General features: G+C 46.7%; 1 protein-coding gene across 1 annotated transcript; it reads right to left on the reverse strand.

Annotated features, from left to right (window-relative positions):
- Nucleotides 1-13,057: 13,057 nt before the first annotated feature.
- On the reverse strand, nt 13,058-55,309 carry LOC119954889 (aldo-keto reductase family 1 member B1-like). Its single transcript, XM_038780514.1, has 10 exons — nt 55,127-55,309; nt 50,017-50,184; nt 49,199-49,315; nt 44,472-44,549; nt 43,360-43,482; nt 43,119-43,225; nt 29,043-29,124; nt 18,687-18,770; nt 17,557-17,639; nt 13,058-13,385 (listed from the first exon to the last, which is right to left on the reverse strand). The coding sequence occupies exons 1-10, from the start codon at nt 55,184-55,186 to the stop codon at nt 13,343-13,345; spliced, it is 945 nt and encodes a 314-aa protein (XP_038636442.1). The 5' UTR covers nt 55,187-55,309; the 3' UTR covers nt 13,058-13,342.
- Nucleotides 55,310-72,089: the final 16,780 nt, after the last annotated feature.

The raw sequence follows: 72,089 nt of genomic DNA on the forward strand, positions 1-72,089 counted from the left end.
GTGAAAACAATCCTAGTTTATTTAACCTCCCCTCATAGGCAAAACCCTCGCTACCAGGCAACATCCTGGTGAACCTTCTTTACACTCTCTCCAAACCTTCCAAGTCCTTCTGATAATGTGATGACCAGAACTGCACGCAATACCCCACATGGAGCCGAATTAAGGTTTTATACAGCTGCAACATGATTTCCCAACTCTTGTACTCAATGACCCGGCTGATGAATGCAATCATGCCGTTGCCTTCTTGATTAATAATGGGATCAGGGGTTATGGGGAGAAGGCAGGAGAATGGGGATGAGAAAAATATCAGCCATGATTGAATGGCGGAGCAGACTCAATGGACCAAGTGGCCTAATTCTGCCCGTATGTCTTATGGTCTTATGGTCTTCTTATTCATTTTGGCCATCTGTGTTGCCACTTTTAAGGAACTGTGCCTGCACGGCCAGATCCCTGTGGGTGTTAATGTTCCTAAGGGATCTGCTATTTACAGTTTAATTCATACCTAAATTTGATTCTCCAAAATGCATCATCTCGCATTCATACGGATGAAACTCCATCTGCCATTTCCATCTGCCCATGTCTGCAATCTATCTATATCCTGCACCGAGGTACCAGCACTGATCACTGCGGAACACCACTAGCTAAAGATCTCCATTCAGAAAAACACCGCTGCTCTTGTCTTCTCTTAACAAGCCAGTATCCATTTAGCCAGACCACCCTGAATCCCCTGGGATTTTAGTTTTTGTTCCATAAACTATATCCACAGCCCTTGTCTCATCAAGTTTCTTTGTCACCTCTTCAAAAAGTTCAATCAAATTGGTGAGACATAACCTTCCCCAGACAAAACCATGCTGCCTGTCATTAACTAGTCCATTTTCCTTCAAATGTGCATATATCCTGTCCCTCAGCTTCTTTTCCAAAAGCTTCCCCACCACTAATGTCAGACTCACCGGCCTGTAATTTGCTGGATTGTCCCTGCTTCCTATCTTAAACAAGGGAATAACATTGGCTACATCTGTAGAACCTCGCCTCTGGTCAAAGAGGATGTGAACATATTTGTTAGGGCCTCAGCTATTTCTCCCTGTGCCTCCCGCAGCAACCTGGGACAGGTCCCATTTGGCCCCGGGGACTTGTCTACCTTTGTCAACACTTCCACTTTTGATGTATTATTTTTCTTCTTTTTAAATTTTTTTTAGAGTACCCAATTCATTTTTTCCAATTAAGGGGCAATTTTAGCATACCCAATCCACCTAGCCTGCACATCTTTGGGTTGTGGGAGCGAAACCCACGCAAACACGGGGAGAATGTGCAAACTCCACATGGACAATGATACAGAGCCGGGATCGAACCTGGGACCTCGGTGCCGTGAGGCAACAGTGCTACTCACTGCGCCACCATGATGCCACCCTCCTTTGATATATTAACATTCTCAAGAGAGTTCACACACCTATCCCTGACTTCAATATCATTCACCTCTGGTGAATACCGAGACAAAGTACTCATTAAGGATTTCACCCACTTCCTGTGATTTCACGCATAACTTCCCTCCATTGTCCTCAAGTGGGCCTACTCTTTCTTTTGCTACCCTCTTGCTCCTAACATATGCATTGAGATTCTCCTTGACCATGTTTGCTAAAGACATTTCATGTCCCCTTTTAGCCCTCCTAATTCTACATTGAAGTTCCTTCCTACTTTCCTAGTTTTTAGATGCATAGATGCCTAGATGCTCCCTTTTTCCTTTTGACTAAGCTTACAATGTCCCTTGTCATCCATGGTTCCTGAATCCTGCCATTTCTATCCTTAATTTTTATGGGAACATGCCCGTCCTCCATTTCAATCAACTGGTCTTTAAAAGCCTCCCACATGTCACACGGGATTTCCCAATCCACATTTCCAAGTACCTGTCTAATTTGGATGTAATTGGCCCTCGCCCAATTAAGGACCTTCACCCCGCGGGCCACTCTTGTCCTTATCCATGACTCCTCAAAGCCTTATGGAATTATGGTCGTTAAGCCCAACATGCTCCCCCATTGAAACATCAATCACCTGGCCTGGCTCATTCCCCAATACCAAATCTAGTATGGCCTCCTTCCTGGTTGGATTGCCAACATACTGTATCAAAAAGCTCGCCTGGACATATCTAACAAATTGCTCTCCATCTGAGCCTCTGGCTGTAAGGGTTTCCCAGTCAATGAAATGAAAATCGCTTATTGTCACGAGTAGATTTCAATGAAGTTACTGTGAAAAGCCCCTAGTTGCTACATTCCGGCACCTGTTCGGGGAGGCTGTTACGGGAATCGAACGGTGCTGCTGGCCTGCTTGGTCTGCTTTCAAAGCCAGCGATTTAGCCCAGTGTGCTAATATGGGGAGGTTAAAATTGCCCAGAACAACTACCCTGCTAGTTTCTCACTATTTCAGTATCTGACGACACAACTGCTCTGTCTCCTGCGGGCTATAGTACACTCCCACCATTTTGATTTCTCCCTTCTTATTTCTGGGCTCCACCCATAATTCCTCACTATAAGATCCCTCCAATGTGTCCTCCCTCAACAGAGCTGTGGTCTGCTCCCTATTCAGCAATGCACCTCTTTTTGTTTTCCTTTCTGTCCAGTCAAAAACAACGCAACCAGGAACTTGACTGATTCTTTTAATAAAACAGGAACTGATGGTGGGTGGAGCACATCAAGCAGAAGAATGGCTTCATCACCAATTGGTTGTTGATAGACTGGAGCTGGGACATTTCCACCTCCGAGACAGGTAAACCTGCCCTGGGAGGTGCCAGAAAATCAGAGGCTGGCATCTCACCAGTATCAGCATGGCTATTGAGAGCCCAGCTCTAGTCTGGAAACTTGCCCTTTGTCGTACTTGGGAATAGTAACCATAAGAAATAGGAACAGGAGTAGGCCATTCAGCCCCTCGCGTCTGCTCTGCTATTAAATAGGATCATGGCTGATCCAACATTCCTCATGTCCATTTTCCTGCCCTTTCCCCATAACCCTTGATCCCCTTACTGATCCCCTTACTGATCAAGAATCTATCTAATCAGCCTTAAATGTACACAAGGACTCTACCCCACAGCTTTCTGTGGCAAGGAGTTCCAAAGAATCACTACCCTCTGAGAGAAGAAATTCCTCTTCATCTCAGTCTTCAATGGACACCCCTTTATTCTGAGACCATGCCCTTTGGTCCTAGACTCTCCCATGAAGTGAAACATCCTCTCAGCATTTATCCTGCCAAACCCCTTAAGAATACTATAGGGGTGATTCTCCAAACCCGCGCCGGGCCAGAGAATCATCGCAACTGGGACACGACGACCCGATGCCAGCGCGTGATTCTCCAAGGTGCGGAGAATCGGCACCATTTGTGCCGGCGCGTTTGGAATCGACGAGGCCGCCTATTCTCCAGCCCACATGGGCTGAGCGGCCGCGCGGATAAGACAGAGTCCTGCCGGCGCCGTTCACCCCTGGTCGCTGCCGGCAGGAACTCTGTCAGGGGGCGGGCTGTGGGCGGGGGGGGGGGGGGGGGGGGTGGGTGGGGGGCTCCTTCAGCAGGGGGGCCTCCGATGGGGTCTGGCCAGTGATCGGGGCCCACCGATCGGTAGGCTGACCTCTGCCCCCTGGGCCTACTTCCCTGCGCGGCCTGCCCCTGAACACCGATGCCATGTGGCGTCGGGACCGGCGCGCTAAAGAAGTCCCCCGTGCATGCGCGGGTTGGTGTGGCGCCCATTTGGCACCGGGAAAGGAGGCTGGAGCAGAGTGAACCGCTCCAGTGCCATGCTGTGGGGGACAGAATAGGTCGTACCCGGGCCCGGTTCATGCCGTTGTGGAACGTGACGGTGTTCATGATGGCGCGAACGCTTGGGATCCATTTGGAGAATCATCCCCTATATGTCTTTCCTGCATGTATATCCTATCAATTCTGGAGCTCCAGTACTCTCAGCCAGGATTCACCGGGCAAGTATTTACAAGCAAGCTCCATGACCATTGAGAGCGATAAAGGAGGTAAGTAAACTTTCAAAACTTTTCGGGCTTGCTGTGTGTTGTATTCTGGACCTCAGGGATAGCGGGGAAGGACTTTCTGGCAAGTGTGTGAATTCAGGGTGTCCCCCATTGTTGCTACATAATCATTTAAGCCCATCTCAGCTGCAATTTATAAGAACATAAGAACATAACATAAGAACTAGGAGCAGGAGTAGGCCATCTGGCCCCTCGAGCCTGCTCCGCCATTCAATGAGATCATGGCTGATCTTTTGTGGACTCAGCTCCACTTTCCGGCCCGAACACCATAACCCTTAATCCCTTTATTCTTCAAAAAACTATCTATCTTTACCTTAAAAACATTTAATGAAGGAGCCTCAACTGCTTCACTGGGCAAGGAATTCCACAGATTCACAGCCTTTTGGGTGAAGAAGTTCCTCCTAAACTCAGTCCTAAATCTACTTCCCCTTATTTTGAGGCTATGCCCCCTAGTTCTGCTTTCACCCGCCAGTGGAAACAACCTGCCCGCATCTATCCTATCTATTCCCTTCATAATTTTTAATGTTTCTATAAGATCCCCCCTCATCCTTCTAAATTCCAACGAGTACAGTCCCAGTCTACTCAACCTCTCCTCGTAATCCAAACCCCTCAGCTCTGGGATTAACCTCGTGAATCTCCTCTGCACACCCACCAGTGCCAGTACGTCCTTTCTCAAGTAAGGAGACCAAAACTGAACACAATACTCCAGGTGTGGCCTCACTAACATCTTATACAATTGCAGCATAACCTCCCTAGTCTTAAAATCCATCCCTCCAGCAATGAAGGACAAAATTCCATTTGCCTTCTTAATCACCTGTTGCACCTGTCAACCAACCTTCTGTGACTCATGCACTAGCACACCCAGGTCTCTCTGCACAGCAGCATGCTTTAATATTTTATTGTTTAAATAATAATCCCGTTTGCTGTTATTCCTACCAAAATGGATAACCTCACATTTGTCAATATTGTATTCCATTTGCCAGACCCTAGCCCATTCACTTAACCTATCCAAATCCCTCTGCAGACTTCCAGTATCCTCTGCACTTTTCGCTTTACCACTCATCTTAGTGTCATCTGCAAACTTGGACACATTGCCCTTGGTCCCCAACTCCAAATCATCTATGTAAATTGTGAACAATTGTGGGACCAACACGGATTCCTGAGGGACACCACTACTGATTGCCAACCAGAGAAACACCCATTAATCCCCACTCTTTGCTTTCTATTAATTAACCAATCCTCTATCCATGCTACTACTTTACCCTTAATGCCATGCATCTTTATCTTATGCAGCAGCCTTTTGTGTGGCACCTTGTCAAAAGCTTTCTGGAAATCCAGATATACCACATTCATTGGCTCCCCGTTATCCACGGCTCCGAGCTGTTGAGACTGCTGACAGTAACCTACAAATGCTCTAAGGGCTTCTGGCCATGTGGCAACCCACCCAGCCTGCCCATCTGGAAACCATCATACCCCAGCAGTATCATCAAGGGGATGAGCATGGCCAAGCTCAATCACCAGCCTACCAGTTGTTGGCACTCCTCAGAGGAGCAGCCCCACAGCATTCAAGGTAATTCTCATATTGCTGACATTTTGTGCCTCTCTCCCTATGCGAGAGAGATACAGAGAATAGTAGAACAGTACAGCACAGAACAGGCCCTTCGGCCCTCGATGTTGTGCCGAGCCATGATCACCCTACTCAAACCCACGTATCCACCCTATACCCATAACCCAACAACTCCCCCCCCTATATTTGCCTATGGACTCAAGTCTATGTTGTGGGACTTCAACCCACAAGCTATTGATGTGGCGGAGAGAGTGCAGGCACTGAGTTCTGGTGGATACTGTAGAACATGCTGGCCGACACGCAGCAGAGAAAGCCCCCTGGGTTCACATTACGTTGAATTAGAACAAAGAACAAAGAAAAGTACAGCACAGGAAGAGGCCCGACTAAACGACAATCTCTAACACTTCCGGTGTCCGTATCCCTCTATTCACATCATCTTCATGTATTTGTCACGATGCCCCTTAAGTCACTATCGTCCCTGCTTCCACCACCTCCTCCAGCAGCGAGTTCCAGGCACCCACTACCCTCTGTGTAAAAAACTTGCCTCATACATCTACTCTAAACCTTGCCCCTCGCACCTTAAACCTATGCCCCCAAGTAATTGACCCCTCTACCCTGGGAAAAGCCTCTGACTATCCACTCTGTCTATGACCCTCATAATTTTGTAGACCTCTATCAGGTTGCCCCTCAACCTCCGTCGTTCCAGTGAGGACAAACGAGTTTATTCAACCACTCCTCATAGCTAATGCCCTCCATACCAGGCAGCATCCTGGTAAATCTCTTCTGCACCCTCTCTAAAGCCTCCACATCTTTCTGGTAGTGTGGTGACCAGAATTGAATACAAGACTCCAAGTGTGGCCTAACTAAGGTTCTATACAGCAGCAACATGACTTGCCAATTCTTATACTCAATGCCCCGGCCAATGAAGGCAAGCATGCTGTATACCTTCTTGACTACCTTCTCCACCTGTGTTTTCCCTTTCAGTGATCTGTGGACCTGTATACCTAGATCTCTCTGACTTTCAATACTCTTGAGGGTTCTACCATTCACTGTATATTCCCTCCCTGCATTAGACCTTCCAAAATGCATTACCTCACATTTGTCTGGATTAAACTCCATCTGCCATCTCTCCGCCCAAGTCTCCAAATGATCTAATTGTGAGATGATTCATCATCGCCATTCTCTGAGAGAGGGCAGGCTCATCGTGAAAACATGATTGCCTGGGATTTTCACTCAAATCTCCTGTGCTCTGTGGGAAATTGCTCAAACATAATGTACACTAGTTCTTATAGCCATCGGGTATTTAGAGCAGTGGTAACTCCCTCACTATGTGCATGTGTGGGCAATTCACTAATATCGCACACATGGCCTCTGGCAATCCCAGCAAAGCCCAAACTTGTCCTTCATTGCTCAACAGTAGGATGTGATCCCAAACAAGAATCTGATTGATTCTTTTGAGAAAACAAGAACTCCATCAGTGTCATTGGGTACATTCTAGGCAGGAAGCCGATGGTACTGGATGAACTACCATTTCACATAGCACCTGAATAAATCAAGACACCAGCCATCAACCCAGTCCCATCAGGTTTGTTCTGTTAAAGTTGCACCCCCGGCAAAGACTCTCTAACTACTGAGAATAGTAATATTTGATCATTTATTCTTGGGTTAGTATATATTCCCCTAAACCAAGTTGTATTAAGGTCACAAAGACCAGCGTACAGTGTGGACCAGAATCATGCATTAGCCAGGCAAAATCCCTCGTTCTCTTTTTAAGGTCAACCACAAGACCATAAGACATGGGAGCAGAATTAGACCACTCGGCCCATCGAGTCTGCTTCTATTTCTGTTTGATGGCTGATATGTTTCTCATTCCATTTCTCCTGCATTCTCCACGTAACCCCTGATACCCCATGATTATTGTAATATTGTAATATTACCTTTCTTATGTGCCTTTTCTATCTCCTGATTTATTTTCTGTCCCAGATTCTGACTACTGCTAGGCGAACTGTACATAACTTTTTTCCTTTGTAATTCCTCAACTTATAGAAACAGATTCTGTACGCTTCTTGCTGTTGATTTAATTTCATTCCTTACCAACAATGCAACCCCTCCCCTTTTGCCCATCTGCCTGTCCTTTCGATAGGACATATATCCTTTTAGATCCCAGCCCTGATCCCCTTGCATCCACATCTCTGTGATGCTCACAACATTGTACCGGCCAATTTCAATCTGCGCAACAAGGTCATTCACCTTGTTTGGTATACCGCGCATACAATCGTATACAACCCAGGAATATATCCCCTCGGAGATGGTCCATTCATTCCCAGAATTCTTAAATCATTTTCAAATATCTGCATGACCATTAACCAGTCGGTAACTTTCCTCTCATAGACAAGAATTAGCTAATGCTAAATAAGGTCCTGAGAAGGTGGACGTGGAAAGCATGTTTCCTCTTGTGGGTGAGTCTGGACTGGGGGGACCCTGTTTTAAATTTAGGGGGTCTCCCTTTTAGGACAGAGATAAGGGGAATTTTTTTTTTCTCTCAGAGAATTGTGCGACTTTGAAACTGTCTGCCTCAGAAAAGTGAGGTCACTGGATAGTTTTAAGGCGAGGAAAGATAGATTCTTGTTAAACGAGGGAATAAAAGGTTATCGGGGGTAGATGGGATTGTGGAACTCGAAACACAAATAGATCAACCACGGTGGAGATAGTTCGAGGGGCCGAATGGCCTACATCTGCTCCTATTTTCTATTAAATGAAAATCGCTTATTGTCACAAGTAGGCTTCAAATGAAGTTACTGTGAAAAGCTCCTCGTCGCCACCTTCCAGCTCCTGAACATGGTACATGTTCATATGTACCATCAGTTAGAAATTATATCACTCTTTCATAAAGGTCAACTGCAGTACTTACAATCAAACAGAATTGATATTTAAATAGGATCACACGATAATTGCATCTTAATTTATCCTATGTCTCATTGTACATTCCAATTGTTCCTTAAATGATTCTGAGGGTTAACTGTTCCCCTCCCATTCAAATAATTATTTGACTTGTTGATCATTCTCTGAAGAGAGATATCCTGAGAAGTGCACGGAAATAATCTTCTCCCAGTTTAAATCTGTGTCCCTATTCTGTTCCCTTACGACAATAATACTCCAGATTAACCATTTATATCCAAATTACCATCTTATTTCAGTTTTCAAGAACAACTTTTTTCGTAATTGTAAATCCCATAGGAGTTGGTGGGGGGGAAGAGAGGTGAATTTCCTCTCTCCGGGTCTACGTTGGGTTGTGTTGTGGTTATGGCAGTGCAATGGAAGACTCCTCAGGAATTTGGCTCCTTCAGTGTCTCCCCATAGTCCACTGGTCACATGGCTCTTCAGGCACCATCTCCAGGAGGTCTCTCTTCTGTCTTGATGACCAATATTGGACACAATACTCAAGGTGGAGAGTAGTGTAGAACGTAGAACATACAGTGCAGAAGGAGGCCAATCGGCCCATCGAGTCTGCACCGACACACTTAAGCCCTCACTTCCACCTTATCCCTGTAACCCAATATAATGGGCAGGTCATGCCTAACTAATTTAGTGGAATTTTTTGAGGACATTACTAGTGCAGTAGATAACGGGGAGCTAATGGATGTGGTGTATCTGGATTTCCAGAAAGCTTTTGACAAGGTGCCACACAAAAGGTTGCTGCATAAGATAAAGATGCATGGCATTAAGGGTATAAAGTAGTAGCATGGATAGAGGATTGGTTAATTAATAGAAAGCAAAGAGTAGGGATTAATGGGTGTTTCTCTGGTTGGCAATCAGTAGCTAGTGGTGTCCCTCAGGATCAGTATTGGGCCCACAATTGTTCACAATGTACATAGATGATTTGGAGTTGGGGACCAAGGGCAATGTGTTCAAGTTTGCAGATGACACTAAGTTGAGTGGTAAAGCAAAAAGTGCAGAGGATACCGGAAGTCTGCAGAGGGATTTAGATAGTTTAAGTGAATGGGCTACCGTCGGGCAGATAGAATACAATGTTGACAAATGTGAGGTTATCCATTTTGGTAGGTATAACAGTAAAATGGATTATTATTTAAATGATAAAATATTAAAACATGCTGCTGTGCAGAGTGACCTGGGTGTTCCAGTGCATGAGTTGCAAAAAGCTGGTTTACAGGTGCAACAGGTGATTAAGAAGGCAAATGGAATTTCGTCCTTCATTGCTAGAGGGATGGAGTTCAAGACTAGGGATATTATGCTGCAATTGTATAAGGTGTTAGTGAGGCCACACCTGGAGTATTATGTTCAGTTTTGGTCTACTTACCTGAGAAAGGACGTACTGGCGCTGGACGGTGTTCAGAGGAGATTAGTTTAATCCTAGATTTGAGGGGGTTGGATTGAGAGGTTGAGTAGACTGGGACTGTATTCGTTGGAATTTAGAAGGATGCAAGGGATCTTATAGAAACATAAAATTATGAAGGGAATAAATAGGATAGATGCGGGCAGGTTGTTTCCATGGGCGAGTGAAAGCTGAACTAGGGGGCATAGCCTCAAAATAAGGTGAAGTAGATTTAGGACTGAGCTTAGGAGGAACCTCTTCACCCAAAGGGTTGTGAATCCATGGAATTCCCTGCCCAGTGAAGCAGTTGAGGCTCCTTCATTAAATGTTTTCAAAATAAAGATAGTTTTTTTGAAGAATAAAGGGTTGTGGTGTTCGGGCGGGGAAGTGGAGCTGAGTCCACAAAAGATCAGCCATGATCTCATTGAATGGTGGAGCAGGTTCGAGGGGCCAGATGACCTACTACTGCTCCTAGTTCTTACGTAAATTCCTGGAACCCAGGGATATAATATAGATAGCTGCAGAAATAGTGGATGTGCTGGCCATGATTTTCCAAAATTCCTGAGATTCAGGAATGGTCCCACTGGATTGGAGTTGCGCCATGTTACACCACTTTTCAAAAAAAGGAGGGAGGGAGAACACAGTGAACTACCCTAACATGAGTTGTTGGAAAAATGCTGGAATCGAATATTAAGAAAGTTTAATACACTAGAAGGCATGATTCGAACAAGTCAACATTGGTTTTACTAAAGGGAGATCCTGTCTGACAAATGTATTCATTTTCTGAGGTTGTATCTCATAGATAAATGGGGAACAGTAGTTGTGGTGTGTCTAAATTTCAGGAAGGCATTTGGTGAGGTGCCATGCAAAGGTTGATAGGCAACATAAGGGTTCACGGAATTGTGGGTTAAAGTATTCCCATGGGTAGAGAATTGGTTAAGGGAAGAGTGATAAGTGGAATATCGCAAGCATCAGTACTGGGGTCTCAGCTAGTTACAATTTATATTAATTACTGTTGCTTCTTTGAAGTCACGTATCAGTTTGCTGATAATAGCAAACTAGGTGGGAAGGTGATCTCATTTGTCATGACGATGGAGATAATGTCCACAATACCTTCAAATAAAAGCAAAATACTATGGATGCCAGGTGTTCTGTAGAAAGGTTTTTAAAACTAAAACGTTAATTGTTTTGCTCCACAGATGCTGCCAGATCTGCTGAGTTTTTCCAGCACTTTTACTTTAAATTACAAGTTTTTTTAAATGTACATACATGCCAAAAATGGCCAAACATGTAAATACTGGGAAAGTAAATTGCCCCGGTGTGGGTGATATTTATAGATTCCCTACAGTTTAGAACGGTGCCATTCAGCTCATCAAAACCAACTACTCACCTGCTGAATTTAGCACAACTGGAGCCACAAATGTCTGTAACGTTTCACCATCTACTCCTCACAGACAAGTCGAAGACCAATTCATATACATTTTTTGGAGTCAATTCTAATCTGTGTGAATGTATGTGCATGTGTTATTATTTTTCTCGCATTTATGGCTGATAAACCTACTCTTTCTTGCGCCTTTTAAAACAAAAATCTATTGGGACTGGGAAAGGTATCCAAAAGGGAAGGGATCCTTTTGAAGTATTCTTCTAACCGAGGGAGTTGAATAAAGAAAGTGAACCAGTTCATCTCCTCAGCTAGGGGCATAACAATTTGGAAATATCCCATCTGGAATTTAACAAATTGAGGGTTCTCATCTGGAATAACAAAGAGGCTTGATAGGGTGGATGCCAAGAGATTGTTTCCATGGGTTAGGAAATCTAAAATATGAGGACACAAGGTCAGGATAAGGGCAGCATGGTAGCATTGTGGATAGTACAATGGCTTCACAGCTCCAGGGTCCCAGGTTCGATTCCAGCTTGGGTCACTGTCTGTGCGGAGTCTGCACATCCTCCCCATGTGTGCGTGGGTTTCCTCCGGGTGCTCCGGTTTCCTCCCACAGTCCAAAGATGTGCAGGTTAGGTGGATTGGCCATGATAAATTGCCCTTAGTGTCCAAAATTGCCCTTAGTGTTGGGTGGGGTTACTGGGTTATGGGGATAGGGTGGAGGTGTTGACCTTGGTAGGGGTAGGGTGCTCTTTCCAAGAGCCGGTGCAGACTCGAATGGCCTCCTTCTGCACTGTAAATTCTATGGATTCTATGACTGAGGAGGTGGGTAGGTTTCTTCACTGAAAAGATTGTGAATCTTTTGAATTGTCTATCCCAGAAGGTTGTGGGTGTCCCATCATTGAATTTATTCAAGGCTAGGAAAGACTTCTCTGTCTTCGGAGTAAGGGATATGGGAAGCAGGTGGAAAAATGAAGTTGAAACATGAATTCAGTCACAATCTAGCTGAATAGCGGAGCAGGTTCGATTGGATGTGTGGTCTTTCTCACATCAGGAGTTAATTGTTCAAAGATCAAGTCAAAAATAATACTTATTATAGCCAATTTTCAGTTACATTAAATTCTGTATATCTAAAATCCCAAAGTTGGTTTCTGTTTTGACACTTGGCAAAAGTCTGCTCAATTTAATGCTAGCTTGGGGCCAACATTAAAACTCTATCTGAATTTTTGTTCATTGTTATTAAGCTCCCTTTATCAGTTTTTTTGCAATTAATCAAGCCCAGTAATAACATGCACAAGTAATAAAACACAAATCAAAAGATTTAATTACTCATGATTAGAAAAGGCCAGCTTTCCAAGCTGTTGTCCACAGCTGGAGCTGCACCCGCTAAACATGCAGGCCAGAAAATTTAGGGCAGTATGACTGCAATGGGTGGTACGGTAGCACAGTGGTTAGCATAGCACCAGGGACCTAGGTTTGATTCCCGTGTCACTGTCTGTGCAGAATCTGCACGTTCTCCCAGTGTCTGTGTAGGTTTTCTCCGGGTGCTTCAGTTTCCTCTCTCAAGTCATGCTTGTTAGATAAATTGGACATTTTGAATTCTCCCTCAGTGGACCAGAACAGGCGCCAGAGTGTAGTGGCTAGCTGATTTTCACAGTAACTTAATTGCAGTGTCAATGTAAGCCTACTTGTGAAAATAAGAATTTTTAAAAAAATTCCTAATTTGCACAGCAAAATAATGAGGCATTCCACCAGAAAAGTAAAATTACCCTTAAAAATATTTATTTGCATCATGGACATAATAAGAAAAGTCAAGTAGCTTCTGAGATATATCACAAATTGTTAACAGAAATGCGTTTCAGTTGTTCATCAGGGACATAATCAGAAAAGTCACAAAGCTTCCAAAATATACTGCCATATAGCTAAAAAGGAGTGTTTAAGTTGTTTCAAGAAGCATGAGATTAATTCTGCTGTGTAAGCCTACAAATAGAGAAGCCACAAATCTTCAAAATACATGGCCAGGATGTCTCACTTGAAGTACAGGTTTAAACTGCTTCTTTGAATGGGTAGTCCTTGTGCTTAATGCACCTAAAATATATAAAAAGAGAAGAAAGTTAGAGATTAGGTCTAACAATTCAAGAAAAGAATAAAATGCATTCATGCCAAGGGGATTTTGCTTACAATGTGAATATGCATTACACTTAGAACTTGCCACAACACTTTAATAGGTTTTTGTGCCAGAGGTTGCTGTCTGTCAACCATCCAAGTGTCTTCTCAGGGCACCAGGGGCTGAACATGATAAGAAATGGATCTTCTTACCTAATCATACTGAAGAACTAGGAAGTTATAGTTGCAATAATACATCAGGTTCATCAGGTAAAATAAAGACAAGGTGGGATTAAGAGAGAAACGGTAGAGATAAGAAGAAACACTTTGAAAATATTTCCATTCTTTTAAAATGCCAATCTGAAGGGATGATGTTCCACATTCATACTGAAAATTAATCTTTAGGAAGAGACATTGCTTGGCAATGACAGAGACACATCACGCTGTTGAAAGGGTACTTGCACCAAATTTTAACTTGGAGTGAATTTAGTACCTATATATCAGCCAAGTATGGTCACTTTACATATTAAATGCATTTAAATAGTTAACGGACAGGAAGCAAAGAGTAGGAATAAGTGAAGCATTCTGGGCAGTCTCTGATGACTGGAGCGCAGAAGGGATTCAGTTATTTTTAATCTACTTTTTTTTCCATAGCATGTGGGGGTTACAGTAAAGGCCAGCATTTGTTGCCCATCCCTAATCGCCTTTGAGAAATGGTGATGAGCCACCACTTGAACTGCTGCAGTCTTTCTGCAAAGACTTGCTCAATTTGGGCTTAGAAGGTGGTTTCCGTTGTAACTTTCCGGTGCGTCTATGGTATGTTCATTACTGGGGTCATCAGCCAGTCCGAGAATCCCAGGAGACAACTGCTGAGGCTGGCTTTCGGAAAGAATTGCTGGAGAACCTTAGATTTCCAAAGGGTGACTGCATTATGACAGCCCCTCGAAAACCTGGCATACACTTGAATGATCCTCTTGTGGTGGTAACATACTGGATAGATGCACATTAAAGGTGTGGATTCTCTTCTGATTGACAGACTGTTCCTATAGCAGCCTGACTGCTGCATTAGGTGCATTTTATAATGCTCTGGTCCCATAGAAATCCTGCAATAGAGATAAAGCCAAGAGCCATCTGGCGTTGATTGGCCACATCTGTCTCATAGTTAAAGTTATTGAAGGGTAACCTGGTTGATGCAGATTGCAAAATTGAACATATTTCAGCAGAGTCCTAGAATATAGAAGCATAGAAAATTTATGGGATAGAAAGATACCAATTTGGCTCGCTCTCAATTGCCTTGCATCAGTTTGAGAGATTCCCCATCATACTTGCAATCTCTCCAAGGAAAAGTGAAAACAGGCATCACAATTGATGAGCTAAGGGCAAAGTTAAGAGGTAAGCTTCCTTTAATCTATTAACATTTCCCAGTAAGTTATGGATAGATCTTCCCGCTGAGTTTAAAAAAAACATTTTGAATAATTTCTCTAAATATTTCCAATTCTTTACTTGTTGCCATACCTTTCAGTTTATTTACCCAATCTGCTTTAGCCAGCTCTCCTCACACTGAGATAATTGGTTTTGTTTAGATTTAAGATCCTTGCTTTAGGCTGGTATATGTCAGTTTCAAACTTTCAATTGTGATATGATCATTATCTTTTGCTATGACATTACTAATTAACCAGCTTCATTACACAATTAAAGTAACTTTCTCCCTATTATCCTTGGACCTATCTCAAAAAACATCCTGCAACTCATCACAATGGTCACTTTGCACCAATTTAATTCATATGAAGCACCAATTTGATTCTACCTGGAGATTCACGGCCTCCACAGTTATCACATTGTCTTTGGAACAAACTTTTTATTTATATATGCTGTCCAATTGCATAATTACTGTTAGGAGGACTATAAGCTATTCTGACCGGTGTTTTGTGACCTTTGTTATTCCAAATTACCAGCCAAACTAATTCTTCTATATAAATCAGGATAAAGATCCTGGTTTTTCAAAAACTACTTTCTGATACCATCCTTCTTTATTAAGGTTACTGTCACATTCCCCATTCTGCCTGTTTTTTTGAAATAGAGAATATTTATTTCCCAACTGTGGTCACCTTCCAACCACCTGATTGGAATCCAATCACCTGACTGATGGTGATTAAGCCCATTTGTGCCCCAGTTTTTCTACTTGGTTACAAATTCAGGTAAAAATAAACTTTTTTTGGAACAATTCTTTGCAGTATCTCATTTGCACTTTTACCGTTAAAGTCTAGCATCTGGAACAGAGTTTATCAAAATTGCTAAGCTTTTCTTATTAGATTTCTAAATTTCTCTTCATCTGACCCTTTTCTCCTCACTTTTTAAGTTTAAAATCTTATCCACAGTCGTAGTTATACATTTTGCCTGGATGCGGATCCCAGCGCATTTTACTTCGAGCCTATCTAATGGAACAGCTCAATTTTTCCAGGTACAGGTGCTTTTAAATGGAGCCTATCCCAATGGAACCGCTCCATTTGGCCAAGTACAGGTACCAGTGAATTGAGGCCCCATCTTCCCACATCATTATTTCTCCAATTCTTTTGACCCAATGCCAATTTGTATCTGGCTCAGGCAGCAATCCAGAGTTTACTATCCCTGAGTCACTGCTCATCAATTTAGTATCAGGTTTCTCAAAGTCCCTCCAAGAATTTCATTCTTAGTCTGTTCCTGTCATTGGTTCAATAATGAATCACAATAATTGGATCCTCCCCTTTCAGATTGTTCTCCAGCTACAAAGAGGTGCCCAGAGCCTAGTCACCAGGCAGACACCGCAGCCTTCCAAACTCCCGTTTCAGGAAATATTTATTCAACCTGACTCTACTGTACTGTCCCCAGCACTCAACATTCATTTTCATTCTTCTTGCTTGAATGGCTTCCTGCATGTTGATGCTATGGCCAGTTTACCCATCCATTCTTGTATTCTTGCTCTCAGAGATCATAGAATTTACAGTACAGTACTGAAGGAGGCCATTCGGCCCATCGAGTCTGCAAGGCCCATGGAAAGATCACCCTATCTCAGCCCACACCTCCACCCTATCCTCGTAACCCGGTAACCCCATCTAACCTTTTTGGACACTAAGGGCAATTTATCATGGCCAATTCACCTAACCCGCACATCTTTGGACTGTGGGAGGAAACCGGAGCAACCAAAGGAAACCCATGCAGACACGGGGAGAACATACAGACTTCGCACAGACAGTGACCAACCCGGGAATTGAACCTGGGACCCTGGAGCTATGTAGCGACTGTGCTAACCACTGTGCTACCGTGCCACTCTCATCCAGACAGGTAGTACCTTATTAGTTAAAGTCATGGGCTGAGGCTCCTCCTTCACACCCTGATCTCCATACCTACCTGACGTAATTACACTCTCCTGTCCCTGATCATTGTCCAACTTTAATGTTCTACTCAACCTAAAATGAGATGACCGTTTGCAGAACACAGAATCCACGTAACTCTTCCTCCTCCCTTCCTGATGCCCTGCAATATCTGCAGCTCAGACTTCAGCTCAACAACTCTGCTTTGTAGTTCTTCAGCTACAAACACTAAAATCCAGATTGATAACTGTTCAGAATCCCAATGCTCTCAATAAACGTCCACATATTACGGTTATGGCCCTAACCTGACCTGCCATTCTATCTTATTTATCTGATTAGCTAATTAGTTAACAAGAAAGCCAATTTGCTACTGGATAAAAGCAAATTACTGCAGATGCTGGAATCTGAAACGAAAGAGAAAATGCTGGAAAATCTCAGCAAGTCTGGCAGCATCTGTAGGGAGAGAAAAGAGCTAACATTTCGAGTCCGATGACAAAGCTTTGTCAAAGAGTCATTGGACTCGAAAAGTTAGCTCTTTTCTCTCCCTACAGATGCTGCCAGACTTGCTGAGATTTTTCAGCATTTTCTCTTTCGAAGCCAATTTCCTAGCTGAGTGAAGAGGGAGGAACAATCATCGGCGACTGAAGATCAAATAAATAAAGCACCTTCTGATCAAGTTACTGACTTTATCACGGATTATGAAACATCCAGTTCTGCAAATCATTGCACACCACACTCATAGCAATGCAAAGATTGCATCAAAAATAATTATGAGAATATACCACTTGTCAATGGCAACTCACCAAGGCATTGGGCAGCATCGCCAGTTCTTGTTGAATGAGAGGATAGTCTTCATTTCATCATCACTCAACTTAAAATTAAAAACCTGCATGAAGCACAAAGCTAATTTTATAAATGGGACACAAAGCCTATGGAAATGTGGTGAAGTACCACACTACTAATACTATTACACAACGGCACACGGAAAGAATCTTTTAATTGGTAGCCCATTAAAAAAAATCTTCAGACATACCAGTAAAGCTAGTGAGTAATGATGGCACCTTGGTCTTCAACACAGGGATCCCAAGATGGCCAGTTTTCTTTCAAAAGTTTTTTTAAAAACATCCCAAAATTCTCCCATCTTCAATAAAATTAACTCTGGTACAGAATTAAGAAATTCAAAGTGCAAACATATCAACATTCAGCCATTCAGCCCTCTAGCTGCTCTGATAAGGTCATGGTGGATTTGATTTTGGGCGCAAACTATCCTATCTAACCCCTTGTCTCTCTTGCCAGACAAGGCAATCAATCTAACTGAGCCTTGCCTAGACTGCTTTCTGGGCAAGAGAATTCCACAGATTAATGATCCTCAGGAGAAAAAAATTATTTTTATCTCAGTCTTAATGGAAGACTCTTAACTTTTGAAGTGTAGTCCCTAGTTCTAGTTTTCCAGGGGAGACATCTTTCAGCATTCACCTTATTCAAGTCCTCTCAGGATCTATAGGGTTCAACAAGATCAGCTGTCAATCTTAACACCAACAGATACAGGTCCAATTCTTCCTCATAAGAAAACCTCGATTGCAATAATCAGTCAAGTGAACCCTCTCTGTACTGCTTTGAATGCAATTATATCCTAAGTAAGGAGTAGGTGCTGACCCAACAAATCTCTGTCCCTTGCCTTGACCATGTCCCTGACCTTCCTCTTTCTCCACCAAACCTCCCAACAGCATAAAACCATTTTTCTCCACCAGTCCCCCACACAACACAAAAACAATCATATTCCTGCCTCTCGTCAATTCCAAAGAGGAGTTATGTTGGACTTGAAACGCTAACTGCTTCTCTTCACAGATGCTGCCAGAACTTTTTGTTTTTATACCAATACCTCTGCATCCAGTGTGCCATAGGACTCTCCCCACACCAAAGGTTCACCTACCTTAAAATTTTCCTGAATACGTTTTTTGGTAACAGATTTTGGGATTACAGTCAGACCCCTCTGAATTTGGAAACGGATCAAGACCTGAAAGAAAAGACCCATACAATTAGAACAAATACATCACAAACTGAAGAAGGATTTGGAGGTTTTTAAATTGGTAGCTTACTGCAAGGGGCCATTGCTACTGGGGTGAAACACTGACCACCTGAGAAAGTGGGCGAGCCTTCTGCAGTAGAAGACGCAGCTGGCAAGCTTTCTGTACAAACTGATTTCTCCTGCTGAGGGAGGTGTGTATTTGTATCGAAGCCTCTTGAATTGAAAGTAATGCAGCACGTTGCTGAATAAAAATCTGAGCTTGGAAGATAAAACAATTAGAAAGAAAGTTGGTTATCTGGCCATTCAAGCCTGCTCTACCACTCAACAAAGTCATGGTTGATTTACTATCTCAACTCCAACTTTCCTCTGTCCTCATACCCCCAAATTCCTGTAGCACCCAAACATCCACAGTCCTATAATGATCATTGAGCAAGCACACCGAGTTCTCTGGTAGAAAATTCCAAAGATTCACAACTGTTTGAATGAAGACATTTCTCAACTCAGTCCCCAATAGCTGTCCTTTTGAGACTGTGACCCAGATAGCGCAGTCAGGGGAACCATCCACCCACCATCTACCCAAAGAATTTGCGAATTTTGAATTCATAGAATTTTATCATGGAATTTACAGTGCAGAAGGAGGCCACAGCCCATTGAGACTGCACCGGCCCTTTTGGAAAGAGCACCCTACCCAAGCCCACACTTCCACCCCATCTCCGTAACCCCACCCAATCTTTTTGGACACTAAGGACAATTTAGCATGGCCTCCTATCCTGCACATCTTTGGGCTGTGGGAGGAAACCGGAGCACCCGGAGGAAACCCACGCAGACATGGGGAGAACGTGCAGACTCCGCACAGACAGTGAGCCAAGCTGGGAATCAAACCTGGGACCCTGGAGCTGTGAAGCAACTGTGCTACCGTGCCCCCCCTTCCCAAAGCTCAGTTTTGACAATGGGTCATCTGGACTCTAAACGTTAGTTCTTTTCTCGCCCTATAGATGCTGCCAGATTGCTGGTTTTCCAGCATTTTCTCTTTTAGCTTCAGATTCCAGCATCCGCAGTAATTTACTTTATGAAATCCAGGATAATCAGTCTACATTTGTAGAACAATCTTCTCAGCTCAGTCCTTTGTAGATTACTGCAACAAACCACAGTAGCATTGTAAACCCCAGAAAATGTATTACAAGCACTTGAAACATTGGTTAATTTTCTTGCAATAATGTTAAGAGCAATTACTTTATATAATGCAGATTGCACTTAAACTGGAGGGGCACCAATATCCTGGGTGGGCGGTTTGAAAGAGCTCTTTGAGAGGGTTTAAACTAGTTTGGCAGGGGTATGGGAACCAGAGCTATGGATCAGAGGATAGGGTAGGCGTTGAACAAGCAGAAATCGTATGCAGCGAGTCTGTGAGGAAGGATGGACAGTTGATAGGGCAAAGTTGCACTCAGTGGAATGGGTTAAAGTATGTCTGTTTCAATGCAAGGAGTGTCAGAACTAAGGGAGATGAACTTAGAGCATGGAACTACGATGTTATGGCCATTACGGAGACATGGATTTCATAGGGGCAGGAATGGTTGCTGGATGTTCTGGGGTTTAGATGTTTTAAGAAGAATAGGGAGGGAGGTAAAAGAGGAGGGGGATAGGCACTGTTGATTAGAGAGTGTATCACAGCTGCAGAAAAGGAGTTAATCGAGGAGGGTTTGTCTACTGAGTCAGTATGGGTGGAAGTCAGAAACAAGAAAGGAGCAGTCACTTTATTGGGAGTTTTCTACAGAAGTAGCAGAAGAGAGATGGAAGAACAGATTGGGTGGCAGATCTTGGAAAGGTGCAGAAGTAACAGAGTTACTTCCCTAATATTGACTGTAACCTCATTAGTGCAGATGGTTTGGATGGAGCAGATTTTGTCAGGTGTGTACAGGAAGGATTCCCGACTCAATATATAGATAGGCCGACTAGGGGGGAGGCCATATTGAATTTGGTGCCTGGCAATGAACCAGGCCAGGTGTCAGATGTCTTGGTGGGAGAGCATTTTGGTGACAGTGACCACAAATCCTTAACCTTTACCATAGTCATGGAGAGGGATAGGAACATACAGTATCGGAAGGTATTTAATTGGGGGAGGGGAAATTATACTGCTATTGAACAGGAGCTGAGGAGCATAAAGTGGGAACAGTTGTTCTTGGGGAAATGCACAACAGTGGGGGTTCTTTCAGGAGCACTTGCTGCGAGTGCTGGAAAGTTTTGTCCCATTGAGACGAGGAAGGAATGGTAAGGTGAAGGAGCCTTGGATGACAAGAGAAGTGGAGCTTTTAGTCAAGAGGAAGAAGGGGACTTACGTAAGGTTGAGGAAGCAAGGATCTGGAACGGCTCACGAGGCTTACAAGGCAGCCAAGAAGGAACTCAAAAATGGACTTAGGAGAGCCAGACAGAAAAATGCCTGACAGGAAGGATTAGGGTAAATCCCAAGGCGTTCTACGCTTACGTGAGAAATAAGAGGATGATGAAAGGAGGGCTGATCAGAGATAGTGGAGGGAACTTGTGCTAGAGTCTGAGAACATAGCACAGTGCAGAAGGAGGCCATTCGGCCCATCGAGTCTGCACCGATGAGGAGATGGGGAGGCCCTAAATGAATATTTTGCTTCAGTATTCACGAGGGACTTTGTTATTCATGAGAAAAGTGTGAGCCAGGTTAATAGACTTCAACAGGTTGATATTAAGAAGGAGAATGTGCTGGAAATTTTGAAAAGCATCAGGATAGATAAGTTTCCTAGGCGTGACGGTATAAACCAAAGGTTACTATGGGAAGGGAGGGAGGAGATTGCTGAGCTGTTGGCGATGACGGACTATATGGTCAATGGAAGAGTACTGGGAAAAATGTTTTTTTTTTAAACAAACAATTTTATTGAGGTAGTTTTTTGGCATTGTAAACAGTTAGACATCAACCGAAAGAAAGCAAAAAAGGCAAAAATGTGCAAACATCCACGTACATTCAATACTTCAATCATAACATACTGCACAAGCCCGCTCCTCTCCCACTGGCACTACCCGCCAATTTATCCCTCCTACTCTACTCTAACCCCCCCCCACTGCTGACGCTCGCTCTCCCGCAAAGAAGTCAATGAATCGTTGCCACCTTCGGGCAAACCCCTGTACAGATCACCTCAGGGCGAACTTAATTTTTTCCATACCCAGGAAACTCGACATGTCCGTAAGCCACAACTCAGTCTTCGGGGGCTTTGAGTCCCTCCATGCCAATAATATTCGTCGCCGGGCTATCAGGGAAGCAAAGGCCAAAACATCGGCCTCTTTCTCACCCTGGACTCCCGGGTCTTCCGAAACCCCAAAAATTGCCACCCCTGGACCCATCGCCACCCGGGACATGATCCCCGTAAATCCCTCCCAGTACCCCCTAAGCATCGGGCATGCCCAAAACATGTGTATGTGGTTCGCTGGTCCTCCTGCGCACCTAGCGAATTTGTCCTCTACCCCAAAGAATTTGCTCATCCGAGCCACCGTCATGTGGGCCCGGTGAACAACCTTAAATTGAATCAGGCCGAGCCTGGCACATGTTGCGGTCGAATTCACCCTACTCAGGGCATCTGCCCACATCCCGCCCTCCATTTCCCCGCCTAGCACCTCCTCCCATTTGAGTTTCAGTTCCTCCGTCTCGGACCCTTCCTCCTTCATGAGCACCTTATAAATATCAGAGACTATACCCTCCCCTCCTTCCCCCCTAGAGACTATTCTGTCTTGGATCCCCAATGGCGGGAGGCGTGGGAAGGATGGGACCTGTCTGCGGACAAAGTCCTGCAAGTGTGGGTACCTGAAATAATTTCCCCTTACCAGACCAAATTTCTCCTCCAAACTCCTCAAATTCGCAAAGCTCCCTTCCAGGAACATATCGCCCACCCGCCCCACCCCCGCCATGCCCGAAACCCCCCATCCATACTCCCGGGGGCAAACCGATGGTTGTCGCAGATTGGCGTTCTGACAGACGCCCCTCATCTCCCCTACATGCCTTCTCCACTGGCCCTATATCCGCAGGGTCGCCACCACTACCGGTCTGGTGGAGTACCTGGCCGGCGGCAGCAGTAGAGGAGCCATGACCAGGGCTGCCAAGCTGGAGCCCCTGCACGAAGCCGCCTCCACCCGCTAGTACTGGGGAAAATTGATGTACAGAGAGATCTGAGAGTTCAGGTCCATTGTACCCTGAAGGTGGTAACGCAGGTTGATAAGAGTGGTCAAGAAGGCATACATAAGAACATAAGAACTAGGAGCAGGAGTAGGCCATCTGGCCCCTCGAGCCTGCTCCGCCATTCAATTAGATCATGGCTGATCTTTTGTGGACTCAGCTCCACTTTCCGGCCCGAACATAACCCTTAATCCCTTTATTCTTCAAAAAACTATCTATCTTTACCTTAAAAACATGTAATGAAGGAGCCTCAACTGCTTCACTGGGCAAGGAATTCCATAGATTCACAACCCTTTGGGTGAAGAAGTTCCTCCTAAACTCAGTTCTAAATCTACTTCCCCTTATTTTGAGGCTATGCCCCCTAGTTCTGCTGTCACCCGCCAGTGGAAACAACTTGCCCGCATCTATCCTATCTATTCCCTTCATAATTTTAAATGTTTCTATAAGATCCTCCCTCATCCTTCTAAATTCCAACGAGTACAGTCCCAGTCTACTCAACCTCTCCTCATAATCCAACCCCTTCAGCTCTGGGATTAACCTAGTGAATCTCCTCTGCACACCCTCCAGCGCCAGTACGTCCTTTCTCAAGTAAGGAGACCAAAACTGAACACAATACTCCAGGTGTGGCCGCACTAACACCTTATACAATTGCAACATAACCTCCCTAGTCTTAAACTCCATCCCTCTAGCAATGAAGGACAAAATTCCATTTGCCTTCTTAATCACCTGTTGCACTTGTAAACCAACCTTCTGTGACTCATGCACTAGCACACCCAAGTCTCTCTGAACAGCGGCATGCTTTAATATTTTATCGTTTAAATAATAATCCCGTTTGCTGTTATTCCTACCAAAATGGATAACCTCACATTTGTCAACATTGTATTCCATTTGCCAGACCCTAGCCCATTCACTTAACCTATCCAAATCCCTCTGCAGACTTCCAGTATCCTCTGCACTTTTCGCTTTACCACTCATCTTAGTGTCATCTGCAAACTTGGACACATTGCCCTTGGTCCCCAACTCCAAATCATCAATGTAAATTGTGAACAATTGTGGGCCCAACACGGATCCCTGAGGGACACCACTAGCTACTGATTGCCAACCAGAGAAACACCCATTTATCCCAACTCTTTGCTTTCTATTAATTAACCAATCCTCTATCCATGCTACTACTTTACCCTTAATGCCATGCATCTTTATCTTATGCAGCAACCTTTTGGGTGGCACCTTGTCAAAGGCTTTCTGGAAATCCAGATACACCACATCCATCGGCTCCCCGTTATCTAATGCACTGGTAATGTCCTCAAAAAATTCCACTAAATTAGTTAGGCACGACCTGCCTTTTACGAACCCATGCTGCGTCTGCCCAATGGGACAATTTCTATCCAGATGCCTCGCAATTTCTTCCTTGATGATAGATTCCAGCATCTTCCCTATTACCGAAGTTAAACTCACTGGCCTATAATTTCCTGCTTTCTGCCTACCTCCTTTTTTAAACAGTGGCGTCACGTTTGCTAATTTCCAATCCACCAGGACCACCCCAGAGTCTAGTGAATTTCGGTAAATTATCACTAGTGCATCTGCAATTTCCCTAGCCATCTCTTTTAGCACTCTGGGATGCATTCCATCAGGGCCAGGAGACTTGTCTACCTTTAGCCCCATTAGCTTGCCCAACACTCCCTCCTTAGTGATAACAATCCTCTCAAGGTCCTCACCTGTCATAGCCTCATTTCTATCAGTCGCTGCCATGTTATTTGTGTCTTCCACTGTGAAGACCGACCCAAAAAACCTGTTCAGTTCCTCAGCCATTTCCTCATTTCCCATTATTAAAACTCCCTTCTCATCCTCTAAAGGACCAATATTTACCTTAGCCACTCTTTTTTGTCTTACATATTTGTAAAAACTTTTACTGTCTGTTTTAATATTCTGAGCAAGTTTACTATCATACTCTATCTTACTCTTCTTTATGGCTTTTTTAGTAGCTTTCTGTTGCCCCCTAAAGATTTCCCAGTCCTCTAATCTCCCAGCAATCTTTGCCACTTTATATGCTTTTTCCTTCAATTTGATACTCTCCCTTATTTCCTTAGATATCCACGGTCGATTTTCCCTCTTTCTTCCGTCCTTCCTTTTTGTTGGTATAAACCTTTGCTGAGCACTGTGAAAAATCGCTTGGAAGGTTCTCCACTGTTCCTTAACTGTTCCACCATAAAGTCTTAGCTCCCAGTCTACCTTAGCTAGTTCTTCTCTCATCCCCTTGTAATCTCCTTTGTTTAAACACAAAACACTAGTATTTGATTTTACTTTCTCACCCTCCATCTGTATTTTAAATTCCACCATATTGTGATCGCTCCTTCCGAGAGGATCCGTAACTATGAGATCATGAATCAATCCTGTCTCATTACACAGGACAAGATCTAGGACCGCTTGTTCCCTCGTAGGTTCCATTACATACTGTTCTAGGAAACTATCGCGGATACATTCTATAAACTCCTCCTCACGGTTGCCTTGACCGACCTGGTTAAACCAATCGACATGTAGATTAAAATCCCCCATGATAACTGCTGTACCATTTCTACATGCATCAGTTATTTCTTTGTTTATTGCCTGCCCCACCATCTCGTTACTATTTGGTGGCCGATAGACTACTCCTATCAGTGACTTTTTCGCCTTACTATTCCTGATTTCCACCCAAATGGATTCAACCTTATCCTCCATAGCACCGATGTCATCCCTTACTATTGCCCGGATGTCATCCTTAAATAACAGAGCAACACCACCTCCCTTACCATCCACTCTGTCCTTCCGAATAGTTTGATACCCTCGGATATTTAACTCCCAGTCGTGACCATCCTTTAAACATGTTTCAGTAATGGCCACTAAATCATAGTCATTTACGATGATTTGTGCCACCAACTCATTTACTTTATTCCAAATACTACGAGCATTCAGGTAAAGTACACTTATGTTGGTTTTTTTTACCTCTGTTTTGAATCTTAACATCTCCAGTTTTATTCCTTTTGTTATTACTGGGCCTATTCACTGTGCTCCCCTCAGTCACTGTACCTTGTACTGTCGCCCTTATGGATTTCTGACTATGTCTTCTCTGCCTTGCACTTTTCCCCTTACTTCCTTTTGTTTCTGTCCCTGTTTTACTACCTTCCAACTTCCAGAATTGGTTCCCATCCCCCTGCCACATTAGTTTAAACCCTCCCCAACAGCTCTAGATACTGCATGCTTGCCTTCATCGGACGGGATATTGAGTACAAGAGTCGGCAGGTCATGTTACAGTTGTATAGGAATTTGGTTAGGCCACATTTGGAATACTGCGTGCAGTTCTGGTCACCACATTACCAGAAGGATGTGGATGCTTTAGAGAGGGTGCAGAGGAGGTTCAACAGGATGTTGCCTGTTATGGAGGGTGCTAGCTATGAAGAAAGGTTGAGTACATTAGGATTGTTTTCGTTGGAAAGACGGAGGTTGAGGGGAGGACCTGATTGAGGTCTACAAAATTATGAGAGGTATGGACAGGGTGGATAGCAACAAGCTTTTTCCAAGATTGGGGGTGTCAATTACAAGGGGTCACGATTTCAAGGTGAGAGGGGGAAAGTTTAAGGGAGATGTGCGTGGAAATTTTTTTACGCAGAGGGTGGTGGGTGCCTGGAACGCTTTGCCAGCGGAGGTGGTAGAGGCGGGCACGATAGCATCATTTAAGATGCATCTAGACAGATATATGAACGGGCGGGGAACAGAGGGAAGTAGACCTTGGAAAATAGGAGACAGGTTTAGATAAAGGATCTGGATCGGCGCAGGCTGGGAGGACCGAAGGGTCTGTTTCTGTGCTATAATTTTCTTTGTTCTTTGTACTCACTCTCCACTGTAGTAGTACCGGGTGATTGGAAGGAGGCGAATGTTGTTCCCATGTTCAAGAAAGGGAATAGGGAAATCCCTGGGATTTACAAACCCATCAGTCTTATATAGGGCAGCACGGTAGCATTGTGGATAGCACAATCGCTTCACAGCTCCAGGGTCCCAGGTTCGATTCCGGCTTGGGTCACTGTCTGTGCGGAGTCTGCACATCCTCCCCGTGTGTGCATGGGTTTCCTCCAGGTGCTCCGGTTTCCTCCCACAGTCAAAAAGAAGTGCCGGTTAGGTGGATTGGCCATGATAAATTGCCCTTAGTGTTCAAAATTGCCCTTAGTGTTGGGTGGGGTTACTGGGTTATGGGGATAGGGTGGAGGTGTTGACCTTTGGTAGGGTGCTCTTTCCAAGAGCCGGTGCAGACTCGATGGGCCAAATGGCCTCCTACTGCACTGCAAATTCTATGATAATCTATGATATCTGTGGTGAGCAAAATATTCAAAAGGATTCTGAGAGATAGGATAGATAATTATTTGGAAAAACACAGTTTGATTAAAGATAGTCAGCATGGCTTTGTGAGGGCCAGGTCATGCCTCACAACCCTCATTGAATTCTTTGAGGATGTGATGAGACACATTGATGAAGGTTGGGCAGTGGAAGTGGTGTATATGGATTTCAGCAAGGCATTTGATAAGATTCGCCATGGTAGGCTTATTCAGAAAGTTAGGGGGCATCGGATAGAGGGAAATTTGGTTGTCTGGATACAGAATTGGCTGGCCAAAAGAAGACAGTGAGTGGTAGTGGATGGAAAGTATTCCGCCTGGAGATCGGTGACCAGTGGTGTCCCGCAGGGATCTGTTCTGGGACCTCTGCTCTTTGTGGTTTTTATAAATGACGTGGATGAGGAAGTGGAAGGGTGGGTTAGTAAGTTGGCCGATGACACGAAGGTTGGTGTTGTAGATAGTGTCGAGGGCTATTGCAGGTTACAACAGGACATTAACAGGATGCAGAACTGGGCTGAGAAGTTGCAGATGGAGTTCAACCTAGATAAATGTGAAGTGCTTCATTTTGGAAGGTCGAATTTGAATGCTGAATACAGGGTTAAAGGCAGGATTCTTGGAGGTGTGCAGGAACAGAAGATCTTGGGATCCATGCACATAGATCTCTCAAAGTTGCCTCCCAGGTTGATAGGGTTGTTAAATAGGTGTATGGTGTGTTGGCTTTCCTTAAAAGGTGGACTGAGTTTAAGAGCTGTGAGGTTTTGCTGCAGCTTTATAAAACGCTGGTTCGACCACACTTGGAATATTGTGTCAGTTCTGGTCCCCTCATTATAGGAAGGATGTGGATGCTTTGGAGAGGGTGCCGAGGAGATTTACCAGGATGATGCCTGGACTGGAGGGCATGTCTTATAAAGAAAGGCTGAGGGAGCTTGTGCTTTTCTCACTGGAGCGAAGAAGGAAGAGAGGTGACTTGATAGAGGTGTACAAGATGACGAGAGGCATGGATAGAGTGGATAGCCAGAGACTTTTCCCCAGGGCGGAAATGCCTGTCACGAGGGGACATAGTTTTAAGGTGATTGGAGGAAGATATAGGGGAGGCGTCAGAGGTAGGTTCTTTACACAGAGTGGTGGGTGTGTGGAAGGCACTGCCAGTGGTGGTGGTGGAGTAGGAGTCCTTATGGACATTTAAGTGACTCTTAGACAGGCACATGGACAGCAGTAATTGAAGGGGTGTAGGTTAGGTTGATCTTAGATTAGGATAAATGGTCAAAAATCGTGGGCCAAAGTGCCTGTACTGTACTATATTGTTTTATGTTAACGTAAAGAGCATGTAATAAAACTGTTACTTTTGAGTCAGCACAGTGACAAGCATTGCTGCCTGACAGCGCCAGGGACCTGGGTGCAATTCCGGCCTTGGTTGATTGTGTGGAGCTTGCATGTTCTCCCAGTGCCTGCGTGGGTTTCTTTTGTATGCTCCAGTTTCCTCCCACACAGTCCAAAGATGTGCAGATTAGGTGGATTGACCATGCTAAATGCTCCTTAGTAACCAAGATGTGCAGGTTACGTAGGGTTACGGGGACAGGGTTCTCTTTTAGAGGGTCAGTGCATTCAATGCACTGAATGGCCTCCTTCTGCAATGTAGAAATTCTATGATTCTATATGCTCAAACCTGATGCCACAACAGTGCAGATTTAATAAATGGGCCCATACTTGTGCTGTTGATTTTTGAAGTCGACAAGCTATTGCTTTGAGCTTAGGATCCTCAAGAAGTTTTGGCTCGTCCGGTTTCGCCCTAGAACAATGAAAGGAAATCAAATTATTCAAGGCTGTATTTTCCAGGATTTTTAATGCATGTTATACAACCGTTGGTTGATGACATGCAACCCAAGTGTAGACCTTAATTACTTATAGGGACTGCACCTTCTACAAAACAATACAACGGAGACTGGGAATCTGTTCCTTCCAAAAAACAGGTACAGGGGAAATACAGGGGAGTGACAGTGCAGAGAGCCAGCATGAAAATGGCCAAAAAATACCTTTCCTGCACTGCAATAATCGCGGTTTTGCAGTACGGTAGCACAGTTGCTTCACAGCTCCAGGGTCCCAGGTTTGATTCCCGGCTTGGGTCACTGTCTGGGTGGAGTCTGTACATTCTCCCTATGTCTGCGTGGGTTTCCTTTGGGTGCTCCGGTTTCCTCCCACAGTCCAAAGATGTGGAGGTTAGGTGGATTGGCCATGATTCTTCCTCCCCCCGCCACAAGATTGCCACAGACGGGACACCGTGGACCATGTAAATATCCATTGCCCTCGGGCAAGAATTTCTGATCACCGGGCGGGCCCGGCCGGATAATCTCACCCTAAAAGATGCAACGTGATAGAACCAGGGATAAATGAGAAAGAAGAGTAAAATATTTGGTGGGATTTCTTTGGCCATTCACGTTGTCGGAACCATCATGGCAGCGAGGGGTGTGCTCTACAGAAAACCCTATTGACACATTGGAGACTGATAGCAAAGGTAAGGGATCCAAGTAAGTTTGGCAGATTGGATCAAAAAGAGGGTGATGTTCGAGGGGCACTTTTCTGACTGGAGACCTGTATATAGTTGTGACCTGCAGGGATCAGTGTTGTGGCCCTTGCTGTTTGTGGTTTAGATAAATGATTTAGAAATGAATGTAGGAGGGCTGATCAATAAGTTCACGGATGATACAAAATACACTAAATAGTGAGGAAGATAGCATAGGATGACAGGAAGATATAGACGGGCTGGTCAGATAGGCTGATCAGTATCAAATAAAATTCAATCCGGAAAAAAGTGCGAGGTTGTGCAGGACACATAAGACAAGGGAAAACATGATAAACGGCAGGACCCTGGGAAGCACAAAGGTGTGCATGTATCATAGAATTTACAGTGCAGAAGGCCATTCGACCCATTGAGTGTACACCGGACCTTGAAAGAGCACCCTACTTAAGCCTACACCTCCACCCTATCTCTGTTATCCCAACTAACGTTTGGACACTAAGGGGCAATTTAGCATGGCCAATCCACCTAACCTGCACATCTTTGAACTGGGGGAGGAAACCGGAGCACCCAGAGGAAACCCACGCAGACACAAGACGACAAGTCTCCTGGCCCTGATGGAATGCATCCCAGAGTGCTAAAAGAGATGGCTAGGGAAATTGCAGATGCACTCATGATAATTTACCAAAATTCACTAGATTCTGGGGTGGTCCTGGAGGATTGAAAATGAGCAAACTTGACACCAGTTTAAAAAAGGAGGTAGGCAGAAAGCAGGAAATTATAGGCCAGTGAGCTTAACTTCGGTAGTAGGGAAGATGCTGGAATCTATCATCAAGGAAGAAATAGCGAGGCATCTGGATAGAAATTGTCTCATTGGGCAGACGCAGCATGGGTTCAAAAAGGGCAGGTCATGCCTAACTAATTTAGTGGAATTTTTTGAGACCATTACCAGTGCGGTAGATAACGGGGATCCAATGGATGTGGTATATCTGGATTTCCAGAAAGCTTTTGACAATGTGCCACACAAAAGGTTGTTGCATGAGATAAAAAGTCATGGCATTAAGGGTAAAGTAGTAGCATGGATAGAGGATTGGTTAATTAATAGAAAGCAAAGAGTAAGGATTAATGGGTGTTTCTCTGGTTGGCAATCAGTAGCTAGTGGTGTCCCTCAGGGATCCGTGTTGGGCCCACAACTGTTCACAATTCACATAGATGATTTGGAGTTGGGGACCAAGGGCAATGTGTCCAAGTTTGCAGATGACACTAAGATGAGTGGTAAAGCGAAAAGTGCAGAGGATACTGGAAGTCTGCAGAGGGATTTGGATAGGTTAAGTGAATGGGCTAGGGTCTGGCAGATGGAATACAATGTTGACAAATGTGAGGTTATCCATTTTGGTAGGAATAATAGCAAAAGGGATTATTATTTAAACGATAAAATATTAAAACATGCCGCTGTGCAGAGAGACTTGGGTGTGCTAGTGCATGAGTCACAGGAGGTTGGTTTACAGGTGCAACAGGTGATTAAGAAGGCAAATGCAATTTTGTCCTTCATTGCTAGAGGGATGGAGTTTAAGACTAGGGAGGTTATGTTGCAATTGTATAAGGTGTTAGTGAGGCCACACTTGGAGTATTGTTTTGGTCTCCTTACTTGAGAAAGGACGTACTGGCACTGGAGGGTGTGCAGAGGAGATTCACTAGGTTAATCCCAGAGCTGAAGGGGTTGGATTATGAGGAGAGGTTGAGTAGACTGGGACTGTACTCGTTGGAATTTAGAAGGATGAGGGGGGATCTTATAGAAACATTTAAAATTATGAAGGGAATAGATAGGATAGATGCGGGCAGGTTGTTTCCACTGGCGGGTGAAAGCAGAACTAGGGGACACAGCCTCAAAATAAGGGGAAGTAGATTTAGGACTCAGTTTAGGAGGAACTTCTTCACCCAAAGGGTTGTGAATCTATGGAATTTCTTGCCCAGTGAAATAGTTGAGGCTCCTTCATTACATGTTTTTAAGGTAAAGATAGATAGTTTTTTGAAGAATAAAGGGATTAATGGTTATGGTGTTCGGGTCGGAAAGTGGAGCTGAGTCCACAAAAGATCAGCCATGATCTCATTGAATGGCGGAGCAGGCTCGAGGGGCCAGATGGCCTACTCCTGCTCCTAGTTCGTATGTTCTTATGTTCTTGCCCCCCCCCCCAAACGCAATATGAAGGCCCCATGCTGAGCAACCACAACCTGATCATGCGCAAAGATTCCAGCTTGCCACCTTGGCAGTGCCAACCTGGCGCCACCCCTGCCAGTTGGCACTGCCTGGAATTCCCCATTGTAAAACAACGGGGCTATGTGCAGCCTATGCGGGGCTATGCACACGCTCTCTGTTCAGGCCCCTTATTCAAAGTGAGTCGTGTTGAATAGCCATGTGTTTCTCCGCACTGTAAGTGCCAGGAAACGGCGCTAAACGCGCTCGCTTGGGGTCTTTGTTCCCTTTTGGGACGATCATACCTGTTGCTCCCTTTTGGGAGAATTGCGCCTATAATTTTATTTAAATTTAGAATCACGTTAGCAAATAAAAGGTTGGACTTTGAAAACTAATAATGCGATAAAGGAAATGGGGGACATATTGAATCAATCACTGTGAGTATTTACAGCAGTCAGAAAACCACAATTCCTGAGGAAGCAAATATTGAATTAGGAGCAGGGATTGATTAAAATTAACGCAAGCACAATAGTAGTTACGAAGAAAATAATAGCATAGGCTTTCCATTCCTGGGACATTTGGACCAGTTCTGTGGGAGATGGCCTTTGGTGGCCAGATGGGTTGCATCTGACCAGAACTGGGACCAATTTCCTTGTGGGTGGCTTTGCTAGTGCTACTCATAGTTCACGGTTGGAGGATGAGATGCAGGAGAGGATGATATGCAGGAGATAATGGGCGTTATATAACCAAATTTGTTCGAAGTGTGGCAGTGAGTAGGAAATGACAGGAGTTTCCCCGACAGCCAACCCGACGAGGCAGTTACTGGTATACAACTTTATTGGTCCACTTAATAAAGGCCCCATGGGCTTCACGCTGCAAAAGACTGTCCTGCCAGCTGATTCCCCAGGACCACGCCTGGCAGTTTCACACTAACGAGGGGGAGCAGCACTTAAAATTGGTCCAAAGATTTGGACACACTGACCTGGCCCTACTGTTGGACGCAGGAGTTCAGATGGGATGCCTGCTCCCCCAAGGGGCTCGGCTGGGGAGCGGGGGTGGGGTGTCAGCCAGTTCTGCCTGGGAGGACGTAGCAGTAGCCGTCAGCGTGGGAAGCATGACCAGGAGGACCGCCACCCACTGCCACACAAAGCTAAACGATGTCCACCAGGCCACGGGTGAGTTGGCACCGGCCCTATTGGCACCAATCCCGCTCGCCACCCACACCCTCCCTGACAAACATGTGATTGGCACCACCCCACCATACATTGCTCTGCATGGGTGGGCTGGGACAGTGGTGTCCACACCTGCCCCCCCATGAAGCATGAGTCTCACGATTTCCTCTGTGTCCCCGCAGAAGCTGGCCCATAATACACAGGCGAGGGTGTTGGGGGTGCGGGACTCCCTTCGAGCAATGGACATTGAAGGTCACTGACATCGAGATTGGCCTACACTAAGGAGGTGATTATCCACCCCAGATGACCTGGCACGTGTGTTGTTCATGCCAGCATGTTGATCCTTCACCCATTGACCATACTGTTCCACAGGATTTCCATCCCATGGGGCCGGCCCATCCGGGGTGGTTCTCTTCCCCCACTCCCCCGAGAACATCTCGGATGACAGCTCCGAGGATATCACCACCGTTATCTCCACCGTCCACCAGTGCAGAAACACATACTCTGTCTGCGAAAGTAGTGGACAGGCTTCTGGGGCACAGTCTGGTGAGCACCACACAGATGTGCACATCAGGTGGAGGCAGGAACGTCCAGGCGAAATAGCTGTCGGGAGGTCTTCTGGATGCCATGACTGCTCTAGCAAAGTCCCAATCAGATGCTGAGCCTCTGGACCAGGTTTACCCGAAGCTGATGCAGTCGAAAGGGTGCTGCTGTGAGATTCAGAGGATTATGTCAGCGACACTCCAGCAGGTCCATAGTTGATTGGATGAGTGCCAAAGTCTGTGGGCGCAGGAGATAGATGCGGAATTGCGTGGCACCAAGGCCAACACTGCTGGACGGCGACCGCAGTAGAGAGCCTGGAGCACGACGGCAGCAGAGGGTGTATTGGTGTCCAAGGCATGTCTCAGTCCGTGTTGGCCATGGCTGAGCACCTCAGCAGCATGTCCCAGTCGCTTGGGGAGGGGTTCCCTGATGCAGATGGACCTTTCCAAGGCATTGCGGAGTATGTCCCAGTCTCAGGTAGCATTGCCGAGGCGCTCCAGAGCATGGCCCACTCAAAGGGGCATCAGCGAGGGCATCAACCTCATTGGATGGACAATGGGAGCTGCCAGGGCTGGCAGAAACAGATGACGCAGGAGTTCAAAAACAAGGCATGCAAAGTATTGGGAAAGACAGATAACATTAGAGTAGCAAGTACAGAGCATAACTTGATATTATTGGGGTCCGTCTTGTTCCCCAAAATTTAACTGACTTTAGGGATCAATGTTTTCTGAAAAGGCTAGGAACATTACAAGTTCTTCTTCTGATTTAAAGTTTTAAAAATTCTCATTCAATTTATTATGTGGTCTATAATTGTTTAAATGGAGCACTGACAATATCATAGGAATCAGGATTCGGAGGATTGGCTAAAACCAGTAGTATAAAATAGAGGAATTGATAATACCCAAAGCAAATTAGCTCAACGTACTCATGTAGTGAGCAGCTGCATCTATTTATATTAAAAGCGAAGAGATTACTGCATGATACAGTTATTTATAATTGCCAAAGGAAGAGAGTTATTTATAATTGCCAAAGGAAGAGATAGTGTGGGCAGAATCTGATCTGCTTCCAACAACTTTTACTTCTTTTATTTTTTCCACAAGATGTGGGTTTCACTGACAAGATCCGCATTTGTTGCCCATCCCTAATTGCCCTTGAACTGAGTGGGTTGCTGGTGCATTTCAGAGAGCAATTAAGTATCAACCACATTGCGGTCATATGTAGGCCAGACCAGGTAAGGACGGCAATTTCCTTCCCTAAAGGACAGTGAACCAGATGGATTTAATTCTTGTTCTTTGTTATAAACCTTTAAATGAAATGAAATGAAAAAATGAAATGAAAATCACTTATTGTCACAAGTAGGCTTCAATGAAGTTCCTGTGAAAAGCCCCTGGTTACCACATTCCGGTGCCTGTTTGGTGAGGCTGGGACAGGAGGTTAATGTGCATATTCCGTCGGCACCAGTACCAATAGCGCCATGGCAAGGTCCCTCAGGCACAGGACCTCATTCCTAGGCCTTGGGAGAATCTGGCAGCAATATATTTAAATGAGCCTAATGGTGAGGCAGAGTTCCAGATCAAGACATCTTGCGAGATCGGGGTGTTCCGAGCATTGCAAAAGACGCGAGAGGCCTCTCACAAGATTTTAATGGCCTTGTCGTCTCACCGGTGTCAGGCGCGATGAGGTTGTTCGATCGTGTCCATTGTGTTTAGAGGTAAGCAGGTCAGGGGATCAGAGTGGATAAAAATAATGTAATTAATAGGAGGAGCCATATCTGTAGCAGGCAATTTAGCATCGAGTCTGCTAGGAGCTGCAGGCTGAGCAGCAGCTTTTGCCAAAGGTTGTTAAGTATTAGTTGATAGAAGGATCTGCACGCTGTTTCCTGACATCTCTCTCTCTCTCTTAAGCAGAATTTCCAAGAAATCTATTCAAGTGTTGTTATAACCTGCCTGCTTACCATTGGCAGGGACATGGTTTTTCTCGGCATTGGCCGACTCGGCAGTTTACGTCCGGTGACCCAGTGTTCGTTCGGAATTTTGCTGGTGGTGCCCAGTGGGTCCCTGGCGTAATCTTTCGCCAAACGGGCCCTATCTCTTACCAGGTGCAAGCCCAGGGTCGTCTCCAACGCAAACATGTAGACCATGTTCGGTCCAGAAGACTATCCCTGCCAAAGATTGCCCGCCCCAGGAGCTCATTCCTACAGCTGCAGAGACCAGACACAATGGAAAGTATTCCTCACAATCTTCCTCTGGTGCCTCACTCAAAGCCTGTGCAGGTCGTGACAGAACTGCGTGGAGATAAAGACGCCGAGATGACGGAGGCAGCAGACTCTGACTCCGGGATGGAGACACAAGACACCTCAGAGGGGGAATCCTCGGGCCGACGGGCCGTGGATGTACAACTGTTAGGTTGTTCATCACGGAAGCGCCGGTCTCCATCTCATTACACGCCGCCTGATCCAGCGCCTTGTGCAAATGGTGTCCGGCCTGCGGCAAAACGAGTCCGACGCCCTCCTACGCCAGGGTCTCCGGTAGATTCCTTGGACTTTGGGGGGGGGGGGGGGGGGGGGGATGTTATAACCTGCCTGCTTACCATTGGCTGGGGACTAATGACAATCCCACAATCCTACAATCCTGTGGGAGTATGAGCTTCCCCAATGAGGGGGGCAGAGAAATCATTAGCAGACTCCCTGCATAAATAGAGCTGGCCAGTTTGGAACCAGGGAGAGAGGAGTTTGGCAGCAAGAGAAGTTGTTGCTGCTGTTGTGTGTATGTATGTTAATTTGTAAATAAATGTTATTTCTTTGTATCCTGCAAACTCGTGCTGGATTCTTCATGGCCCTCACAAAAAGTGTGCTTGATAACTTTATTTATAAATGGCTTTTGACTGGTGATGGGCTTTGCTTATAGAGAGGTATAAGTCTGTAGTAAAAAGGAATTATTTTTATTTTAAGAATTGTTTTACTGTTAATTGACAAGCTATGATGTTAATATAGAACATAGAACAGTACAGCACAGAACAGGCCCTTCGGCCCTCGATGTTGTGCCGAGCAATGATCACCCTACTCAAACCCATGTATCCACCCTATACCCGTAACCCAACAACCCCCCCCTTAACCTTACTTTTTAGGACACTACAGGCAATTTAGCATGGCCAATCCACCTAACCCGCACATCTTTGGACTGTGGGAGGAAACCGGAGCACCCGGAGGAAACCCACGCACACACGGGGAGGACGTGCAGACTTCGCACAGACAGTGACCCAGCCGGGAATCAAACCTGGGACCCTGGAGCTGTGAAGCATTTATGCTAACCACCATGCTACCGTGCTGCTTATGTTTAATCCTGTATTAAGAATCGCTCCTGGAGTGAAGTATCCTTTCCTCACAATTTAAAATGTTTGCGGTTCTTGTCCGGTATCCTGACAAATGTCAGGGATCTTAACAAAGTAATGTTATTCACTTTGGGCAGGAGAAATAAGAAAAACCAGAGCATTAATTATAGAAGAATGGCTGCAAGATTTCAAGGTGCAGAAGGATCTCGGTGAAGCAAGAGTTACAAAATGGAAGGCTCATTGGAATGTCATTTATTATGACGAGAATTAGAACATAAATGCAAGGATGTTATGCTTCAGTTCTGCAGGACATTGGTGAGAACACATCTTGAATACTGTGTGTAGTTTTGATCTCCAGATTTAAAAAAAGGATATAAGCATATTGGAGAAGGGCAGCACGGTGGCGCAGTGGGTAGCATTGCTGCCTCACAGCGCAGAGGTCCCAGGTTCAATCCCCACCCTGGGTCAGTGTCATGTGGAGTTTGCACATTCTCCCCTTGCCTGCGTTCATCTTACCCCCACAACCCAAAAGATGTTGGCCATGCTATATTGCCCCTTAATTGGAAATAAAAAATTGGATACTTTAAATTTTTTTTAAAAAAATAAATGTATTGGAGATTTACTAGATTGATACCTGGAATGAGCGGGTGATCTTATAAGGAAAGGTTGGGCAGACATGGCTTGTTTCCACTGGAGATTAGAAGATAGTGAAGGGTGAATTGGTTGAAGTATACAAAATTCTGACTGATCTTGACATGGAAACATATTTCCTCCTGCGGGCAAGTTCAGAATTCAGGAGACCAGTTTTAAAATTAGGGGTCATGCTTTTAGGGCGGAGACAAGGAGAAGATTTGTTTAAATAGGGCTGTGAGACACTGGAGCTATCTGCCTCAGAAGCCAGTGGAGGCAGGGTCATTGAATGTTTTATGGCGAAGGTAGATTGATTCCCTTACCTAACGAGAATGCAAGATTATCAGGGGCAGATGGGAATGTAGAACTTGAAACACAAAAAGGTCAGTCAAGTATGGCGGAGCAGTAGGCCTACTTTGAAATATTCAACATATATAAAAAATAGCTTCGGGCAAGGTATTGGGAAGGAACAAAGGAGTCTATGACTCTATTTTGTGGTCTTTTGAATAAATCTGAATCAATATAAAGACTGGCTCCAGAGGAATCCATGTATGTGCACTGATTTATGGGTAGTGAGGCTTTGCATGGTCCATGGGCCGTACCTTGGACAAGCCTGGTTTAGGATATTCTCTTGAATAAATGCAGATAGCCATGTGGGCATGCTTGTAAATCTCTCTTTAAAGATATACAGCCACGGCGGTGTGTTGATGGTGGATAAGAAAGGTGGGGGGGTGAGAGACCCCCAGTAAGGATAGTTACGTGGAACGTAAGAGGTCCAGTCAAGAGGTCAAGGGTGCTTGCACATCTTAAAAGTCTGAAAACCGATGTGGCAATGCTGCAGGAGACTCACTTGAGGGTGAAGGACCAAGTGAGACTTAAAAAGGGTTGGGTTAGCCAAGTGTTTCACTCTGGATTTGATGGAAGGGCTCGAGGGGTAGCAGTGTTGGTCAGCAAAAGGGTACGCTTCCAGATGGAGAAGGTAGTGGCAGATCAGGGGCTAGATATGTGATTGTGGCCGGGGTGCTGGACGGGAGATTAGTGGCGCTGGTAAGTGTATATGGTCCCAACTGGGACGATGCGGGATTTGCAAGGAAGGTTTTTGGAGCCATTCCTGACTTGGACACACACGAGCTGATTGTGGGGGGGGAACTGGAACTTGGTGCAGGAGCCAAGGTTGGACAGATCACGGCTGCGCTCGCTGGTCCCATCAGGGGGGGGCAAAGGCGCTAGCTGGGCTAATGGTGGAAATGGGAAGGGTGGACCCTTGGAGTTTCCTGCACCCAGGGGAACGGGAGTACTCGTTTTTCTCAGCAGTCCATAGGGTATACTCGCGGATCAACTTTTTTGTGGTGGGAAAGGCTTTGCTGGCTGGAGTCAAGGGGTCGGAATACTCTGCAATTGCTGTGTCAGATCACGCGCCACATTGGGTGGATATGGTGCTGGAGAAGGGGGTAGTGCAGAGGCCGGGGTGGAAACTGGATGTGGGGCTTTTGGGGAACCAAGTATTCTGTGAAAAAATTGGAAAGGTAATTAAGGAATATGTAAGATTCAACTGTACGGGCAAGGTGTCAATGGCAGTCGTCTGGGAGGCTCTAAAGGCAGTAGTGAGAGGTGAGGTAATTTCGTTTAAGGCCAGGGTGGACGAAGAGGAGAGGTTGGAGCGGCAGAGGCTAATAGATGAGATGTTGGAGGTAGATAGGAGTTATGCGGAGGATGGGGACCCAGCGATGCTGGGAAAGAGGAAGGAATTGCAGGCGAGCTTCGACCGACTATCCACCAGGAAGGCGGTGCGCCAACTGAGGTGAGCGAGGGGTGCAGTTTATGAGCATGGAGAGGTATGTTAGCAGGTCAGCTCCGGAGGGAGCCAGCAGCAAGGGAAATTCTTCAGGTAAGGGATAGGGCTGGGAAGTTGGTGATGGCTCCGGAGCTGATTAACAAGGTTTTTGAGGAATTCTACGAGAGGTTGTACCGGTCAGAGCCACCCGGGAGAGACGTGAGATGCTGGAATTTCTGGATGGGTTGGAGTACCCAAGGCTAGGGGAGGGGGACAAGGCTACATTAGAAGGAGCAATACTGGAGCAGGAGATAAAAGACTCGATTGGGAGGATGCAGTCGGGGAAGGTGGCAGGGCCGGATGGGTTTCCGGTGGAATATTATAATAAATTTAAGGATAAGGTCACACCCCTGATGGTAGGGATGCTTGAAGAGGCAATAGGGAAGGGAGTGCTGCCGCAAACCTTGGGGCAGGCATCGATTTCACTGTTGCTTAAAAAGGATAAGGATCCGACGGTGTGGGTCGTATAGGCCCATTTCACTTAATGTGGACGCAAAGGTGCTGGCAAAGATACTGGCGGGTAGGCTGGAGGGGTGCCTCCCGAAAATGATAGGTGAGGATCAGACAGGGTTCGTGAAGGGGAGGCAGCTATTTTTGAATATTAGGAGGGTCTTGAACGTCGTTATGGCACCGGCGGAAGGGAAGGAAACAGAGGTGGGAATGGCACTGGACGCCGAAAAGGAGTTTGATCGGGTGGAATGAGGGTACCTGATGGCAGTGCTGGAACGGTTTGGGATTGAACCAAGATTTGTGAACTGGGTAAAGATATTGTATAAGGAGCCGGAGGCGAGTGTCCGCACGAACAATATCAGTTCGAGATACTTCTCTCTCCACCGTGGGACGAGGCAGGGATGTCCTATGTCCCCCCCTGCTGTTTGCGCTTGCGATTAAGCCGTTGGCCATCGCATTAAGAAGTTCGGGAACATGGAAAGAAATAGTGAGGGGGGGGGTGATAGAGCATAGGGTGTCCTTGTATGCCGACGACTTGCTGCTGTATGTGTCGGAGCCGAGTGCGTCGATAGGAGGAATATTGGAATTGCTGCAGGTATTTGGGTCTTTCTCTGGGTACAAACTGAACTTGGACTTGGTGAGTATTTCGTGGTGTCTCAACCGGGGGTGGGGGCAGGGGTGGTGGGGCTGCCATTTTGTAGATCAGGGACTCACTTTAGGAAAGGCTTCGCAGATACAACATCACTAGTTTGGTGGGGAGAGTGAAAGCTGACCTGGCAAAGTGGGATGGTCTCCCTCTGTCACTGGCGGGTCGGGTGCAGGCGGTTAGAATGAATGTGTTGCCGCGATTTCTGTTTATTTTTCAATGCCTACCGATTTTCCTGCCAAAGTCCTTTTTCAGGGAGATTGAGGGAAGGATTACCTTGTTTATATGGGGAGGGAAGGTGGCCAGAGTGAGGAAGATGCTGCTACAGAGGAGAAGGCAGGCAGGGGGTTTGGGTCTCCTGAACCTGATGTACTACTACTGGGCGGCGAATGTGGGGAAGGTGCGGAGCTGGGTCAGGGGGGTTGATTCCCAGTGGGTCAGAATGGAGGAGTGTTCGTGCAGGGGGTCGGGGCTGAAGGCACTGGCAATGGCCCCGCTCCCGATAGCTCTGGGGAAATACTCAGGGAGTCCGGTAGTAATAGCCTCATTGAAAATCTGGAGGCAGTTTCGCCAACACTTTAGATTGGGGGCAGGGTCGAGGGAAATACCGATCCGGGAGAACCACCGATTTGAGCCAGGGAGATGGGACGGAAGCTTTCGGAAATGGGAAGAGAAGGGGATTAAGGCGCTAAAAGATTTGTTTCCTCGGGGTCGATTTGCAGGATTGAGGGAGCTGGAATCGAAGTATGGGCTGGAAAAAGGGTTTAGGTATGCAGGTTCGGGACTTTGCCAGGAAGGAGATACAGAGTTTCCCCGGAGGCTTCGGCCTCCACGTTGTTGGAGGAGGTGCTGGAGGCAAGTGGACTGGAGAAGGGGACAGTGTCAGCGGTATACAGAGCCATGTTGGAAAAGGATAAGGCACCACTGGAGGGGATCAAAGCGAAGTGGGAGGAAGAATTGGGAGAGGCTATAGGGGAGGGGGTCTGGTGTGAGGTGCTCCGGAGAGTGAATGCCTCCACCTCGTGTGCGAGGTTGGGGCTGATACAACTGAAGGTGGTGTACAGGGCACACCTCACGAGGGCAAGGATGAGCCGATTCTTTGAAGGGGTAGAGGATGTGTGTGAACGTTGGGGGGGGGGGGGGGGGGGGGGGGGGGGGGGCGGCGCTAATCACGTTCATATGTTTTGGTCCTGTCCAAAGCTTGGGGAGTACTGGAAGAAGGTGTTTATGGTAATTTCCAAGGTGGTGCATGTGAAGCTGGAGCCGGTCCCCGGGAGGCCATATTCAGGGTGTCGGATCAGCCAGAGTTGGAAACGGGTGCGGAGGCAGATATCATCGCCTTCGCCTCGTTTATTTGCAGCTTAATGAGGAAGGGAGAGTATGTTGGATTTTGTTTGGGGAATGAGTGGGATAAATGGTCCATGTTTGCAAGTGGGAAAATATTTGGGGAACGATGACGGTAATGTGAAAAATGAAATGAAAATCACTTATTGTCACGAGTAGGCTTCAATGAAGTTACTGTGAAAAGCCCCTAGTCGCCACATTCCGGCGCCTGTCCGGGGAGGCTGGTACGGGAATCGAACCGTGCTGCTGGCCTGCTTGAAAAGCCAGCAATGTAACTCAGTGAGCTAAACCAGTCCCTGTTGGTTATCAGTGGTTCTGGAAAAGGACAAGGAACAAATCAAGTGTAAAAATACTTAACTGGAAGAGGAATAACTTCAGGGAGTGGAAAAGGGAAAATAAAAAAGTCATTCAATAAAAAGGAGAGGCTGATTAGGGACCAAACAGAAGATGCTACACTTATGGAGGCAAAAGGTCATGGCTTAGCTGCTAAGAGTACTTTCTTACGGGCAGCACGGTAGCACAGTGGTTAGCACTGCCACTTCACAGGTTCGATTCCCGGCTTGGGTCACTGTCTGTGTGGAGTCTGCACGTTCTCCCCGTGTCTGCGTGGGTTTCCTCCCACAGTCCAAAGATGTGCAAGTTAGATGGATTGGGCATGCTAAATTGCCCTTAGTGTCCAAAAATGTTAGGTGGGGTTACTGCGTTATGGGAACAGGTTGGAAGTATGAACCTAAATGGGGTGCTCTTTCCAAGGGCCGATGCAGAATCGATGGGCCAAATGGCTTCCTTCTACACTGTAAATTCTATGATTCTATCTGTCATTACGAAAGACGAGTTCTGCCAATATGTCATTGAAGGTTTACCAAATATTTTATTAGTGTAATAAAGTGAAATCACACTCATGGGCAGAGGTGAGAAACACTGAATCAAGGAAATTGGAAACGGAAACCCTAAACTCAACACTTCTTTCACCAGACCACACTCCGAGACACACACCAGCACAAAATCCCCAAACTAGAAGTATGCAGATGCAAGTCTATTTCTATAAATTATTGAGGGTTAGCAGCTTTTCCTGTACTAGATTAGATGGAGGTTAATGAGTTAATATAATCAATAATCAAATACCATGGTCTGTCTGGAGATCCCAGTGGGCTATAGGCAGTCATAACAATGTCTTTTGAATGGCAATAGGAGATCAGAGCTTCTTGAGTCAGGTAAGGGTGGCATTCAATCTATTAAAGCAAGCAGGAAGAAAAACATTAATCCGTGGCACAAAAATGTGTTAAGCTATCACATGCTATGCAGGAATTGCAGTTGTAAAAAAAAATTCTGGGAACGAATAATTAAAAAAAAATCTACCCATTACCTGGTTAACTGCAGGTTTGCACTTTAGGTTTGGTTTATTCAGGATTCGCTCAATCTGCTCCTGGTTGAAGTTGGACACTCCTATAGTTTTAACCATTCCTTCAGCAACCAAATCTTCCATAGCCTGTGAAGGAAAAATGTTGTTCATTGTATAAATGAAGGGCGGAATTCCCCACCGCCAAGATCGGGAGTCCCAATCAGGAAGAGAATCCAGCATTAGCCCAAAGACGAGATCGATGCCAGACAGCAGATCTGTCCCCATTCTCCGGTCCAGCCCTACTCCACCAGCCATCCCACCCAGATGAGAACATGCAAACAGTCCATATTACATTCATTTGAATGCGATTAACAGGCTGGTAACCCGAATCTCTAACCCACCCCTTGTTCGGATTGCTGTTAGCCACTTCAATAATGGTAAGTGCTTTCACTTCCTCTTTGCTAATGGCAGAAAGCAGGAGGTAGGGCGTTGGGTCGCCCTCATGTGTGCATGGTTCGGGGGGGGGTGATCCTTATGGTGTAGGGGGAGGGGGCGAAAAGAGAAGCGACACCCCTCCTTTGGAGGGGTGGCGAGTGCTCCCCTTGACAGCTGGGCGAGGGGAGGTGTCAACACTTGCGCTGTGTGGGAGGGCTTGTCTCTGGACGCTGGGATCATGGCACCTTTTCAAAATGGGATCTCAAGATCAGTAAGCTTGCGTTTGAAAATGAAAAATGAAAATCGCTTATTGTCACAAGTAGGCTTCAATGTAGTTACTGTGAAAAGCCCCTAGTCGCCATATTCCGGTGCCTGTTTAGGGAGGCTGGTACGGGAATTGAACCGTGCTGCTGGCCTGCATTAAAAGCCAGCTACTTAGCCCAGTGTGCTAAACCAGCACCTCGCCACTATGCATAATTTAGCATAGCAAATGTATGTGAATACACCTCGGCGACGTTGAGCACCAACTTGTCACAATCCCAATTCTCCGCTGGGTGGCGCACCTAAAAAAAAGTATCCCTGTAGACATTGTCTCCATTTTAAACAAATTTCAAAATTATAAGCATGTGCATGTGATTAATTTCAAAGGCTGATTTTCATCCAAATGAAACCAGAAAATCAAGTCAAACACAAACACTTACCTCCCAGGTGTCGACAAAATCAGTGTCACTTGGTATTATAAAACCATCTGCATCCATAGGAAGATTCTCACCATCAGCCTTAAAAAGAGATGTTTAAAAGTAATTTTTAAAAGAACGTTCCTGAAACTTGGAGGAGGATAGAGATCCTGGAGAAAGAGTATGGCTGAGGTTGCTCAGAAAGATATGGCAAAAGCTGGTGAATGGAAGTAAAATTTAATAGACAATTACTGGCAAGTTTTCATTTACTTCACATAAGGCAAACACCAGTCCACAAATTTTATGTCACACAAAACGTTTGAAATCAGCAAAGATGTTCTATTAGAGTCACAGGTCTCACTCAACATGTTTAGCCAGATATTACAAAAGAGCACACTTGTTCGGGTGTAATCTTCCCTCACTAACATTCCACTGATTGTTCTCTGGTACTCCACAACATCCAACCCCTTAGCTTTTCTGTCTCAATTCATAGCCCTCGACTCTTTTCTCTTCCTCTGTCCCAACTGCAGCTATTTCTTAAAGGTACATCCACCTGACAGTTTACACTTATGGGATCACAGGGGGAAACGTGGTACTGAAAACATGGGGCAGGAACAGAAACTGTCTCATGAGACCCTGGTTGGAATTGATACTGCGTTAATAGGGCTGTTAAGAAGGCATAGATCATAGAATTTACAGTGCAGAAGGAGGCCATTCGGCCCATCGAGTCTGCACCGGCTCCTGGAAAGAGTACCCTACCCAAGGTTAACACCTCCACCCTATCCCCATAACCCAGTAACCCCACCCAACACTAAGGGCAATTTAGTATGTCCAATCCAACTAACTTGCACATCTTTGGACTGTGGGAGGAAACCGGAGCACCCGGAGGAAACCCACGCACACGCGGGGAGGATGTGCAGACTCCGCACAGACAGTGACCCAAGCCGGAATCGAACCTGGGACCCTGGAGCTGTGAAGCGATTGTGCTATCCACAATGCTACCGTGCTGCCCAATGGTGCATATGGTGTGCATACCGTGCTGCATATGGTGTGCTAGCCTTTATCAGTAGGGGGATTGAGTTTCGGAGCCACGAGGTCATGCTGCAGCTGTACAAAACTCTGGTGCGGCCGCACCTGGAGTACTGCGTGCAGTTCTGGTCACCACATTATAGGAAGGATGTGGAAGCTTTGGAAAGGGTTCAGAGGAGATTTACTAGGATGTTGCCTGGTATGGAGGGACGGTCTTACGAGGAAAGGCTCAGGGACTTGAGGCTGTTTTCGTTAGAGAGGAGAAGGCTGAGAGGTGACTTAATAGAGACATATAAGATAGTCAGAGGGTTAGATAGGGTGGACAGTGAGTCTTTTTCCTCGGATGGTGATGACCAACACGAGAGGACATAGCTTTAAATTGAGGGGTGGTAGATATAGGACAGATGTCAGAGGCAGTTTCTTTACTCAGAGAGTAGTACGGGTGTGGAACGCCCTGCCTGCAACAGTAGTAGACTCGCCAACTTTAAGGGCATTTAAGTGGTTACTGGATAGACATATGGATGAAAATGGAATAGTGTAGGTCAGATAGGCTTCAGATGGTTTCACAGGTTAGCGCAACATCGTGGGCCGAAGGGCCCGTACTGCGCTGTAATGTTCTATATTCTATCTGCGAAAGCACCCAAGTCAAGACATAATCCTAACATTGCTATATGGACTTTCTGATTATCCACTCCAAGTCTATGAATATGTAACAAAATTCCAGACACAGGTGATCAAATTTGCAGCAAGGTGAAGAACAGACAAAAGAAGCCATCAGACTCCTTAATGAGCTGATGGCTGGTCAGACAAGTGAAGTTTCAGCAGACAATGGGTCTTGATTGAACCACCATGGAGAAGCAGGAGCATCCTGTCTTTCCCATTAACCAGTTGGGCTCTGGATCGGACAATGGCCAGTGGTGGGTGTATACATATGACTCAATCCAAGTTTCCCAGTATAAAGAAAAGAGCATCGAACAGATCTTGAGCAATAACCTGGGAGTTGTCCAGGCACAACCATCGCAAGAAGAAAGGGCCCTGGGCTTCGAATCCAGAGAAGACATTAACAGTAAGTGATTATAGCCTGCCAGCCTCCTTTATCAAGTGCGGGTAAAACCCAAAGCTCAGCTGTGAGATTGAGTCATATTTTCTTGAGTAATAGAATTGTGAATAAAATTGCGTTAAACTGTGAACCTCTGTCCATCTCGCAAATAAAGGCACCTGAGTAAAACCTTTGAGTATGCAAACTGGTCGAACTCAGAGGTTTTAAAGGTACAACAGTTCCCCTGAAGTTGACCTATTCACAGGGCACTATATTTCAAGCTTTAATATAAAACTTCCTTGACTTAGTACTCTTACCTCTATTTTTTAAGTATATGCACTTCTTCCTTCAGTCTGAACACATCCTGCCACCCTCAAAGGACTGTACATGTATATTCAGGTCATCTCTTGGTTTTGGCACCCCCTTTAAAAATTATATACCATTTTGATCATATTGACTCCCCTCATTCTTTCTACCAAAACAAAAATCACACGTCTGCCTACTTCACCAGTCTGTCAATGATCTCAAGTCTGTTTTGTCCTCCTCACGGTGTCTCTGCAACCCCCCCCCCCCCACCAACTGTAATAATATTGTACCCAAAACCACTCTTCCCATTGTCATATTCCCCATTTCTGCTGTGACCCCAGTCCTGACTGAACAAATAATGGCTGAGGCTTTCCAAACTAGGTGGAATTTTCCCAAAACCTTTGAGTCAGGTTCAGATTGAAAACCGACATGCAGTTCTCCAGATGCACAAGCAAGTTTTCTCTAACACACAAATAATCTGGGGGCATGGTTTGCATTGCAATTCTGATGGAGCAGGGCCTGCTGGAACTGGCGGCTCCAGAGAGACCGGGGGACAATCTTTAAAGGATGTCCAGATCTACATTTAAAATAAACTTCCCCTCACGGACACAGAGTACTCCCTCCCTCGTGCAAGTATCGGGGCATGCTTACCAGGTTGGCAGTGCCAGAGCATGTCACTCATCACCCAGGGGCTATACTTACCTGTGTGCCCCCGCGTGGTCATTATCACTGTTTCTCGACAGTAGTGATTCACGCCATATACGGAGAGGGTGGAAGTAACGACATTCAGCCTGTTAACAATATTATAATCAATGCAAATCAGTCTTACGCCCTTCTTGGGCGTGAACCTGATTGTGTCATCGGAGGGGGCAGTGGGCAGATCTCACTGGCACAAATCTCATTTTTGGCCTCTCACGATATTAAGGAGCCATCATTTGCACCTGCGGCTAGTGTGGCCGCTAAATCACATCCATTGTTTCCTTTGGTGGGGAAGAAATAAGAAAGATAAAATGTGTTTTTAAAAATTCAGCCAAGCCCTCTTCCTTAATTGACTTCAAACAACTGCAGCAGAATTCTCTGTTCCAGAGACTAAGTGTTGACGGTAGGGCAGGATTCTTGGACAGCAAAACTGGAGTCGCGTCACACCTGGACCGATTCAGCGACCGTGGAGGGCTAGCACTGGCGCCACATGAAACACAATCAATTCCAATGAGAAATGGTGCATGATTTTCTGGGTCCATAATTGACACTCCAGAGGCTGACAAGCTGCAGCCGCAGATACACATTACACTCCCCACACATACTCATCCCAACCAACAGAATGGCACTGGAGCAGGTAAAGACACCCATACAATCCATTGCCCTAAGTTCACAGTGGGCAGTCAGGGGTGTGCACAGCCGCATAGCTGCCTTGTAAGCCACGGCAGTCGAGCTCTGTGCCCGTCCGTCCCGAACCAACAGCTCACCTCCTGGCCACTCCTCCCATCCCTGGCAGAAGCCCCCGGCCAGCAGCATGACTGTCAGAAAACTGTTGCGATCTTTTTATTTAAACATAAATTTAGAGTATCCAATCATTTTTTTTTCCAATTAAGGGGCAATTTAGCATGGCCAATCCACATACCCTGCACATCTTTGGATTGTGGGGATGTGATCCATGCAGACACGGGGAGAATGTACAAACTCCACACGGACAGTGACCCAGGAATGGGATTGAACCCAGGTCCAAGGCGCCGTGAGGCAGCAGTGCTGTTTCACAACTTTTAAAAGCACAAGTGAACCTCGCTGTCGGGTATTCAACCCAGTGGAGGTGAAGAATCGCAGAGGCCCTGGAGAATACGGAGTCAGGCCCGCTGATGATATGCCAACGGCATTTACTGCACGTGCGTTCTGGAACGCATTGACACCGCTGTTGAGACACTGGAGAATTGCGATTTGGCGTGAAACCTGCCTGGGTGGTTCTGACAGAAGTAAATAATTCTAAGATATCAAAGTGTGAGAAAATTCTTGGAGGAATTATGAAATCAAATTGGGTGCATTGTATACATAGTTATAAACCAGATTGTTAACTGCTTATCTTGTTGAAGCCTTTACATACAATAAAGTTGTTTAAAAAATATGAAATTTTGTGGCACAATTCTATTGGTTGGGTTTGGATTTCTCTTAAATATTGGTGAGCTCTAGCAGCATTGTAACACAACTTTGGTCTCTCTTCAGTGACAATGAGGTTGAAATTAATCCACCAACCATCTAACCAATATTCTCTCCTTAACAATCCAGTGAACAAATTTGAAAGTGTTAGAACATACCTTTAGAACGTCAGAAGCAACACACCCCCATTGAGAAAAATGGACACAAATATCCTAATTGGATACTTTACCTGGAATCCCATGGGCCAGTGAATAAGGTAGAGGTCCAAATATTCCAGTTTCAGGTCAGACAGAGATTTAGAACAAGCCTCCTTCACTCGATCTTTTGCATGAAAGGTGCTCCACAGCTAATGGGGCAATGATAACTAGTATTAGCATAAGATTAATGCATTCAAATAAAATACATTTTTAACCTTCTCCCAATAGATGGCCTGCTCACAGAGAACCCATTTCTCTCTCTGAGTGTGGAATTCTTTTTTAAGACATCAATACTTTGCAGACAGTTAAAAGGGTTCATTATTAATTGTGGAAAATTAAATAGAATCACTACAGTACAGTAGAGATCACAAGTTTGGAAGATACTGTCAAAGAGGCAATGGTGAGTTGCTGCAGTGCATCCTGTAGACTGCCACCACTGTGTGTTAATAGTGGATTCAGCACGGTAGCATTGTGGATAGCATAATTGCTTCACAGCTCCAGGGTCCCAGGTTCGATTCTGGCTTGGGTCACTGTCTGTGCGGAGTCTGCACATCCTCCCCGTGTGTGCGTGGGTTTCCTCCGGGTGCTCAGGTTTCCTCCCACAGTCCAAAGATGTGCAGGTTAGGTGGATTGGCCATGATAAATTGCCCTTAGTGTCCAAAATTGCCCTTAGTGTTGGGTATGGTTACTGGGTTATGGGGAAAGGGTGGAGGTGTTGACCTTGGGTAGGGTGCTCTTTCCAAGAGCCGGTGCAGACTCGATGGGCTGAATGGCCTCCATCTGCACTGGACATTCTATGATGATCTATGGTAAGTTGATGGGGAATAACTTCCAAAATGCCCCGCTTTACCTTACTGACAATGAAGAGCTCTTCACGCTTTACAACACCATTCTTAATCATTTGTTGTACGCCTTCACCCACTTCCTTCTCATTATCGTAAACATATGCACCATCAATGTAACGATACCCAGTAGTAATGGCATCCTTTACTGCTTCAGTCACTTGACCTGGTTGGGACTGAACAAAGCAAAGTGTTAATCAAAAATAATATCAAAACGTGTATGGAACACTTAGTGAACAATAAGACCAATTCTTCACAAGTCATGATGCAGCTGTATAGAACGTTAGTTAGGCCATACTTGGAATATAGTGTTCAGTGATGGTCACCACATTACCAGAAGGGTGTGGAGGCTTTGGAGAGGGTACAGAAGAGGTTTACCAGCATGTTGCCTGGTATGGAGGGAATTAGCTATGAGAAGAGGTTGGATAAACTCAGTTTGTTCTCACTGGAACGACAGAGGTTGAGGGGCGACCTTATAGAAGTCTACAAAATTATGGAGGGGCATGGACAGCGCAGATAGTCAAAAGCTTTTTCCCAGGGTGGAGGGTTCAATTACTAGGGACATAGGTTCAGGTTCAAGTGCAAGGGAAGTTTTGTTTCTTTACATAAAAGGGTAACGGGTGCCTGGAAGTCGCTGACAGAGGAGGTGGTGGAAGCAGATACGATAGGGTCAAGGGGAGTCTTGACAAATTCATGAATAGGATGGGCATAGAGATAAATACGATGGGAATAGAGGGATATGGACCCCAGAATTGTAGACGGTTTTTGGTTACATGGGCAGCATGATCGACGCAGGCTGGGAGGGCCAAAGTGTCCGTTCCTGTGCTGTACTTTTCTTTGTACGTCACAAGTGTCAACCTTTTGTCAGATAATGCCTTTCCATACTCAGCACATATCACCAAGCAAACATGCTGCATCAAGTCCCTTCGTCTCAATTGTGCAAATGCATTGCCTCCTCTCTCTCTCCCTTTACAACTGCACTGTGTCTTTCCGTGCATATCCACCCTCTGTATCCAGGTCCAACTCACTTGTTCAACTGGCCCTTCCCTTCCAGCCTGAGCACCATTCCATCAGTCAGCATTTGTAACTCCAACTTTCTGCGCATATCAACGCATTCCTCCCACCAGTCCCCACAATGTACCCATTCCTATCCTTGTCTCTGTCGGTGCCCATGCCTTATTTGCCAGCCTCCGTTTCAGCCTTGCCAATCGTTCCCAATCTCCAAGCATTACCCTCCCTCTGTCCGTGTCTGCATTCTTTGTCATGAATTTTCCCTCCCACCTATCATTAATCTCAAATCTCCTTGTTTTTTAATCTGTTAGTGTGCATTCTCATATTTTTGTATCTCCTGCCCGATGGAAGAAAGAATAACCTGGATGAGAGGAGTCTTTGATTATGCTGCCCACTTTCCCAAGGCAGCGGGAGGTGTAAACACAGTCAAGTCAATGACCAGCTCCTTAGTTTTGCTGACATTGAGAGATTGTTGTTGTTACACCATGTCACTAGGTTCTCTCCTGTACTCTATCTCATCGTTGTTTGAGATCCAACCCACCACGGTCATGTCACACTTGTAGATGGAGTTGGGGCCAAATTTTGACACTAGTTACATGTGTATAGGGAGTAGAGTAGGCTGCTAGGTATGCAGCCTTGTGGACCCTGCTATTGAGGTCTATGGTGGAGGAGGTGATGTTGTTTGTCCTTACTGATTATGGTCTTTGGGTCAGGAAGTACAGGATTCAGTTGCAGAGGGAGGAGCCAGGTCCTAGATTTTGGAGTTTTGATATGAGCTTGGCTAGGATTATGGTGTTGAAGGTGGAGCTGTAGTCACTGAATAGGAGTCTGATGTAGGAGTCCTTGTTGTTGAGATGCTCCAGGGATCCATGTAGGGCCACGGAGATGGTGACTACAGTCTATTTGGAGTCTATGCACAGTCAACCGGATGTGGCAGAATACAAATTGCATTGGATCACGGCAGTCTGGAAGTTTGGAGTTGTCTCATGACCAACCTCTTGAAGCACTTCATAATGATAGATGTCAAGGCCACCAGACAGTAGTGTTGATGAACGTTGCCTGGTTCTTCTTTGGCACCAGTATGATGGTGGTCTTCTTGAAGCAGGTGGGAACCTTGGAACAGTGTAGGGAGGGGTTGAAGATGTCCGCAAACACACCCGTCAGTTGGTCCGCGCAGGATCTTAGTGCATGACAGGGACTCTTGTCAGGACCCGTCACTTTCCGAGGGTTCACTTTCAAGAGGACCTATCTGACTTCGGGAGCTCTGACAGTATGTATTGGTGTGTCCAAGGTTGCTGGGGCAGTTGACAACAGTTTGATGTTTTCTGCTTGAAATGAACATAGAGTTCATCGGGGAAGGGTACGCTGCTGCCAGAAATTCTACTAGGCTTTGCTTTGTCGCCTGTTAAGTTTTTTGAGCCTTGCCACAACCAACGAGAGTCCATGTCGTTATTCAGTGACTCTAGCTTAGTCAGGTATTGACTCCTGGCATCCCTGATGGCGTTGCGGAGGTTAAAAGATTTCTTGTGTAGGTCAGGGTCGCCGGTCTTGAACGCCTCAGACCAGGCCTTCAGTTGGGAGTGAATCTCCTGATTAAACCATGGTTTCCGGTTGGGGAACACACGTACTACCTTCTTTGACATGCAATTTTCTACACACTTGCTGATGTGAAGTCTGTGACTGTAGTTGCATTCTCGTTTGGATTGGCCACTGACTTCTTGAATATGGATCAGTCCACTGATTCCAAGCAGTCGGGTTGGAGCTCTTTTATTGCCGGAGATATGCATTGAATGACCTTCTTAACTGGATTCTCCCGCTTGCGTTTATGCTTCTATGCCGGGAGAAGGAGCACTGTCTTATGGTCCAATTTTCTTAAGTGTGGTTGGGGAATAGATCAGTAGGTGCCCTTGACGGTTGTGTAGCAGTGATCAAGGATGTGTTGGTGGAATTTTGGCAGTACACTCTCGAGCTTGGCCTGGCTGAAGTCCCCAGCGATGATGAACAAGGCCTCCAGGTATTCGGTTTCACTGCTATTTATAGCGGTGTACAATTCATCAAGTGCCTTCTTCACTTCCACTTGGGGTGGGATATAGGCCGGCCGTGATGATTGCAGAAGTGAACTCCCGTGGAAGGTAATATGGGCAGCAGTTCAGAGTCAGGTATTCATGGTCTGGGAGTAGTAGTTCGCCAGGGTTGCCACATCCAAGCATCAGAACGAGTTGATGAGGAGGCAAAGCCCTCCACTCCACTTTGTCATGCGGTCCATCCGGTGTATTGAGGAGCCATCAGGTTGTATGGCACAGTCTGGTGAGGCAGGAGTGAGCCATGTCACCATGAAACAGAGCACACAGCAGTCTCTTACTTCCCTCTGAGAGGTAAGTATTGCGTTACGCTCATTCAGCTTGTTTTCGATCACTTGGACGTCGACCAGGGGTATGCTGGGGAGAGGAGACTTGAAGCCCCGTTTTGTGCTGAAATTTTTCTATGATTCTATTCTATGATTAAGCGATAAATTACTTTATTTTTTCGACCTGCTATTTTTGTCTCTTAATCTAATCTTTCTTTCGCTTCCTATACTCAAATTTGGCAGTGAACTGACCCACTCTAATTTACTCTCTTTCTTAGTCCTCACACAATTAAATTCACAACAATTTCATGATTGCATGAGATACAGATTCTAATACAGTTCACTCAGGTCTCAGATGCGATCTTCCTTATGACAATATCAATTTGCTCGTTCAAATGAAATTTTCTGCCAGCAGGATTTTCCACTCCCACCAAAGTCAATGGATTTTTGAATGGATCGCCATATTTTCCAGCCCCACCCCATCCCTCGGCCATAAGATTCAGCCCTTAAACATGCCAGACAAATACAAATGTTAAAACTTGCAAAAGCATTTCTGTCTAAATAACAGAAGCGGCAATATCTGTCACAAGTTTCATCGCGATATTCCTGTTCAGCTTCAAATTTCTCCATTCTGACACGCGCCTGCAACCTTTCACAAGTTTCTATGTCTTTCTGTCGGCCTTCTGTGAAACCACACCATCACTCCAGACTCTGCCACACAGCCAACACAATCCTAATCTCTGGAACACCTGCCTAAAATCTCAGCTCTTTCCCAGCCTTTTCACTTCTCATAACTTGTGCCATTAACATCCAACGGCTGTTCTCTCCAATGTGAAGCACTTTGAACGCATTTCATTATGTTAGAAAATTCTTTCAAGGTGCAGGAATAATATCATGCCCAAATACATCAGTTGCAACCCAAATTCAGCGAACATTAATTTGATGCTTGAAGTTCATTAAAAAAATTCAATATAGACACCATCCTGCATTTAGACCCCATACACTCTTCACATACCCACCTGCACACCTCTTATACCAACCCACCCACACATATATATACACATACCCTGTCTAATATCCACCTCAAACCAATACGTGATGCCCCCATTCGCCCCCAGCCACAATTCCTGATGCCCCACTAGCCCCCAGCCACAATTCCTGATGCCCCACTAGTCCCCAGCCACGATTCCTGATGCCCTACTAGCCCCCAGCCGCAATCCCCAATACCCCCACGAGATAGAACATAGAACAGTACAGCACAGAACAGGCCCTTCGGCCCTCGATGTTGTGATAACTACTGCCCATCGGCCAGCACAGTAGCACAAGTGGATAGCACTGTGGCTTCCAGGGTCCCAGGTTCGATTCCCCGCTGGGTCACTGTCTGTGCAGAGTCTGCACCTTCTCCCTGTGTCTGCGTGGGTTTCTTCCAGGTGCTCCGGTTTCCTCCCACAGTCCAAATACGTGCGGGTTAGGTGGATTGGCCATGATAAATTACCCTTAGTGACCAAAAAGGTTAGGCAGAGTTATTGGGTTACAGGAATGGAGGGGAAGTGAGGGCTTAAGTGGGTCAGTGCAGATTCGATGGGCCGAATGGCCTTCTGCACTGTATGTTCTATGTTCATTTCCAACCCTTATTCCCAGCCTGGACCCACAAACCCGCTGGCCCGGACCAACATCCACTTCGATAACCACATCTCGTTATTTTCTCACTCGGCCCGCGGGCGGAGACCTCCAGGAGAGGGAGCCTGTCTCTCACTCACCTTCCAGGTGCCCAGGCCGATCATAGGTATACAGACTCCATTGCCCAGGCTGATCGACATCTCTATCGACTGCTGGAACCTTCCAGACTCTGCCCCTCGCGCGCTACCGTTACCCTTTTAAACCAAACCCAGCCGCTCGCGCAGCTGCCTGGGCTCCAGCTCCGACTCTCATTGGCCAGCATCCGGTGTCAATCAAAATCCGGACCGTGGCCCCGCCCCTCCCCTTGAATGACAGGGGGGCGGGGCGGCGGGTGGCACTTGCCTTTCCTCACTGGATGGAGGGTTGGCTTCGAGCACAGTTCAGAGGCTGCAGCAGCACACCATCCAGGCTGACAGCCCCATTGCAGGAGTACTGCACAGGACATTAAGGCACAGAAGACTGGGTGCCCGTGAGGAAATGTTGATGGTCAATATCCAACTCTCAATAAACATCATTAAACTCCACAAATTATATGGTTATTTGTGTGGGCTTAGAAAACATTCAGAAACCAGGCCATTCTGTGAAGAGATATTGAAGCTATAGGTGGATAACCTGCTTATTCCCTCATTGCACTGTGTGGGATCTTGCTGTGTGAAAGAGCTGCCACGTTTCCTCCAGTGGCTATTCTAACACAAGGTGACAATGAAACACTTTGTGATCTCTTGGAAAATGGACGTTTTGATGTAAGTTGTTACTCTCAGCGAGGACCAGCAAGAGACATGAAATGAAATGAAAATCACTTATTGTTACAAGTAGGCTACAAATGAAGTTACTGTGAAAAGCCCCCAGTCATCACATTCCGACGCCTGTTCGGGGAGGCTGATACAGGAATCGAACCGTGCTGCTGGCCTGCTTTCAAAGCCAGCGATTTAGCCCTGTGCTAAACAGCCCCTGCTCATAGACTTCTCCTGTTTGTTCTCCTGTTTCTCGGGCCCTGATCCCCTCCCACATTGAACCTTCCCCCTTAATTGCACACAAATATTTTGGCCCTTTCAAGATTCACCAATCAATTCAGCAAACAATCACAGAAAGGTCCCAGTTGACATCTGGTTACAAATATTGTCTGATAGATATGCAGCAAGGGTTATTAATATTAAGAACAGCAACAATATTATGCAGTGTCAGTGTAAGTCCGAGAGGTAGTACTGCTGCAAATACTAAATAAACAAGACTATAAATTTTAGTTTAGCAGAATCATGCAAAATTGCTAATTTGACAGGAAAATATTCCATTTGTTATTTGAAACACTGCCGACAGTAACACTGATTACAGTGAGGGCCTCATTAATATGTTCTATATGTTGCACCATATGTACATGGTGACAGTAAATTCAGATTTGGGGGACAGATTCAATTGTTGCCACCCAGATTGTAAAAACAATTCTCAGGTTTTGTTTTGCATATTTTGACCACCTGATCTGTGGAGAAAATAAAGACCAGCTCAATGCAGCAGCTCATACTGTTGCATTGTTGGGGAGTTGAGGAAGAGGGAATGAGGGGAGGATATGGGCCTTGATAGGTTATTAATTTATTGAGTCATTGATTTATTGATGTCTTTAGGTACTGATTGTGTGCATAGCTAGATAATTGAAGTATTTAAAATTATTATTAATTGGTAAGTTCGCGGATGACACCATAGTTGGTGGAGTGGCAGATAGTGTTGCGGATTGTCAGAGGACGCAACAGAACATAGATAGGTTGGAGACTTGGGCAGAGAAATGGCAAATGGAGTTTAATCCGGACAAATGTGAGGTAATGCATTTTGGTAGGTCTAACATAGAGGGGAAATATACCGTAAATGGCAAAAGTCTTCGGAATATAGAAAGTCAGATTGATCTGGGCGTGCAGGTCCACAGATCTTTGAAGGTGGCAATACAAGTGGACAAGGTAGTCAAGAAAGCATATGGAATGCTTGCCTTCATTGGACGGGGCATCGAGTATAAAAACTGGCAAGTCATGTTACAGTTTATCATAGAGTTTATCATAGAATTTACAGTGCAGAAGGAGGCCATTTGGCCCATCGAGTCTGCACCGGCCCCCGGAAAGAGCACCCTACATCTCCACCCTATCCCCATAACTCAGTAACCCCACCCAACACCAATTGCAATTTTGGACACTAAGGGCAATTTATCATGGCCAATCAACCTAACCTGCACATCTTTGGACTGTGGGAGGAAACCGGAGCACTTGGAGGAAACCCACGCACACACGAGGAGGATGTGCAGACTCAGCACAGACAGTGACCCAAGGCAGAATCGAACCTGGGACCGTGGAGCTGTGAAGCAATTGTTCTATCCACAATGCTACCATGCTGCATAGAACCTTGGTAAGGCTGTACTTGGAATATTGTGCAAAATTCTGGTCACCACACCACCACAAGGATGTGGAGGATTTGGACAGGGTGCAGAGGAGGTTTATGAGGATGTTGCCTGGAGGGTGTTAGCTATCTGGAGAGGCTGAATAGACTCGCACTGTTTGCATTAGAAAGACAGAGTTTAAGGGGTGACCTGATAGAGGTCTGCATGATTATGAGGGACATGGATAGAGTGGATGGGCAGGCACTCTTTCCCAGAGTAGAGGGGTCAGCCACCAGAGGGTATAGGTTTAAAGTCCATGAGGCAAAGCTTAGAGAGGATGTGCAAGGCAGGTTTTTTACATAGAGAGTGATGAGTGCCTGGAACGCGTTGCCAGGAGAGGTTGTGGAAGCAGATACATTAAGCGCGTTCAAAAGGCATCTTGACAAACACATGGGTAGGGTGGGTATAGAGGCACGAGGAAGTGCTGAGGGTTTTGGCAAAGGTTGGTATCATGACTGTTACAGGCTTGGAGGGCTGAAGGACCTGTTTCTGTGCTGTATTGTACTTTGTTCTTTGTGAAAATGCCACGACTGTGAAAATATACTCATTATTTCAGATGATTAATAAACTATTGAACTTTAGGATCATATCTGTAGAAATTCAGACGTTCTTTCAACAAATGTTTCATATAATGAATAACCATTGTATTCCAGTGCAGTTAGTAATAAGAGTATCAAATAATTAGCTGCAGCAAGGTTGATGGCTAGCTGTGGTGTGAGAATCCCGAATTCCTGAATCATTCCATTTGTTTATTTTAAAGTGATTTCTTTATGCTTTTAAGATTAATGAACTCTTAGCCATGTAGTTGACCAACTCATGTATTGTTTGTCATTTCATGTTTAAGTTTTGATTTAGTTCTTATGCAAGTCTGTTGAAGTGAATAATTCACAATATTTTGGACACCTCCAATCAACTAGATAATCGACTCTTAGTAGAAGATAGAATAAGAAACCCATACCGACTGATAATGAGGTGTGCGACTTTAACTGTGTAGAGGATCCGCTAACCGACCGATCAAACGCCAGAAAGGGGTAAAAAAGCAGGCATGGTTCAGGAACTGGGAACATTTATGGATCAATGGAGGTTCCTGCACCTGGGTGAGAGGGAATTTTCATTCTTTTCACAAGTGCACAAGGTATACGCCAGGATCAACTTCTTTGCAGTGGGGAAACCGGTGGTTCCAGGAATTGTAGGGGCAGAATACTCCACGATCGTCATCTCCGACCACTATTGGATGTGAGGTTAGAGACGGGCCGTACCCAATGCCCCACATGGAGGCTGGACACAGACCTCCAGGCCGACAAGGACTTCTGCCAGAAAACATCACAGGCCATAGGCGACTACGTGACTAACAACCGGAACGGAGAAGTCTCACCTTCCACGTTCTGGGAGGCACTAAAGGCGGTGATCAAGGCACGCAAATGTCATAACATACATCCATGTATATAATGGAGTGCAGACAGGCAGTGATTGACACACAGGATGACCAGTAAGCACATAGAACACAGCAGCCAATCACCAGACAGGACACGACCACTATAAAGCCAGAGGGCACCAGTTTTCCCGCTCTCTCGGGATCCAGCCTCTGAGACAGTCAGAGCTCATGAGCATAGCCAGTGCAAACACCATGTGGTAGTCAGTAAGTCTGGTCAGGCTAGGATCAGGTCTCCAGTCAAGTCAGCATATTGCCAACCCACAGTTGGACATGTAAAATAGTTGGATGTTAAATAAAATCGTGTTGCATCTCATCAAGTGTTGGAAGTCTATCTCTCACTACACTGCATCAAAACGCAGTCCACATAGACCCAGCCTGCCCAACACATCATGGTACCAGGTATTGATGCTGAAAATTGACCTTGAGTGATTCAGCGTTGACCAGCAAACCGCCATACGGTGACATGGAAAACGTCCGCCCTCCTCCGCAGCTCAGCATCGCCGGCAACCTCGGTGCAAATTGGAAAGATCTTCAAACAAAAGTTCCAGCTGTATCCCGAAGCCACCGACCTCGAAGCCGCATCGGATGCCAGGAAGATCGCACTCTTCCTCTCCACAGTCGGGGACCACGCCATCCACATCTACAACTCCCTTACATTCGCTGAAGGCGAAGACAAGACGAAATTTAAAACAGTCCTGCTGCAATTCGACAGCCACTGCAACATTGAGGTGAATGAGAGCTTTGAACAGTACATTTTCCAGCAGAGGCTTCAGGGTAAGGATGAACCTTTCCAATCATTTTTGACTCATCTCCGCATCCTCGCTCAGTCATGTCACTATAACTCGACAGCTGATTCCATGATCCGGGATCAGATCGTTTTCGGGGTCCACTCCGATTCCCTTCGCCAGCAGCTCCTGAAAGTCAAGCAGCTCACCCTCACCATCGCCATCGAAATGTGCGTTGTCCACGAGCACGCTAACAACCAATACTCCCACATCAAGGCAGCAGAAACAGCGAAGCTAACCCCCCCCCCCCCCCCCACGAGGCGGAACGGGTGCAGGCCATCGCACAAATGCAGGGCCTGAGTCTTGATGAGAGTGGCCATTTCGCATGCTTTTCCCGGGCTCCAGCACATGCACGCCATGACCGAGGGGACAGCGAGACCGACGACAAGCCTGAGCAGGTGCGTACGTCATTCGACCGCACTGTGCATGCGCGTTGGTGCACAGGACGTGCTGACGTTGGCGCTATGACGTGTCCCAATTGTGCCTCTGCCCATTTAAAGCGGCAATGTCCGGCAAAATCACGACGGGGTCTACAGTGTGGCACGCTTGGCCACTACACAGCCCTTTGCAGATCTGCTCCACTGCCCAGCATCCAGCGATCCCAGCAATGGCGCAGAAGCATCCGTTCAATAGAGCAGGCCGTGCTAGAATCCGACCCTGACAGCCCAGCAGATCCTGATGCTGAGTGCCTCAAATCCCCATTCCGGGTGGGCATCATTGCTAAGCATGCGCTGCCTTTCTCAAAGATGAGGAAACACCTCCCAATCCTAAGCGTGGATCCTGACAACGAGTGGTGTGCTGTCCTCACAGTTAACAAGGCTCGCATCCGTTTCAAGCTGGACACCGGCGCATCAGCGAATCTCATTTCGAAATCCGATCTCGACACCATCCATGTCAGACCAAGCATTCTTCCACCAGCCTGCTAGCTCCTTGACTACAATGGCAATGCCATTGCTGCCAGTGGCTCATGCCAACTCGGAGTTTCCAATAAGTCATTTAATGCGACGCTGCGATTTGAGATAGTAAGACGTGACATAAGAACATAAGAACATAAGAACATAAGAACTAGGAGCAGGAGTAGGCCATCTGGCCCCTCGAGCCTGCTCCGCCATTCAATGAGATCATGGCTGATCTTTTGTGGACTCAGCTCCACTTTCCGGCCCGAACACCATAACCCTTAATCCCTTTATTCTTCAAAAAACTATCTATCTTTACCTTAAAAACATGTAATGAAGGAGCCTCAACTGCTTCACTGGGCAAGGAATTCCATAGATTCACAACCCTTTGGGTGAAGAAGTTCCTCCTAAACTCAGTCCTAAATCTACTTCCCCTTATTTTGAGGCTATGCCCCCTAGTTCTGCTGTCACCCGCCAGTGGAAACAACCTGCCCGCATCTATCCTATCTATTCCCTTCATAATTTTAAATGTTTCTATAAGATCCCCCCTCATCCTTCTAAATTCCAACGAGTACAGTCCCAGTCTACTCAACCTCTCCTCATAATCCAACCCCTTCAGCTCTGGGATTAACCTAGTGAATCTCCTCTGCACACCCTCCAGTGCCAGTACGTCCTTTCTCAAGTAAGGAGACCAAAACTGAACACAATACTCCAGGTGTGGCCGCACTAACACCTTATACAATTGCAACATAACCTCCCTAGTCTTAAACTCCATCCCTCTAGCAATGAAGGACAAAATTCCATTTGCCTTCTCGGGCCTGCAAACTCCTGAACCTGGTTCAGCGGGTCCACACTATGTCATCCTCACAGGCAACGGCCTCACCTGATGAAAACTTCCAGGCTCAAATTGATGACATCATAGTGCAGTACAACAGGATGTTCGACGGTATGGGCACACTCCCATACCGATACAAAATCCTGCTGAAACCAAACGCCACTCCTGTGGTTCACACACCACGTCGGTTGCCGGCACCACCGCCTCAAGCAGCAGTTGCAAGACCTCCAGGACCAAGGCATCATATCAAAGGTCACAGAACCCATGGACTGGGTAAGCGCCATGATCTGCGTCAAGAAGCCGTCAGGGGAGCTTCGAATCTGTATCGACGCCAAAGATTTAAACCGCAACATCATGAGGGAACATTACCCAATACCAAACGAGAAGAGTTGACCAGCGAGATAGCTCATGCCAAATTCTTTACAAAGCTGGACGCCTCCAAGGTGTTCTGGCAAATACAGCTGGACGCATCCAGGCGCAAGCTGTGCACATTCAATACCCCGTTCGGTCGCTACTGCTACAACCGGATGCCTTTTGGCATAATCTCTGCCTCAGAGGTATTTCACCGCATCATGGAACAAATGATGGAGGGCATCGAGGGGGTGCGAGTGTACGTTGACGATGTCATTATCTGGTCCACAACTCCTCAAGAACACATCGATCGCCTCAAGCAGGTATTCCACAGAATCTACGAGCATGGCCTCCGACTCAATAGGGCCAAATGCTCATTCGGTCAATCAGAAATCAAACTCCTCGGCGACCACATCTCGCAGCAAGGCGATCAATGCCATGAAGACCCCGGAGGACAAGAAGGCAGTCCTCCACTTTCTAGGGATGGTCAACTTCCTTGGGAAGTTCATTCCCAACATGGCATCCCGCACCACAGCCCTCCGCCATCTCATCAGAAAGTCGACGGAATTCCAATGGCTGCCCGCTCATGAGAAAGAATGGCATGAGCTGAGGGCAAAACTCACCAAAGCCCCGGTGCTGGCGTTTTTCGACCCCGCCAAGGAGACAAAAATATCGACTGACGCGAGCCAGGACGGTATTGGGGCGGTGCTCCTCCAACGGGATGACTCCTCCACCTGGGCTCCAGTTGCGTGTGCCTCCAGAGCCATGGCGCCCACTGAGCAACGGTATGCTCAGATTGAGGAGGAATGCCTGGGCCTCCTGACGGGAATCGACAAGTTCCACGACTTTGTATATGGCCTCCCTAAATTCACGGTTGAGACGGACCACAGGCCATTACTCCACATCATCCAAAAAGACCTCAATGACATGACGCCACGGTCACAATGCATCCTTCTCAAGCTACGCCGCTACGATTTTGACCTGGTTTACACGCCAGGCAAAGAATTCATTGTTGCAGATGCCCTTTCCAGGTCTATCACCACACCGTGTGAGCAAACTGACATCATATGTCAAATCGACATGCAGGTGCAATTCTGTGCCTCCAACTTTCCGGCCTCTGATGAGAGGGTCATTCAAATTCGTGTAGAAAAACGGCCCGGGATCCTCTGCTCCAGCAGGTGATGCAGCACCTCACGAATGGTTGGCAGAAAGGACAGAAACTCTGCAGCAACATGAGATAGTGACCTCCCCATGGTCCAAAGTCGGTGTCAACCTGTTCCACGCCAAGGGGCGTGACTATGTCCTCCTGGTCGACTACTTTCCAATTACCCCGAAGTGGTGAAACTGTCTGACCTCAAGGCGGCGGCAGTGATTAAGGCATACAAAGAAACATTTGCCAGATATGGGATACCACTCACGGTGATGAGTGACAACGGTCCCTGTTTTTACAGCCAGGAGTGGTCTGATTTTGCCCAGCTATACAACTTTCGTCACGTCACCTCCAGCCCCCACCTATAAAAGTCAGGTCCCAGGACTGATTCTTTCTTCTTGACCAGCCGGCCCTCCCAGCAGAACACCGTTGCAGCAGAAGACGAGGCCTGAAGGAGAGGCCTGGTCAGCAGCCGCCATCAAGTAAGTGTCATACAACGCACGCTACGAGAGTAGACACCCCTGACCGCTTTAGTCCACACCAACTGGAAGCCTGCGGATCCAGGACAAAGCAAGAGGCCATTGTTCCCTGATCCGGCAGTTCCCTTATTCCAGATAAGTATTGGCCTATTAGTGGTAGGAATAGTTTAGTCTTAGTATTATATGCATGAGTAGTAATTAACTGTGCTATAATAAACGTGTCTTGTTTTGAACTTACTAACTGGTGTATTGAGTCATTAATCTGAACTTGACCTTGAATCTTGTGGCGGTATCATAACGATACCTGGCGACTCCAGAGCTAAGTAATAAACAGAGCCAATTGAGTGTAAAGCACACTCACCCAGAACGAGCAACAATAGTGAGTGTGTGAATGAGCCTGACTATGTACAAAGTATGTGAGCGTATTTACATGAGTAGGAGCCTGACTGTATACGTGAATACGTGAATACGAAAATACGTGAATGTATTTACATGGGAAGGTGTCTAGTGCAGATAGAGGGCATACAACAAATTAGGAAGAAACAATATGTACAGATATGTAAACGAAGCACAAGGCAATGCAACATTCAGTCTCTGTGGCAGGAGACGAATTCTGGTTGACCGCCTCAAGGGTGGATCAGGGGCCCCCTGCACTGGAATGGGCAGAGCTGCATCCAATGTGGAGGGTGGCAAAAGAAGCGGCAGATCGGTGACCTCGTGGAAGGGTGTGTCCTGAGGAATCAGCAGGCAAGGCGGGACATCACGTTCAGGTGGCAAGCGTGGAAGCAGCCGCAGTGCCCGCCTATTACACCGAAGAAAAGAGCCATCATGCATGTGAACGAGAAATTATCTGAGAGCCACTTGCTTGACCACCACAGCTGTAGCAGACCAGCCACCGTCAGGTAGCTGAACACGAACTCGGTCAGCAGGGACCAGAGCAGGGAGATCCGGGCCGTGGGCGTCATACGCCGACTTGCATTGGGCCCGAGACTGTTGCATTCTTTGCAGGACCGGAAAATTGTCAAGGTCCAGGATGTGAATAGATGGCACCATCGTCCAGAGTGTGCGGTTCATTAGCAGCTGTGCTGGGGACAGGCCAGCGGACAAAGGAGTCGCCCTGTAGGCTAACAGCGCCAGGTTAAAATCGTTTGACAATGTGTACCCCCTTTTCAGCTTTCCCATTTGACTGGGGGTAGTGGGGGCTTGAAGTGACGTGCGTGAAATTGTACTGACAGGCAAAATCCGTCCACTCCTGACTGAAGAAGCAAGGGCCATTGTCAGTTATGACGGTAAGTGGAATGCCATGACGGGCAAAGAGTTGCACGCCCTGATGACTGTTGCTGATGTGAGGTCATTCAGTCTGACCATCTCGGGGTAGTTAGAAAAATAGTCCACGAGGAGGATGTAGTCCCGGCATTTTGCATGAAAGAGATCAATGCCAACCTTGGTCCATGGGGACGACACCAGTTCATGCGGCTGCAAAGTCTCTCGGCTGAGCCGGCTGGAACCGTTGGCACGTAGGGCAATTGAGGACAGTGTTGGCGACGTCCTGATCGATGCCAGGCCAATATACTGCCTCTCGGGCTCGCCGGCGACACTCCGACCCCCAGGTGACCCTCATGGAGTTGGCTGAGGACCAGCTCTCGCATACTCTGTGGTATTACTATCCTGGCCAGTTTTATTAGTATGCTATCGACTACTGCCAGATCGTCTTTTATATTACAGAACTGTGGGCACTGGCCCTTTTGCCAATCTGTGAGATGGTGCATGAACCATTGGAGTAAAGGATCCCTGGCTGTTTCTTGATGAATCTGAACGACCCTTTCATCAGTGTTGCCGGAAAGTTGGATGCACAGAACTCAACATGTGCGTCGATCTGGCAGATAAAGTCCGACCACTCGCACGGTGTGGTGATGGAGCGATAGAGTGCATCGGCCACAATGAGCTCCTTGCTCGGGGTGTAGACCAGGTCGAAACCATAGCGTCGGAGTTTGAGGAGGATACGTTGCAGGCGTGGCGTCATATCGTTGAGGTCCTTCTGTATGATGTGAACCAGTGGTCTGTGGTCCGTTTTGACAGTGAACTTGGGGAGTCCATACACGTAATCATGGAATTTGTCAATCCCCGTGAGGAGGCCCAGGCACATAGCGCTGCTCAGTAGGTGTCATGGCTCTAGATGCATATGTGACTGGGGCCCAGGAGGAGGATTCATTGCGCTGGAGGAGTACTGCCCCAATGCCAGCCTGGCTCGCGTTGTCTTCCTGCCAGGGTCGAAAAACGCCAGTACCGGGGCCTTGGTGAGTTTAGCCCTGAGCTCACGCCACTTTCGCTCATGAACGGGGAGCCACTGGAAGTCGGTAGTTTTTTAACAAGATTGCGGAGAGCTGTGGTATGAGATGCAAGGTTGGGCATAAACTTCCCAAGGAAGTTGACCATCCCTAGGAAGCGGAGGACCGCCTTCTTGTCCTCCGGTGTCTTCATAGCGTTAATTGCCGACACCTTATTTACATCTGGCTGCACACCGAACTGCGAAATATGGTCGCCGAGGAACTTTATTTCTGCTTGACCGATTGAGCATTTGGCTCTGTTGAGTCGGAGGCCATGCTCGTGGATCCTATGGAACACGCGCTTGAGGCGATATGTTCCTGAGGAGTTGTGGACCAGATAATGATGACATCGACGTACACTTGCACACCCTCGATGCCATCCATCATTTGCTCCATTATTCGGTGGAACACCTCCGAGGCGGAGATGATGCCAAAGGGCATCCGGTTGTAACCAGCAGAGGGCAGCAGAGCAGAGCTTCTGATTGGCTGTTCCGGGGAGATTTGCATACGTGCAGTGCGGTCAGCGTATGTTGAAGGTGTACCTGCACAAGTGACCCGAGGAGTTCGACGAAAGGCAAGCATCCAGCAGAGGGCAGCAGAGCAGAGCTTCTGATTGGCTGTTCCGGGGAGATTTGCATACGTGCAGTGCGGTCAGCGTAAGTTGAAGGTGTACCTGCACAAGTGACCCGAGGTGTTCGACGGAAGGCAAGCATTCAGCAGAGGGCAGCAGAGCAGAGCTTCTGATTGGCTGTTCCGGGGAGATTTGCATACGTGTAGTGCGGTCAGTGTACGTTGATGGTGTACCTGCACAAGTGACCCGAGGAGTTCGATGGAAGGCAAGCATCCAGCAGAGGGCAGCAGAGCAGAGCTTCTGATTGGCTGTTCCGGGGAGATTTGCATACGTGCAGTGCGGTCAGCGTAAGTTGAAGGTGTACCTGCACAAGTGACCCGAGGAGTTCGACGGAAGGCAAGCATCCAGCAGAGGGCAGCAGAGCTTCTGATTGGCTGTTCCGGGGAGATTTGCATACGTGCAGTGCGGTCAGCGTAAGTTGAAGGTGTACCTGCACAAGTGACCCGAGGAGTTCGACGGAAGGCAAGCATCCAGCAGAGGGCAGCAGAGCAGAGCTTCTGATTGGCTGTTCCGGGGAGATTTGCATACGTGCAGTGCGGTCAGCGTAAGTCGAAGGTGGTTTGTGAAGGGGCTGTTCTCGAGTGACAGCTTTACCCGAAAACCTGGATGAACTTCGGATCATTCGGGAGGCGGAGGAGGTTATTGAGAGGAGTTATAGGGAGGTAGTCACACTTCAGGTAAAAGAAGAAGGTAGATGGGTTACCGTCAGGGGAGGGAGAGGGAACCGGCAGGCAGTGCAGGGATCCCCTGTGGTCGTTCCCCTCTATAACAAGTATACCGTTTTGGATACTGTTGCGGGGGACGACTTACCAGGGGTAGGCAATAGGGCACAGGTCTCTGGCACAGAGTCTGTCCCTGTTGCTCAGAAGGGAAGGGAGAAGAGGAACAGAGCACTTGTCATTGGGGACTCCATAGTTAGAGGAACAGACAGGAGGTTCTGTGGGAACGAAAGAGAGTCACGGTTGGTGTGTTGCCTCCCAGGTGCCAGGGTTCGTGATGTCTCTGATCGTGTTTTTGAGATCCTTAAGGGGGAGGGGGAGCAGCCCCAAGTCATGGTCCACATAGGTACCAACGACATAGGTAGGAAGAGAGATGGGGATTTGAGACAGAAATTCAGGGAGCTAGGGTGGAAGCTGAGAGCTAGAACAAACAGAGTTTTTATCTCTGGGTTGTTACCCGTGCCACGTGCTAGCGAAGTGAGAAATAAGGAGAGAGAGGAGTTGAACACGTGGCTACAGGGATGGTGCAGGAGGGAGGGTTTTGGTTTCCTGGATAATTTGGGCTCATTCTGGGGTAGGTGGGACCTCTACAAACAGGATGGTCTTCACCTGAACCAGAGGGGCACCAATATCCTGGGGGGGAGATTTGCTAGTGCTCTTCGGGGGGGTTTAAACTAATTCAGCAGGGGGATGGGAACCTAAATTGTAGTCCCAGTGTACAGGATGTTGAGAGTAGTGAGGTCAGGGATAGGGTTAAAAGTTTGAAAGAGGGCACCGGCAAGCAAGACGCTGGTTTGAAGTGTGTCTACTTCAACGCCAGGAGCATCCGGAATAAGGTGGGTGAGCTTGCAGCATGGGTTGGTACCTGGGATCTCGATGTTGTGGCGATTTCGGAGACATGGGTAGAGCAGGGACAGGAATGGTTGTTGCAGGTTCCAGGATTTAGATGTTTCTGTAAGAACAGAGAAGATGGTAAAAGAGGGGGGGGGGGGGGGGGGGGGGGGTGTGGCATTGTTAATCAAGGAAAGTATTACGGCGGTGGAAAGGACGTTTGAGGATTCGTCTACTGAGGTAGTATGGGCCGAGGTTAGGAACAGGAGAGGAGAGGTCACCCTGTTGGGAGTTGTCTATAGACCTCCGAATAGTTCCAGAGATATAGAGGAAAGGATTGCAAAGATGATTCTCGACAGGAGCGAGAGTAACAGGGTAGTTGTTATGGGGGACTTTAACTTTCCAAATATTGACTGGAAATACTATAGTTTGAGTACTTATAGATGGGTCAGTTTTTGTACAGTGTGTGCAGGAGAGTTTTCTGACACAGTATGTAGACAGGCCAACAAGGGGCGAGGCCACATTGGATTTGGTACTGGGTAATGAACCCGGCCAGGTGTTAGATTTAGATGTAGGTGAGCACTTTGGTGATAGTGATCACAACTCGGTTATGTTTACTTTAGCAATGGGCAGGGATAGGTATATACCGCAAGGCAAGAATTATAGCTGGGGGAAAGGCAATTATGATGCTATTCGGCAAGATTTAGGATGTATAGGACGGGGTCACCACATTATAGGAAGGATGTGGAAGCTTTGGAAAAGGTTCAGAGGAGATTTACTAGGATGTTGCCTGGTATGGAGGGAAGGTCTTACGAGGAAAGGCTCAAGGACTTGAAGTTGTTTTCATTAGAGAGGAGAAGGCTGAGAGGTGACTTAATAGAGACATATAAGATAGTCAGAGGGTTATATAGGGTGGACAGTGAGAGTCTTTTTCCTCGGATGGTGATGACCAACACGAGGGGACATAGCTTTAAATTGAGGGGTGGTAGATATAGGACAGATGTCAGAGGCAGTTTCTTTACTCAGAGAGTAGTAGGGGTGTGGAACGCCCTGCCTGCAACAGTAGTAGACTCGCCAAATTTAAGGGCATTTAAGTGGTCACTGGATAGACATATGGATGAAAATGGAATAGTGTAGGTCAGATAGGCTTCAGATGGTTTCACAGGTCGGCGCAACATCGAGGGCCGAAGGGCCCGTACTGCGCTGTAATGTTCTATGTTCTATGTTCTATGTAACAGTAACGACCAAACGGGGTGTTGAATGTGCAGAGCTTTCGACTGGATGCGTCCAGCTGTATTTGCCAAAACCCCTTGGAGGCATCCAGCTTCGTGAAAAACTTGGCGTAGCCATTTAGCTGGTGAGCTCTTCTCGCTTAGGGATAGGATAGTGTTATGGTTCAAATCTTTGGGGTCAATACAAATGCGAAGTTCCCCTGACGGTTTTTTCACACAAACCATGGAGCTAACCCAGTCCGTGGGTTCCATGACCTTAGAAATGACACCTTGGTCCTGGAGATCTTGCAGCTGCTGCTTGAGGCGGTCCTTAAAGGGTGCCGGCACCCGACGCGGTGCATGGACCACAGGTGGCATTCGGTTTCAGAAGTATCTTGTATGTGTAGGGGAATGTGCCCATACCTTCGAAGACACTGTGGTATCGTGCTATGATGTGATCTAATTGGGTTTTGAAGTTGGCATCTGGCGAGGCCGTTGCCTCAGTGGGCGACATGGAGTGAACACACTGCACAGGATTCAAGATTTTGCAGGCCTGAGCACCGAGCAAGGAAGCTTTATTGGACCCTACAATTTCAAAACGCAGGGTGGCTTTTGAAGAACGATGGGATACCGCAAGGTGGCATGAGCCACTGGCAGCAATGGCATTGCCATTGTAGTTGAGAAGCTGGCAGGCCGATGGAAGAATGCTCGGCTTGACGTGGATGGTATCACGGATGGGCAGCACGGTGGCATGGTGGTTAGCATAAATGCTTCACAGCTCCAGGGTCCCAGGTTCGGTTCCCGGCTGGATCACTGTCTGTGCGGAGTCTGCACGTCCTCCCCGTGTGTGCGTGGGTTTCCTCCGGGTGCTCCCGTTTCCTCCCACAGTCCAAAGATGTGCGGGTTAGGTGGATTGGCCATGCTAAATTGCCCGTAGTGTCCTGAAAAAACGTAAGGTTAAGGGGGGAGGTTGTTGGGTTACGGGTATAGGGTGGATACGTGGGTTTGAGTAGGGTGATCATTGCTCGGCACAACATCGAGGGCCGAAGGGCCTGTTCTGTGCTGTACTGTTCTATGTTCTATGTATCCAGGTCAGACTGCGAAATGAGGTTAGCTGAAGTGCCGGTGTCCAGCCTGAAGCGTATGCGAGATTTGTTGACCGTAAGGGTGGCACACCACTCGTCGTCCAGATCAATGCTCATCACTGGGAGTGGTTTAGCCTTTTTTGCGGAAAGCATCGTATGCTTGGTGATGATGCCCACCTGGAATGGGGATGTGAGATCCTCAGTGTCGGGATCTGGAACCATGTCGGAGTTGGAGTCTGCAACGGGTTGCTGTACTGACCGGACGTTCCTGCGCTGCGGCTGGGACCGCTGTGTGGTGGGCAGTTAAGCAGATCTGCACAGGGCTGCGTAGTGACCAAGCTTGCCACACTGGAGACAGCGTCAAGATTTTGCGGGACATTGTCGCTTTAAGTGGGCGGAGCTGTTGCACGTCATGGCGCCGATGTCAGGACGCTCCGTGCGCTACCGCGCATGCGCGGGGCGGTCGAACGAAGTGCGCATCTGCGCAGTTCGGTCCTCGGCCTGGCCGTCCCCCTGGTTGTTGCGCGCATGCGCAGGAGCCCGGGAAAAGCATGCGAAATGGCCGCCCTCATCCAGACTCAGGCCCTGGAGCTGTTTTACGCATGCTTTTACATCGTGGGGGCCTTGCAGCGCCGTCGCTGCCGCCTTGATATAGGAGTACCGGTTATTAGTGTGCTCATGTAGCACGCAGGTCTCGATGGCGATGGTGAGGGTGAGCTGCTTAACTTTAAGGAGCTGCTGGCAAAGGGGATCGGCGTGGGCTCCGAAAATGATCTGGTCGCGGATAATGGAGTCGGAAGTGGAGTCGTAGTTGCAGGATTGCGCGAGGATACGGAGATGGGTTAAGAAGGACTGAAAAGGTTCATCCTTACCCTGAAGCCTCTGCTAGAACACATAGCGTTAAAGCTCTCGTTGACTTTGATGTCACAGTGGCTGTCGAACTTCAGCAGGACGGTTTTGAATTTTTGAACTTTGTCAGCAAAGGGAGTTAAAAATGTGGATAGCGTGGTCCTCGGCTGTAGGGAGGAAGAGATGGACTTGAGGTTCCTGGCATCCGATGTGGCTTTGAGGTCGGTGGCTTCAAGATACAGCTGAAACTTCTGCTTAAAAATCTTCCAGTTTGCACCGAGGTTGCCGACGATGCGGAGCGGAGGGGGAGGGCGGACGCTGTCCATATTACCGGATGGCTGATCGCTGGTCAAAGGCAGACTATCTCAAGATAGGTCCGTCAAACTCTAACATGACCCCACCCCTGGTACCATAATGTGTTGGGTATGCTGGGTCTGCGAGGACTGCGTTTGCCATAGCAGTGAGAGAGACAGGCTTCCAATACTTGGAGAAATACAACTCTATTTTATTGAACTCTTAACTATTAAACATACTTTAACTGTGGGTTGACACTATGCTGAGTTGACTGGAGACCTGAGGCTAACCTGACCAAACTATTATGACATGTCCCAATTGATCGAGTTTGTGTACAGCTGCCTGACGGCGGCTGGTCCGCCACAGCTGTGGTGGTCAAGCAAGTGGCCCCGAGATTGTTCCTCGTTCACATGGCTGATGGCTCTTTCCTATGACGCAACAGGCGGGCGCTGCGCAGACTTCCACGCCCGCTACCCAATTGTGATGTCCCACCTCACACACTGCTTTCTCAGGACGCACCGTGCCATGAGGCCACCGATCTACCAACAATCCTGCCGACCTCTGCACCCGCCATATTGGCGGCAGTCCCGCCTATCCAAGTGCAAGCGGCCCCTGATCCACCCTTGAGGGATGCCGGCACCCAACGCGGTGCGTGAACCACAGAGGTGGCGTTTGGTTTGAGCAGGATTTTGTAACAGTATGGGAGTGTGCCCATTCCGACGAACACGCTGTGGTATTGCATGATGATG

The sequence above is a fragment of the Scyliorhinus canicula genome, chromosome 20 (assembly GCF_902713615.1).
Source record: "Scyliorhinus canicula chromosome 20, sScyCan1.1, whole genome shotgun sequence".
Taxonomy (NCBI): domain Eukaryota; kingdom Metazoa; phylum Chordata; class Chondrichthyes; order Carcharhiniformes; family Scyliorhinidae; genus Scyliorhinus; species Scyliorhinus canicula.

What these genes read in the sequence shown, in the direction of transcription:
- LOC119954889 (XM_038780514.1), bottom strand. Translation starts at nt 55,186, where the DNA reads ATGTCGATCAGCCTGGGCAATGGAGTCTGTATACCTATGATCGGCCTG. An exon ending in ATTTTGTCGACACCTGGGAG is followed by an intron (nt 43,483 to 44,471) that starts GTAAGTGTTTGT and finishes TTTCCTTCACAG; the next exon opens with GCTATGGAAGATTTGGTTGC. An exon ending in GGATCTCCAGACAGACCATG is followed by an intron (nt 29,125 to 43,118) that starts GTATTTGATTAT and finishes TCATTGTTCTAG; the next exon opens with GGCGAAACCGGACGAGCCAA.